The following is a 72089-nucleotide window of genomic DNA, read 5'->3' as shown; positions in this document are numbered from 1 at the left end:
TAGCCTCACATTTGAATTTATTTTAACATGTTTTGGGTTATTGTAGCACTGCTTTTGGAAACAGCTTCTCAAGAGTTGTAACTCAGCAGCATTTAACCCTTTTTTTGTCCAATCTAAATAAAAACACACGAGATCTGGTCCCATCCCTATAACATATATATAACAACAGAAAAAAACGTTGGCGACTCTATACTCTTAAACAGCAGTGGCCTAAGTTAGCTCAAAACAGGCCCCTGTGTCTGAAGTTATTCTGCAGATCTGAGTCCGAACACAGATGCACATTGCGAACGGACAGGCAGACTGATGGATGAATACCACACAGGCTTCAGCTTAGCCCTCCACCGGCCTTTTCCCAACGCAAAACAACACCATTTATCACCGTATTTACGCTCAGCTTGAATTTGGTTGACATATATCTGCCACGGCTGTCCCGACTAAAGACGTTCTTAGTTCCAGTAATTAGCAATCTGGTCGTCATGTGTTGATGTCAGTTTCTAAACATATTTTCTGAATTACTTAATAAAAAGCTGCTAATTAAGAAATGCACGCACATTTTTATTTTGTTGACTTTTATATTGTGTATAATTATGCTCCTCATTCACTGCTGTCCAAAAACTGACAGATTACTTTACTAAATGTCAATCAAATTTGCATTGCAGTCATCACTAAATGTCAATGTGGAATAATTAACCAATCAAGCTGACCTATTGAGATGAAGGACCAATCGATGTTGACAGAAAGTTTCCATCAAATTGCAAATTTATAAATATAATAAATACATAAACACATTTATCAATACGGCAAATAAAATTGGCCATCGATATTTGCAAATATTTTTTTATGAACAATTCAAGATCAATTTCAAAGCCACGCCATATATTAAAATAAAATAAAAATACAGTGTAATAAAATCATTCTTGTGATTTGCATTAATTTGTCTCATGCCAAATGCCCTCCTTAAAACAATAGATATTAGAATTGCCTCATTATACCACAAACTACTTTATTTTTCTTGCCCTGACTGCAGTTCATTCGGGATAACTCTCTGGTGTGTTTCTCGTTCGCACTATTAGATCCAATTTTACTCCTTTATGAACTAAATGAACAGCTAAAGCTTGCCGTGTTCCCCATAGGATTGTTTTGTGTTAGCATTAGCCACATTGAGCTCTCATTAGGGGTAGATTATAATGAGGCTAACGACCAGTGCATTGACTGTGGCTCTATAGCAGCTAATGGAAAAACAATTCAGTCTCTTCTCCCGCAGAGGCCCATTGATCACACAGAGAATGAACTGGAATAATGTTGATTTTGTCTGAGGGCCTTGACCAGACAATGTGGCTTATCTCAAACTCAAAGCTATCAAGAAAGGATATGATATTTTATGCAATGAAGAAAGACACAGTTTTGTATAGATTATTTTAAGATGAATAATGAGAATTTACTTCATTCTGTTTCTTTATGGCTTAGGAAATAGTTGTACAGTTATTTAAAACAATAGGCAGTATTTCAACTAATTAAAAACATGAAGTAATTTACTTGCCTCACTTTTTTCTATTTTACTCTTTTGTGGTTTAAGTTACATTACAGCTACAGTATAAATTATGTATTTTGTACTGCAAAAGTATTTACATTTTTTACCCCACAACTTTGGCATGTGTATTTTTTCAATAAATAATTTGCAGGTACAGTTTTTTTTTTGTAAATTACAAATCATTTCAGTTCAGAACTAGAGACATTCCCTCATTGTTGTGTATGCCAGTGTAAGTGTGTTTAAGTCACATGTTTCATAACTCCTCCTAGTCTAGCTCAGAGCAGTTCAAAGTCTATTTGTCACACCAGCTCCATTGGATTGAAAATTACTTTTGGAAAGGTCTTGATTTTAAAAACACTGTTCTGATTACTATCTCTTTTTATACAGCCCATGGTATATAGGTTATATCTTATTATATTGATAATAATATATAGTACTCAAAGTGCAGTTGTGTATCACATCAAGACCCAGTTTAACCCAGAGCTAGTCTTGCAGCCTCCTTAAACCTGCATGCTCCCACAATGGCCGAGATCCCTGACATGTCTTTGATGCTCTCAAAAAGCCTCGTTTTGTTGTCATTCCTTTGACCTGATCTTTGAATAATGTTATTCAAATACGTCCTGAAATAAACCATAGGAAAGTCAAAGGCAGATGAGTTTATAAAAGCAAAAGTTTCAATGTTATTGTTGGATTCCATTGAAGATTTTTCTGTCTGAATGCAAACTTGTCACTCATTCACTTCCTCAATATTAAAGCAAATAAAATATGTTTTAATACTTCCCATTTTATCAACATTTCTCTTTGTTGTCATCAAATTGAGTTTCATTTTCAATACTTCATTTAGTCACTTATATAAAAATCACAATGCAATTTTGAAAAGGGCATTCAGATTCATCAGGTAAATATTTAAATTAGGTCACTACCGGTATATTCAAAATAAATGAGCATTCTTTAAAGGTACACGCGCATGTATTTTTTTTTGAGGGCCCTGCCACCAGCCAAATTTGATTGCGTAGCGTTTCAGTGGATATTCAAAATAAATCATTTTCAATTTTCAGTGGTAGTGTTTTCTATTCTTCAAACTCCACTGACTTACGAAGTAGAGTTTCAGCTGCAGAACTTGTTGCCACGGTTAAACAACCACTGGAGTGCATCTGGTCTTTGGCACATTGTGGCGACGCAGGAGGTCTTCAGCTCATTGACGTGAATGCGTTCCCAAAGCAGCTGTTAGCATTAGCGCGTTCTGTCTGCAACATCTGCGTCTGGCTTTTCAATGGGAAATCTACAAGACTTTCTGCTGTTTAGCGTCATAGCCATATGTTCATAATGATACTAAAATGTTTGTTATTATTCAGCTTTTTACTTTTTAAATGTTCTGACATGCCCATTCAATAGTGTAATATTTTAAGTCATATTAGCCAATCGTAACATCGGTAGAGAAGCCAAAAACTTCTCAAGTTCAAGAAGCCAAAACTAAAAAAAATAAAATAATTTGGGAAACTACCTCATCTGATTTATGATTTGTTAATGAAGTTAATTTATATTTATATTATTTATATTTAAGTGATTTTCAATGGACTCAAACGTATCGAGTACAAATACACTTTTTTCTTTTTCATGTCTGGAAACGGATTCTTATAGAAATTATTGCATACATCTTAATCATGTCACCAGAATAAATATTGGTACTTAAGTAGTATTTTGAGCAATTACTACTACTCTTGTCCTGTGTGAAGCACTTTGGACACTGTTGCTTGTTACTAAATGTGTTAAAGGAATCAGTTTGACATTTGAGTAATTTTGGGGACCACACAACTGACAGGGGCTGTAAGAATCTTACGTAAATCAGCAATAACTTTACACCACCGCAAAAAGGGGTGTGTCTGTCCATAAAGACTTTTTATGGTGCTTGTTTACGTTTCAGTACAGTAAAAATCAGGTAGAGCGGCTTAAGATAGGGGTGCACCGATATATCGGCACAGTATCGATATCAGCTGATATTCATGTCATTGAGTAATATCGATTTCAGTCCAAAACCACTGATATCAGTCCACAATGTATTGCCTTGGTAATCAGCCTCGTGGACAGAGGCATTCTGTTGCTATAATCTAACAAAACAGACTAAACTTTAATCCAGTCTTTATTCTGAGCCAAAAGACCCAAGATCCATACTTTTAAAAGGTCTAGAAAAGTTTTAGACAAATGTATCATTAAATATAAGCGCAACGAATTAACTCACGTCCTGCAATAAATGTGATGATTTTGCAGACACCATTTATTAGTTTTCCTCCTAAACAATCAGTTTACACATGTTTACTCCAAATATTTTTAGTGTGAGAGGTTTAAAGGAGGAGAAAAGACAAGAGTGTGTGATCAGATGCACCGACTGAGGAGGAGAGACTGAAGAGGAGCGGAATGATGATGGCACATGGACTGGAGAGGTTCAGAGACACTTTAATCTTAGAAATAATCTAAATAGAACAGGTAAAGTGTCAAGGTTGATTTCATTCATTTATTCTAGCCTATGTATAGCTAAACACAGAGCTAAATAAAACTTTTTATTTTTCAAACTTTATCCTGTTTTCTCCAAATGAAGGGTATAATGTGTTCTAACTAAACATTTCAAAATAAATTGGATTCTTATTTTAAAATGCAATTCGAAACAAACAAAGTAAAGTACAGAACAAATCTGCTCAAAATCATTTATCAGCCAAAGCATTTACAATAACATTAGGTATCAGCCTAAATGGGTGCATCACCACCATAAACCATTCCATTATACTGTAATATCTAAGACACTTAAACTGTATTGGTTCACTTTGTGTCTACACCTGCCGAGCTGCAGCTCTTAAACTCACACAGGTTTTTCCACCCTGTTAAACTCCTCTTCACCAGTGGATGCCTCTCACATGTCTCACATGTTTGAACTTTGACCCCTCGATTGGTCACAGCCTCCAGCCAGGTGTGGAGTCTAACACCTGCAAAACTCCCGTGGAGAAATAGTCCAATAAAATACATACGGCTCTTTTTGAATATAAGGTTGAAAGGTGGATCCGTCTATCTTTCTATCTTAACAATTCAGAACAGAATATTATATCTTCTGTTGGGTGAAAAGTAGTCAAAATGGCACCTATGAACAGGAGGCCGAAACCCATAGAACTACATTAAAACTATGTAAAAATGTATAATTATTTAGATTTAAGACATGGTATCCACTATTTTAGACAGTCTGTGGGTTTCAAGTAAAGTCTAATGAATGATCAAGAGTCAAAATGTAAGTCATGTGATTGAAAAGTATTATTTAAAATCATTTACAAAATAAACTATTCACATACACTTGTATTACAATTAGGGCTGGGCAAGTTAACGCGTTATTATCGCGTTAACTCATCACTTATTTAACGCGATCAATTATTTTAAGGCGCGTTAACGTAGGTGGGATTCCCCTGGTCCGCACCAGTTCTAAAGCCTCGTACAAACCGCTGCGTCCGACTCAGAATTTGAGCGTGTGTACATTAGAAAGACAAACGCACCTGACACGCGTTCTCGACACACCGGACTCACGTCCGTAGAATACACTCAGCAGCAGACGTGCGTCCGAGTCGTCCTGCACATGCTCAGTGGAGGAGTTGTGCTGTGCTGCTTTTCTCGTGGTGTAAATGGATTTTAATGTTTGACCATGGCTTTGGTTTATTAACTTTACAAAGTCAGCAGCTATAGGCGCCAGCCGAGGCAACCCGCCGGGGGCCCACGTGAGCAGGTCCCGCCGGGGGCCGTAGCTGGGGAGATCCGCGAGAAGGGTCCGGCGCGCGTCTTTATCAGCTAAAATGTGAATAATCTGGTGCCTTAGCAACTGGCTTAGTGCAGAGGAGTAAAACAACACCCAGTTTTAGGAATCTACAAACTTTTCTGGTTCTTTTCAATGCCCTGGCAGTGGCAATAAGCTTTAGTTTTGTGTTTGATAACATTGTTTAAGTTAAAATGTACACAATGTATTTATTTGTATTTAACTGGTTGTAAGTGTTTGTTTGCACAACTAATGTTATGGCGCTTTAGTGTCAAGTTCTAAGAATGTACAAACTGTACTGAAGTGTTGTCTGGTTTAAGGACATTTGGTACTAGACTGGTTCTGCTGCTCCTAAAATGTGTTTTGAGTGTCTAACGTTTAATGAGATTAGAATGTTTCTGACGTTACCTCTGAAGTGGCCTGTTCATCTTTAATGATTGTGGCTCAGGATTTTGTGGCAAGTGAATACTTAATATTTGCTACTGAATAAAAATGCTGATGCACTTAACACTTCTTTTGAATTCATTTTGAATTTTGCACGTAAAAATGCGATTAATCGTGATTAATCAGGGAAATAATGCGATTAATCGCGATTAGAAATGTTAATCGTTGCCCAGTCCTAATTACGATTCATTTAGAAATATTCAATAGGGATTTTGTGCACAAATACTACACAAAAAGCTTTATTAGTCATAATTTCCAAACTTCAGGTACATTTTTCAAAGCACATCAAAAAATGTATATATTTGTTAATAATTTCACCTACTGCAACTCAATTGACTGTACTGACTATGGAATGCTGTAATATGAAACCCAGAAATATGCGGCGCTACTACTTCTAGTACTACGACTGCAGATAGTTTGTGGAAGTAGTGGTAGCTATAAAGACGTCTAAATTCCTCATATTATGTAAAATGCATTCAGAATCCCCATTCATCTTGCATGCATATGTTTTGTCCAGTGCTGGCTGTTTGCACATGTGCAGATCAAATACATGTCGTTGCCCACTCCCACACTCACAGACACAGAAAGCGATAGACAGACACAAGCAAGAGTCAATATGGCTGCCATGGTATGTCCTGGACCACACATGGCGATGGCTCTGTGTAAAAACAGTTATCCACGCTGCTCCATGCTATCGCGCGCATCCAGACCTCGTTGACCCAATACTGTGAACTTGTGGCCTTTTGAGTGCACGTTTTGTTCAACAAACGGGTGTTAACAGGTGTAATTTTAGCAGGTTACGCTGCTACGCAAAAGGCTTAGATGGGTGGGATGGGTATGTGAGTTTCTTCAAGTGGTCTAAGTTTGTCCTACTTTTGGGCCTGTTATAGACCTGGTTTAGATCTGGTGCTGTGACATATTTTTGGGTAGTATTTGTTGTGAAATGTTCTAGAATTACTGCTTTTATTTTATTTTTTCCAAGAATTACTGCTACAGGAAAGGTGTGCTTAAAACATTGCCAAACGTACTGTATAAATATCAATTGTGTATAAACTATTTTTATATCTTGACAACAATATATTGTCCCACATGTATTCACAACATGGATACAAATAAAATATGACAATATGTTGAAGTATAAAGTGTTTAGTCCCAATTTAGGATCCTACACTGCCTTGGGAGAAACTGTATGGCAGCTTGAGCTCTTTCCTCTGCTTCTGACTACTTTTCCCATCAACAATATTGAATATTTTAGTTCACCTGTAGTCTTTTCATTGCTGTTCACATATTTTTCTCCTTCTTCCACTCCTCTCAGGGAGTGTTACTGTTTCAGACACTGCCGATGCTGAGCTGTAGATACGGATTTTCCTCATCTGCCTGGATGATCTGTTTTACTAGACAAACCACCCTCTCTCCTCCTGAGTTGTTCTGGCTCCACAGACCATCTGCAAATTGAAGCGTGTCTGTCTTCTACTTTCTCCCAAAGGGTTTGGTAGTTTTTCTTTGCCGAGAAGCAGGGTAAGGACATTTGCTCATTTCCTATAAACATTGTTTAATCTGTTTTTCACTGTCGCCCTTCGAGGAAACTGCTGTTATGATTTCAGCATTTCAAAAATAATTGAATTAAACTGTGGTGACACAACAAAGTATGGTAAGACTTTATAATAAGTACACTTATACCGTCAATTATTTAGTATGAATAACTCAGGCTCAGTAACTACTTCATTATTACCCAAACCCCTTAGGTACTCACTAAACCTGAATCAAATTCCATTTATCATAACTTGTGTCGTCTCCTTCTTGTGGACCCAGTCTCGTGTCTCCCATGTCCATTGTCCCACATCTGTAAATATATAAACTTTCAATTTTTTTCTTGAAGACTGACTCAATTGTCTTCTTTATTAATTACCTTGAACTGTAGTAAATTGGATTCATTGTGGCCCAGACTGGGACTGCTATACTGCCTTTTGTCAAGTCATAAATAAGCGGGACTTCCTTTTTGGACGTCTTCCAATTCTATGCACTAAGCTTCTATTTTTCTCTCTCTTTCTGGTTCTATACAGCTCACTGCAAAATGGACTGCCGGCTGTTGACCTCTGCTGGAGTTCAGAGCCATATTTAAGCTAATATTTCTCTAAGGAAGAGTTAAAGAGGCCGACCACCCTACTTCCCATGCACCCCCGCCAATGTGTGAGTTTATAAAAAAGAAAAGGACTCTTAGCTTCTCCAGAGACAAGTTAAGTATATTTCCCAGGAATTCCTCTTGTCGTGTTCACATTGTTTAACTGTCTGGGATGCTTAATGTCCATATGTACATTTATGTTGTACTTGGCTGCGATTGGCTGCAAATCACAATACATATGCTGCCTATTTGGTTGAATTTTTATTGGGCTTGATTATTAAAATGGTATGCAGTACTATAAACTCAAGGCACTGTGCGATCAATTTAATTTAAACTCTGTAGGAAAAAATACTAAAATACAATGAATCAATTATTAGTTTCTCCATTCTAAACTGACTGATTGTTTTCTTTGTGATTGATAAACCAGCTTTCCTTCACTTCATAACTAAAATAAAGTAAGGTTTTGAAAATGGACAGATGATGTAAGCTGATGTGAGCTTTAACCATGTTATAACAGTGTTCCCTCATCATTAACTTACTCAGACTTTTATTTTGATTTATTGATTTGTTCATGTTTTAGTAATCCTGTATTATCCTGTCCTCGGGGCTCAAGTGCTCAGAAAATGTCTGTTTTACCTACACTCAAGATTATTCAGTCAATCGATAACCGTGACTATTCAGGTTACAATAAAATCATGAGAACTACATCATTATTGTGACAATTTAAGAAACAAAATCAATGCACAGTGAAAAAAAAGAAGACAAAAATAAAATAAAAACACCTAAATGTAAAGTAATTTTATCTTTACATTTACTTGGTCAAGGTCTGTTTTTGTCACATTAATTTTCATTGTGTAGTCACATTCTCATTATTGTGAATAATCGTTAAATTTTCTTGTTTATTTCTCACAATAATACGTAACAGGTACAAAGCATCGCTCCTGTTAAGGTTAATGTATATGGTGCACTGTTCCTGTCTCAATGAATAAACTAAACTAAACTAACCAAATTGAACACTCAAATTTGATATTGTGACATACCTCATCCCTGCCCACTGCTATAATGGCCTTGACTTACTTGCAGTTGTTCAAAAACGTCTGACTTCGTGTAGTGTTCAAAAATGCCACGTTGCCATTTTTCCACAATAAAAACGTTGGTGAAATGCCACTAGAGCCGAATGGACTGGTATCTCTTATCAAGCCATTTGAAATATTTAGATGTATTATTGCGTTATACAATTAACAAAATGCAAAATAAGGATTGATGCATGAAACGATAGGGGAAAAAAGCACAATATGTCTTCTTTAAAGGTAGAACATGCATGATTTTTCAAACCCATTAGTGACCTTATATAAGTAATTTTACAAAAGGTAATGGTTTTTCTTTGGTGTTTTGGTTCTCAAGCCCATTATCCAATCATATTTGCCAGATCTTATTACTACAATAAACCTAAAAGTGCTCATTTAATAGCTAATGGCATTATATGTTCTGTTATGATTATTTTGCCATTTTAAGCCAGGAGTGCACGTTAGACCTATTACCTTTAACAGACTTCTACCAGAACTGTTCTTTTTTTCTCCTGCTAAAGCGTGTATAAACATTGCGGCTAAATGGGCCTTAAAAGCCTTATCAGTCAAAGCAAGAGCTGAAATTGAACACCCATACAAACATTAATCATTTGTCTTGACCAGCGATCATAGAAAGCCTCTTCACTCCTATCCCAACAGTGAGCCGTCTCCCCTGGACCCCACGCACAGATGACATCACTGCTCAGCTCGGGACGCTCCCATGACAACCGTATGTAAATTGAATATGACAAATCGCTCCCTCGCATCACCCCTCGGCACCTTAAGGCTCCGGCGCTGAAAGACCAGATCTGTCCGCGAGGCGTTTGAAGTGTTCGAAACGCACTTTGTTTTTCCACATATGTAAGAAAACTCCAGGGAGGCAAGTGTTTCTCAGACTGTGGGATGGGGACATATAGATCGGAGTTTAGTCCTGGTTTAGTTCCTGGTTGAGTGTTGGTTTAGTTTAGTCCAGTTTTCCAATTGGTTTAGCTGTTACACCATATTAACACCTGTTAAATCTTTGTTTAGTTCTGGTTTAGTCCTGATCTAGTCCTGGTTCAGTCCTTCTTTAGTTATGATTTAGTTCTTTTCTAGTTCTGATTTAGTCCAATCCTGATTTAGTCTAAGTTTTTACCTGCTTTAGCTTTTACACCATATTAAATCCTGGTTCCTGTTTACTCCTGGTTTAGGCTTGCTTTAGTTACAATTACATCCTGGTTTTGTCCTTGTTTACTTCTGGTTTAGTCCTACTTAAGTCCATGGACCTTGTTAAATTCTTAGATCATTTGAAATCCTTGATTAGACCTAATTTATTTCCCCTTTATACACAATTTGTCCTTATTTTTTACATTCATAAAGCTCTGATTTATTCCAAGTTTAGCTCTCAAACCACATTCAATCCTGGTTTAGTCCTGTTTTTGTCCATAGTAATCTACATTTAGTCCTGATTCCGATATTGTTTATGGTTTAGACCTAGTTTATTTTCCCTATAGACATGATTTGTCCCAGTTTTTCACCTTTTTATTATGTAGGTTTAGTAAGTTTAGACCTGGTTTAGTCTATGTTATGACTTGGCCTAGTTCTCCGACCAAATCAAATCCTATTTGAGACCTGATTTGTTCACTTCTAGTTTAGTTCTGGTATAGAGTCCTGGTTTAGTTCTATTTAAGATGTGATTCAAAACAAATAGACTCACTTTTTACCTGATGTAGACCTGATTTCGTCCTTGATGAACCCACTTTTTTTTTTTTTAATTTGGACTTGATCTAATCATCTTTTTGTTTGCGGTAACCAAATACTTGTAGTGATTTGGTGTTATCTCTCATATGAGGTGAGCATGGGCTAAAATGTCCACAAACATCTCAACTAAACAATGTGTAAATCCACTCCGGTCTAGTCCTAAAGCTGATCTGACGCTTCATTTTCTCACACACACAGTGGACGTTCGCTCAGGCAGGTTGGGAAATGATAAAGCGTTTCCATATGTGTGAGGCATGAAGAGGAGGCAGAGGTGCACACGGCCACCCATATAACAGGACGTCCCAGGTGCGGAGGCCTTTGTTCTCACTGTGGGATGGAGAGAGGAGGAGGCGAGGAGGAGGAGGAGCTGCAGGCCTGAGATCACTTTGTCAAATTCAATTCAATTACCAAATGTTCAGGCTTTATTTCATTTCTACATGTAATGATCTATATTGATCATTTTACCCTTTTTCTAGCTGTAAATGATCTGCTTTCATTGTATAGTAATTTATTTGTTGAAATAATCAGATGCCCTTCCTGTCTCTGTTTTTTTATTAGTGTTTGAGACTGGCACAAACTAAGAAATGAAATTGCTAATTCATTTGTGTTCAAACTAAAGTAGGGAAAATGTTTTGAACCAGCTTCTGTTATCCAATCATTTTAATTATGACTTATTTTATCACCATAACAAGGCTAAAAAGATTTCAAATATTTGCAGCTGTGGTCTATTTGGGGCAATATATCGAAATGTAGATAATATTGCGTTTTTAAGATTTGCACAATTTTAATATTGAGTAAATTAATGCTAAAATGCTACAGAAAGAGATTAAAAGACAAAAGAAAAAGAAAAAAAATCAAATTAAAATTTTTGTACAGTGATATTTCTGCACCTTTGTGATTCATTTTACAGATATTTATCATTTGTTTGATAATTTGATACCTCAATTAGTACTTTTAAAAACAAGTTTCAACACATTTCTATTGGATTGACATAATCTGATCTGAATATTCAGGATTCTCAAAAAAATACTGAGATACAGAATTCATTTTTGTCAATATCATCCAGCCCAAATCCATCCCCATTTTGAATTTGTTTGGCCTTAAATAGAATTTACCAAAATAACCATAAATGCACCTGTGAGGAACTCAAGCTGCAGGTGCATAATGGTTGACCCTGCGGTATGTCCTGACCTTTGACCTCCTGTAAATGGTGCCGAACACACAGTCTTATGGCTGACCAGGTTTCGATTAATTTTCACCCAAAAAGAAAAAGATAATAAATGAGCATTATAAATATAAACTTTTAACTATCAGCCTGACATGCTGTAATCCATATCAAATATTTCATACTTTTTAAATGATTTTTAAAAATGGTCTTTTGTTGACTTCAGAACAAATCTTGTCCATTTCACTTCCAAAATCGGGTGTAAAAATCCCTCTGGTGTGAACAAATGCCCCTCTCGCCCCTTTGGAATCCCTGGGTTGGTCTGAGAGTAAACAAGTGGCGGTGTACAGATCCTCCATGTAATCTGGATTTAGCCACTAACACCACGGCTGTCGTTGCACACGGCCCCCTGTACGCTGCAATGCACTGTGGGGGGTTTTCTTCAACGTCAGCTTTGTCTGTCGATGGATATGGCTTAAAGGTTCCGTGTGCTACTTTCTGAGCCTTTAACTGTAATGAAAGAAATACTTGGAGTTGTACAGCTATTGTCTGAAGCCCCATTTAAACTGTTTTGCTCTATCTGCTGGCAACAGTAGTGTTTTTTATGCTCGGAACTCAGGTACGGATCACTTTTTCTGCACTATTTTAAGAAGTAAAACGTGAAATACCAAACAAATGTGTCCTAAAGTAAAAACACTTGATGTTTGGTGAATAAGAACCATGACACATTTGGAAAGCTTTGTAAAGAATTGTTGGTGTTGTTGTTATTTTGGGGACTTTCTGATCATCCAAACCCAGCTAAGTTCTCCAGCAGTGCACCATGGACTAAACTAAGACAAGTACCAAACCAGGACGCTCATGGAGATTCTTGGAACACAACAACTATCCTCCTGCCAGCGCATCGAGACGAGATGCATATTTTTTCCGAAGTTGATTCAGAACACATCCATTTCACATTTTTTTTAAGGGAAAAAATATATATTACCCATAAGTTGTTAAATTATAAGTAATTGTAATATTGAATAATGTATGTGAATTCAAAGCGGTTCCTATGATCCTGTTTGCATCAACAGCTATATAAAGCCAATGCGTTTATCTTCGTTTTAAAATGCTGAGGTAGTTTAAATATTTTGCTGCTTTTAATTTCGTGCACATTTTTTCAATATCCAAAACAAGCAAAAATGTAATAGCTTTTGTCAAAACTCCACTCTATTTCCCAAAGAAAGCATTCAGGGAGAAGTCTTTTTCCGCTTGTTTGCAACCTGTGCATGCCAAATCGTGTCATTATACGCAGTCTGCTCGGGTTAACAAATCCACAGCGCGCTCAGATGTCAGGTACCATTTTGTAGAATAACTTGCCCATCCTCCCCCCTCTCTCCCTCCCTCTCTCCCCCATTTCTCAATAGGCTATAATGGAGGCAATGGCTGTTTGAAGAAGGATCTAAGCTCGCCTATCGTTACAGCGGACTGAGCTAAGAAGCCCTTTTCAGATGCCTGCGTCCCATTCTGTCTGCGTACTGTATCCACCGCCTTTCTCCGCTCAAAACTTGTACTGAAGCCGCACTGGTTTACATGTATTTTTGTACAGTGGCAGAACATATTATCGTGTTAGCGTGGAGGTCGCAGGTTTTGAGTGACAGGTGGTTAGCTCCATGGTACTACAGATTTTGATTTTGGCTCGAGAAATTGCATCTCAATTCTATACTGCAGTTGAATTTGAAGTTTTTGTATTTGGCCTGAATAGTATATAATTTGTAGTTATTTATTTGTATGTTAGTTAGTATTATTATGGGCTTGTTAGAAATAAAATATAGATAATACTTCACATAAATGCCATAAATCTCCTTGTTTTTAACGTATAACTTACAATTGAAATATGTGATAAGCATTCAATTTATTATATATATATATATATACATATATATATATATATATATAATTAATTGAACGCTTGTATATATATTTATCTTTTGTCCACACTCACTTTGAACTAGTTCTATAGAGAAAATTTGAGGTGAATTGAATTTAGTGCCGCTTGTTTAATTGTAAGTTGTCTTGAAAGGCGCCTTCAAATAAAATGTATTATTATTATTATTATTACATTTTATGGAAAAACCAAACAGATATTTAAGAAAACATATAAAACATATATTTAAGAAATATGGATGGGCAATTTAAAGTTTTCCATAGTCAAGATATAGTAGAAACATGTTGATAAAAACAACAGAATTAAAAAGGTATGCTTTCACCATATGCTTCTTCTTTTGCACTTTTCCTTTATAATCCATTCTAAACCTTTCAGTTAATTTTTTTCTATTGACTTATTCACTACCATGTTCAAATACCGTGTCATTTTAGTGTCCAATTCAAGTCGGTACTTTTATGTGTATTTAGTGGATATTATATAACATTGTACATCAAAGGAGGCTGATAAATCTCCACTTGTACCTACTTTTTCAATCCAAAGCTCCCCCCTTTTCTTAAGCCACATTTCCAGTGTGTATTCTCCCCTTTATTACTTTCATTTGCATATAAATTAAATCCATATTGTGCCCGCGAGGCTGACTGTGCTAACTATGTAAACGATCCCTGCCTGCCTTTCTTTTTTTGAATTCTTTGTTTTACAGATAAATCGTGAGCTTCCAAAATGACAAGGAGGCAGTGGTGGTGGAGAGAGAGGGATAGGAAGTGAGAGGGGAGCGGTTTTGTAATTGTATGAATTTTAAATACTGTCAGAAGATCCTCTAAGCCAATCACAGCAGGGAGTTAGTGTTAAGGCTATGGGCTCGTTATGCTGTTTGTTGTAGTGGGCCATTTTGAGATGTTTGACGATTCTAACACAAAAGTACAATAGTTTGAGTAAACTGAAAGAGCATTTACCCCTGAACTAGAAATGTAAATCTTGGTTTGGGCTTTATCTTAACCATGATGAAAGTGACAGTGCCTTGGCAAAGGTATTGGCTGTGGATTTAATGGGTGTTAAAATGCATTTTCATATTGGTGCAACTACATTTCTAACAGATCTTTTTTTCTGTTTTTTAAATTACAATCTTAAAACACTGGTATCCACAAGTGAAACTACTTTTTATGAAAGGGGTAAGAACAATATTAAAACGATATGTATTTGTTTAGTTTTTCAGCACAAACCTTACTTAATATTTGTCCATCAACATTTTAGTTTGCCCGTGCTCCAAACTTCAGCGGATATATATATTTTTTTATTTGAAGAATTATTTGATTTCTAAAGGAACACCAGAAATGTGTGTATAGCCTCAAGATAATAGTATTTGAATTAATTGTAGTAGCAAGATATTTCTTTAATATCAATTTTCAGTTGAATTTTTGGCAAATCAGGTCAAACTATTGCAAAATATTACTCCACACAGTTTTTTTTTTTAGAATTACAGTGTGTTTCTAGCACAGTGCCTAAAGTATACATAAATCTCCTTAAGAAAATGATTCTATATCATTACTGTAAATTAATATGTCTATGTTTTCTTTTATTGTTGGCTATGTCTTGTTCACTTTCCACTCTAAAATGAACCCTCTCTTAGAATGAGGCTTTACGCACGTTTATCATCCTTAGACTGTCTTTCACTGTTACACTTCACTCCACTGGCCACCTCCTGAGTTTGACTAATAAACAAATAGGTAAGTAAAACACGCTGAAATATTAATTATATTCTGCGACCTGGAGGAATGGCCCACAAACCAAACAGGCAAATCCCTCGTTGTCTTTATCGGAATCAATTATTACGCCTCTGTACGCGGGAGTGTTATTAAATATACGCTTTATAGGCCGAGATGCGCTGAGGAAAATAATTAAAGGGTGAGTAACACACAGGCGCGCGCGCACGGCCTCGTTAGCTCTTAATTAAATAACCGCACGCGCGCTCAGTCGTAAACAAATAACGTATACATGCGCCACGCTGGGATGACGGCCTCTTAACGAGCTAATGGAAAAGTGCTCTCACCCCAAATGCCCGTGAGGACGGCTTTTTATTTGATATAGTGATGCTGAATAATGGATATTATCACTGTGAAGATGCACGGAGAGGTGGCTCTGGGTTACGTCTGTGCGTAAATGTCTAAATCGAAGGGGAAAGCTCAGAAATACACTGCGTAAAATTGTGCCAAAATGGAAAACGGATACAGAAATGCGTGTATACATTTGAAGACCGGATTATAGTTCTGCCATGATGGACCAATGAAAACCATAATAAATACAGAATTACAGAAAAGAAAAGGGAGAAAAGAAGGATTTTTTGCGCGTTACCAGCATGGAAACCTGAACATAAGTTATAGAAGGTATGTTAATGAAATTGGGGATGGGTGTATAAAGAAAAGTAAAAAAAAAAAAAAAAAAAAAACTGGGCCTTGACATTGATAGTTTTCTGTGTTCTTGTTCCAAAATTTGGCCTGAGCGCGTGGATAATGCTCAAAACATCCAGGCCATAACGGTCCATTTGTCATTGTTTCAGTGTTTTGCTGCTCAAACTTGATTGAACTGTGTGTGTGTGTGTGTGTGTGTGTGTGTGTGTGTGTGTGTGTGTGTGTGTGTGTGTGTGTGTGTGTGTGTGTGTGTGTGTGTGTGTGTGTGTGTGCGCGCGCATGTGTGCAAAACGACTAATGCAAAACCCGCGGTGTTTAAATAAAATATTTACAAAATTATTTGACAAATAAATCTCATGTTTTGAACAGGAACAGTGAGGGGCAGTCTGAACCTTAGATCAAACCTATCACTGATGCAGAGACTATAGAGAGTGCGTAAAAGTACAATGGCACGTCTAGTTCACTGCAAAAATACATTCGAAGGACTTTAATACAGAATATCTCGTTCAGAGGTTTTATTTTAGACTTTTTCTTTCTTTCTATTTCTTTTTCTTTTTCGTTTTTAAAAAGGGATACAAAAATTGTTTCTAATCACCAATTAGCAATGCAATCAGTCAGAATTACATTGCAGCTTCTTTTCTGTTCCAAACCTCGACCTCCGTGGATCGTTTCGTGCGGCGCATCATCTTTTCGCACGTCCCCCGCAAAGCCCACGCGTGCTCGCTCGCACTGTGGCCTGACCTCGCCTCACCCACGCAAAAGCCCTCGCGCTCACACACGCCGTGTCACGGGGTTCACGAGCCGGGCCCTATATCACCCTGAACCCGGGGTCACGCGAGGCCAGACGGGACGGTGTTTCTACACAACTCCCGCTGCTTTATGTTATTCACCAAACTGTACTTCAAATTCACGCAAAAATGAATTCGATTTAACATAATTCCCGCTTTAGTAACAAATGGTGTCCTATTTTAGTGCGGGAAAATGTCACAGTAGTGTTAAAATTATATCCTGAATTCTCACATTATCAAATGACAAATTGAAAAGGTGCTGAGATTTCTATTCTTAGCCGTGCGCACAGCCAGACACCTTTACGCATTACGCAAGGCACATCTCAGTATCTCAAATCTTGCCTGGTTTCACAATAAACTACATAATAAACTTAAATAGTCCTTAAAATTATGCATTTTTATTTGTTTGAGTCCTGGAAAACACAACCCTCAATTCGTCTGTTCTCGCTTTATTTCAGACTACATATGAAATGAACATATTAAAAATCTTTGGCTTTTTGAGTTCTGACGCAAATATGCAGGATGTGACGCAAAATAAAAAACGACCACAGAATCCTATCGAGCTCAAAATAAAAATAATAATTAGAATAACCAAAACAAAAAAAAACGACGATGTAAACAAAGTAGCCCAAATTAAATATACAACATGATCGTGTGGCTATATAAACTTTAATATAATTATGTATAGAGTATTAACACATCTGTCTTTTAAATAGTCCCCCCTCGGTGTCTTTTGAAAGCGTCTCTGTCGTGAGTCCGCGGCATCACTCGCTCTCTTCCTTCTCCTCCTGCACCGTCGTGGTCGAGTGGTTGTATAGTCCCTGCGCCATCAGCTGCAGCGCCAGCCCGTTCTTGTACCCGGTGGCCTTTTTGATCTTGGCCCGCTTATTCTGGAACCAGATTTTGATTTGGGACTCGTTCAGGCCGAGTTCTTGCGCCAGGGACTGCCGCCGCTGCTCCGTGATGTAGCGGTTCGCCTGGAATTCGGTTTTGAGTCTCTGCAGTTGCTCCGCCGTGAACGCTGTCCGGGGTCGCTTGTCCTCCTTGCCGTTCTTTTTCTTCTTCAGTTTGCGTGTCCTCGGGCCTGGCGTGGAGACAACAATAACACCAAGAAGACGTAAATGTCACAGCTGCAAGTGCACTCCACAATAAACAGCGTGTCCAAAAGCACACGTCCAAACCCCAAAAAGTGCCAAAGGAGTTCACAAAACGTCTTAGTTTTTGAAGTTGTTTTTCATCCAAATAGGTTTAAAGTTTGTTCTGATATCAAGTGTAATTTATGTTGGCATCTGTGCTAACTGTGCTATTTCCTAAAGGTCCGTTTATACGTTTAGAAATAATAACCGAGTGCCCAAGGGCCCAAACACAACACGCGCATTGTTCTAAGTTTCTTCATCAACACAAAATAGTGCGCACTCTAAACCAATGATTCAAATACTTAGTGGAAGAAAGGAATCAATTGGATAACAGCCAACAAAACAAACATTTTCTACTTTTCTATCATTATGGTATTGTGATAACACCAATTAACATAATAGACACGTGCCAAGCTCCTGCATAAAATAATACAAATAATAATAAATGTTTTAGCTAGAATGTTTGGGGAAAGCAATAAATAAAATGGACTGTAAACCAATGTATAATACTGAATTCTACAAAAGGGCAGAGGGCAGCACCAGAACAAAACAGAAACACTTACAGCAATACAAAAAAATACAATTAAATTATTAAAGATCAGAGATGAAAACAAATACAGGGCCAGAAATGTACGTAATACATTAACGTTTTGAACCAAATGTCTATAAATATTGTTTGAATTCGACTGTGTTCAGGAGACGAACATTAACATTAATAATAATAGTAACTCATGTGACACAGACGCTATTGGTGAAAATATTAGCCACTATGAGGATAATTGAAACACAGTGAAGTCAGAGGAAACACCTCACTTCAAACCATTGTAATCTATTAATGCCGAGCTGAGAGTTCCTTTGTGTGACATCAGGCCTATATCTTTCATGGTTTGTGTGATTCATTCATGTGTAATGTATTTTGTGTAGCAATTTCATCATCATCATTCTCATCTTAAACCAAATCAATGGAATAAAGAGGATTTTTAAAATAACATTTCGAAATTGCATAAACTACTACTCTGACTTACAAGTGTGAAGTCAATGAACGGGATACAGAAGTACACACGTTTTAGAAGAGCGTATTTAAAGCTGCTACTCATCTCCCAGACTATTTTAAATTGTAGAATATAAAGTTAAAATTTGCCACATGGAATAAAGTCATAACCAGTAAAGCATTTGAGAAGCCAAAAGTGTGTTTAGATGTACGGGATGGCCAGTTCCTGCTAGACTCACCAGATGAGGGCCGGTCCGAGTAGCGCGTGCAGTAGACCCAGGCGGGCCACAGCATCTGGTTCTGGTCCTTTAGAAGCGGCGGAGAGGCTGCGCTGTTGCCGCTCACAACCAAAACCGGAGACGAGTTGTCCGAGTAGCGCGTCCCGTTAGTCTGCGCCTCGCTCGGCTTAGATGAGTTCTGTTTGGACAAAGGCGAAGACGACGTGGAAGAGGAGGACGAGGGCGAGGAGGAGCTGCTGTCGCTGCTGCAGTTGGAGTCCAGGCACAGGCTCCCGGTGTCCCGGCCCGCCGCCTGGCCCCTCTCCCGGTAGTTTGGCTCTTTTCTGCAGCCGAAGTCCGGCCGGAGGATGTTGTCGATGAAGAAGTTTGTGGTTCTGTGGGCCTGCTGCGCGGCCTGGTGCGGCAGCAGCCGCGGTGGAGAGGGCAGGTTCGGGGACAGCGACATGCTCTCGTCCTCGGTCGAGTCTCGGCCGCTGCTCGCTTCCTTTGGCTCTTCCATGGACGAGAAACACAGTATTTTGTCCTCAGTGCGCCAAACTCCACTTGTTGCGTTGGAACTCCCCCCTTTTGGTATCCAAATTAGACGTACTGCATGCAAAAACAAGCTTTTTCTATGGTAAAAAAAGAGCAAAAGGTGTAGTAGTTTTCTATTCTCTGCCTTTGAGCGGCATGTTTGACATGAGAGCGCGGACACAGTGCGCACCTCCACGTTGGTCTTATGTCCGGCCGTGTCTCCAGCGCAGCGGAATATCACACTATTCACTCCAAAGTCCCAGCCACATCTCCTCTTGTGTTTTTGCTCCTCTCACGCCCAGACGGAAGCGCACACGTTCACGAGGCCAATCGGTGGCGGAGATCGTCCCTGTCACATCTGAAGAGGACCAATCAGAGGCGCGGATCGCCGAACGCACCAGTGCGTGTACACATCGCAGTTTGAAGTAAGCGCACTGTGGCTCGTTGAAAAAATAAATAAATGTCTGGAAATTGGTATTGGAATTTAGAATATTTAATATATTCTTTATGCATTTTAGTCAATTTCTTAACTTTGTTTATATGCATTACGCTTTTGTGTATTTTTTTCCTTCAGTTTCACCATATATGTTATTTAAAATATGGGTAATTTTGAAGGGACAGTATGGATCATGAAACTGATTTACCGTAGTTAAATATTGGCCTATACTGGATGGAAAGCACACTGGGGTGTTACAGCATTTCACTTTGGATTTTAAAAGTGGATACTCATTTTTAAACCATCATGTATTACATGTTTATTCACGTTTATTGCTCTCGTGCCCAGTCCTTTTCAGCCGAAAACTACTTTTCTGTGTTTTTAAGTTGTTTCTAAAGTCTGATGAAGACTTACATATTGCGTTTCAAGCAGGTATTTTCCCACTGATCATAAGAGCAGCCATGTTGAGTTGCTGAAATCTTCATCCTCCCCGACCCGAGAGCGTAAGCCAGGCTACTTCATTAAACTCCAATTAGGACAGTATCAATATGGTGTTTAGCTGCGGCGCCATTGTGCGTAAATGAGCACTCATTGCGCTCTTATCTGTCGCACCAACCAGAGGCTCCTCCAGCGATAATTTATAGCTTTTAATTAGTCTTGATGCCGCGCGTTCAGTCTGGAGCCCGTGGCCGGTAAAGGGCTGAATAAAAGCCGAGTCAAAGCGCTGTCAGGGCGCGTGGCAGGGCCCTTAATCAAAGTGAAGCAGGGGCCGAGCGCGAGCCACGTCTAATTTCCAAGGTGCTGATAAAGCTTGTTGAATAATAGCGCGGGCCCTTGGAGACACCATTTACAGAAATGACTTTATTGACGGCTTAACGGCGGTGATTCATTTTACCTTTCATGTATTGGGAGCCGGATTTGTCGCGCGTAATAGGATGATAAATGCACTTATACGCGCCGCAGCCTCGTTTTTATTGAGTAGCCTGTATAGCAAGGTGCAGGTTCACGCATGCGCACGTGCACTGGAGCGTGAGCTTGTAGACTGAGCTCGCACATCTAATATGAACAAGGCCTATAGTTTCATTGTTGTGAATGAATCACGTTTTACAACACATCATTAAATAAGTTGTTACCCATGGTCACCCAACACCTTTGTTTTGTTCTGAGATGAGTGCCATTTTCTAAATAAATATGGGCCATTGTAAGACAGAAGCTCTAATGTTTATAATGTGCTTTAGGAAATTCAAATTTAAATTCATACAGCCTTTTTCAAACTCCAGCTGCAGAAAGTAAATTATCCTCAGTGAAAATGTGTCATCAAAGTAGCGTTTGACCTTCTGTATCAGTTATGACGCACAGGTCTAGTGCATATCATTATTTGGACCCTCTCACTATATGTGAGAGGGTCTATTTAGGTGGCATGGTAGCGCAGCGGTTAGCACTCTTGCTTCACAGCAAGAAGGTCCTGGGATCAATGGGCCTTTCTGTGTGGAGTTTGCATGTTCTCTCCATGTCTGCATAGCACTCTGGTTTCCCCTACAGCCATGTCCAATAAACTCCACTTAAAATTAGATGCTCAGTGGTACTTTCCTGGTTAAATTAATAAATAATTAGGCCTACATTGAAACAAGTCTCTGTTGTCACATACTGGCTGTAAGAATATGTAGGCCTACTATAAAGCGTATTTGATGGGCTATTTATTGCTGTAATTTCGTTTTTAATTGTTTATTAATGCAGACAGCATGTCCCGGACGTTGTAGAAAGTGACTCCCCCGTGCTTCTGTCAATTGAACTGAATCTGTGCGTATTTCTGGAGTGTGCTGCCATCTAAAGACGACAGGTGCAATAACATGTTTTGTTTTGACCAAAAATCAGGTTCATGTGAGTTAAACGGGTTTGGGTTTAGCATCAGCACGTAGTAATGATGCTACCTGAGGAAAGGTTTTGGTTACACTGTCCACTGTGAGTGAATCTAACAAGGCACAAAAGCGTTGTTGACTATTTAAAATAATTTGAACCTTTTTGTTTCTTGCACTCCTTCATATATGCGTTTGTATTTCTCATCTTTTTCTCATCTTTTGAAAAAACAAATTGTGTGCATTATTTCATGTTTTGTCCCTCCAATTTCTCTAACTTCACCTGTTTCGCCAAATACCTTTTAAACTAACTTGAGTAACTTCTCGGACCACTACTTTGGACAGAAAAACTGAAAACAAAAGCAAAACTGAAAGCATGTATCCAATATGTGTAATCCATTCATTTATTTCTAAACATAACATGGCTGCATCACGTGACACAAAGACTACAAAGATCACTTCTTGACAGACGATGCCACGTTTAGAACATCCTCATGAGTACATCATCATGTCACGTAAACCTTAGGGTTGTGGCGCCATCTAGTGGGATTAAGTATTTAGTGGCACTGCCCTCACAAAATTGGACGACCACGAAATGGTTCAATAGTTCTCAAAATATTGAGAAATTTAAAAAAAGGGGGTTAGAACTACAACCTCAAATTTGATGCTTGTTACCCAATTTGTAAACATATAATCATTGTATAACATGGGTTTAGTAATAGTTTACTTGAGATTTGCACTACACATTTTCCCCACTAGAATGCAGCGTAAACCTTGAAATTCACTGTAGCCTTCAATTTAGTTTGTTAGACATAATTATGATTTTTTTTTTTCTCCCTCTCTTTCATGATGGAGACTTGGGGGACGTGGGCACATTTAAAAGGGAAAACAAGAACAAAAAACAGAAACATTCCCAAAGTAAGCCAATGCAACAAGGGTCACAATTATATTGCTCAGAAAATATATATACAACAGCAATTATAATAGTGGTAATTTATTAACTGCATTTACTTTTTTGACCATTTTAAACCAATTGTCCTCAAGAAAGATTTATTTTTTTCTGTATTTTTCTCCCAGTGTTCCATGTCTGCTAAAGTTTGTCATGTTTGCATACTTACTGTCTATTATCATTCTTAGTGTTACCTCTCTCTCTCTTTCCCTCCCTGTCCTATGTAGTGTCTCTCTGCCCATTCTCTGCTCCTCTCAGTAATAATACATGAAGACTCCCCTGCCTTATGCATTTAATGAGGACAGTCCCGGTTAGAGGGCCACTGATCTCTGGTCCGCACACTCACCTGCTATAAATAATGAAGCACTTATTAATGCAGATAAATAATTAAGCTTTGGGTAGGACTTTTCACTGCTCCTAATGAGAGGTGGGGACAGAGGGCTGGACATTGTTATTGGACTGTGACAAGTGGTTTGTTGAAGCCATAAGCAGGCAATGGATTGAGCTGAGCTAATAATGTAGGAAGGAGTCACATGGATGTTTAATAATAATCCATAACATTATATAGTCCAAAAGAGACAGTAGTCTAAAATTTAACATTTTTGTTAATTGAAATTCAGAAATTTTGAATAAAATCATTTTTCTAAGTTACTAAGCCTCAGAACTGGCTTTCAACAAAAGAGGCCATATTGGCTGTTGTAATTTTAACTGCCCCATGTGCCTTAATGCAGTGATATTTTCTGAAGCTAATCAATTAATGGTCGAATTTTGTCAAAATGCTCAAGGATACTGTATTTTCCGGACTGTAAGTCGCACCTTTTTTCAAAGTTTTGGCCGGGGTGCGACTTATACTCCAGAGCGACTTATATGTGATATTATTCATTATTTTCACACTGGCAACCGCATGTCACATGTTGATTATTTTCACACTGACAACCGCAAGAGGGCGCTCTAGGGTCTAAGTGACGCAGAAGAAGAATCTGCACTTCCTCTACCTCTAGAGTTTGGGTCAGCACTAGATCATACACTCATAACTCACGGAAGTGACGGATGCGGTCCAGGAAGTGACGAAAACCAGTCCCGCTGATACAGCTCAGGCAATATCTCTCTAAAAAAGCTTTTTTTTCATTGCATTACAGTCTGTTCCACTTCACACATAGTTTGTTTTGTGCTTGAATGTTGATTGCTTTTTATTTTTGACCAAACCACAATAAAAAAATAAAAAATAGGGTTAACCCCTAAGCCTAACAACCCTCAACCCCTAAACCTAACGCCTAACCCTAACCTTAACCCCTAACCCTAAGTTTTTGTAGTAGTTAGGAGACGAGGGGGGAAAAAATGTAACAAACTAGACTGAGCAATCTATACGTTAAAAAATTTAAACACGAGAAAAATCAGAGTCAGAGTCAAACCCAAAATCTACAGCATGGCACGCCGTTGTTCAAACCGCTGGGCCAAATGATCTGGAAATGTATTGCTGCAAGACAGAAAATATACCTCGTATGTGATCTGCCCGCCACGAGGGCCACCATATTGGATTCTGTAACTTCCAAATTCATCATTTCCGGGACCGAATTTGTCACTTCCGTGAGTTATGAGTGTATGATCTAGTGCTGACCCTGGAGTTTGCGGAGTTGTTTAGAAGTGGCACTGAGGAAGAATAATGATTTGGGGTGATTTGGGGTAAAACTGATGCTAAACTTGTTAGCATGTTCTTTATGCTATAGTTATTTGAATAACTGTTAATATGTTACGTTAACATACCAGACACTTACGAGAGTTTGTTGTCTGTGCGTCATGTAGCTGAAGGTATTACGTTAGCATACGTACACCTATTCACCATGTCTCTAATCTGTTATTATTTTAAATTGAATTTCAAGATGTCTGTTCTTGGATTTTATCTAAGAAATTTCCCCAAAAATGTATACTCCAGTGCGATTTATATATGTTTTTTTCTTTTCTATCTTTGGCTGGTGCAACTTACACTCCGGTGTGATTTATACTCCGGAAAATACGGCATTTACATTACTATTACGTTTATCTATTCTCAGGGCTCAAGGTTATTGGCTTTATTATTACGGTAGCAGTGATAAAGAGAAATTATAATCTAGTCAATAATACCTCAAGAATATCAACAATAATAGCAAAAAACAATAATAAATAGTTGAGTGTCTGCGTGATGTCACGCAGGCACTATACGTTCTTGTATTTCACGTATTTTTTATTATATTTTCCATGATTTTCCATTTAGCCAGTTTCAACTCCTTAACACCTCAACCGATTTCAACATGTTATACCTCATTATGATCGCTTTCGCAGTAGTACGTGTGCTATTACTTTTGACATTTGAAAAACTTGTACTTTTCACAGAATTTGCAAGAATTTGCAAAAGTATTAGTTTTCCCCATTTAAATGAATTTGGGCAGTGAGTGTCTGCGGAATTCTTTAGACTTTATTCTTTACTCTTTAGGCTTTACTCTTTAGAATTTTGTGACAGAGCCAGTCGAGCGAGAGAGAGAGAGAGGGGGGGAGAGGGAGACTTTATTCTTTAGGCTTTATTCTTTAGTAGTTTGGGATCTCTGTCAACAACAGGTAAGATTATCTTGTGTTTTATATACAGCGATGCAATATATATACTCTTATAAATAAAGAGACTTTATTCTTCGCCTGACCAGAGGCAGGAAAATAAAGAGGAGGAACTACAAAAATGGAGTGAGCTACAAGAATAAAGTCTAAAGAATAAAGCTCTGGAATGGTGTGTGTCTGACCCCTGAGTTGTTGACCCCTTGCAGAGTCCCAGATGCTGATGTCACAGTGAAAAGACCTGAAAGAGTTATAAAACAGGATCTGAACCATAATTGCGTTTAGAGTTTAATCAGTGTATGCCACACAATGCTAACATAGCCTGGAAGCTAACACGTTTTGAATGGCTGTCATTATTATTATTACCATCACCAGGAAGTCAGGTAAAATTTTGAAAAGTATTATACTAAATAAGTCCAGGTTCCTCTATGGCATTGTTCACCTGCTTACTGGGCTTGCCCAATTGGTCACTTAGATCAAGTTCCATTGTGGCATTGACTGGCTCCTCTGTGTCATGGACATGAGCCTGTGAAGTACTTGGTCTGTTTTCACTTGTTACAGAGGTTTGACCACGATCTCTCTCGAGAGAGAGAGAGGGAGGGAGTGAGAGGGAGATGGGGGGAGAGGGAGAGACGCAGACACTCTAGCAATGGCTTCAGCCGTTGCAAATTTTCTAGTTACAACCATAACAGACATTATCATTGTTTACATGTTTCCTGTTTTCAACACATCAACTTAAAGGATGAAATGTTCACTTAACCTTACTAGTTAACAGGTATCAAGACATAATCAGTGTAATTCAGTTCACTAAAGGCTATAGTGTTATGGTTAATCTTGATTTAACACTTTGCACATCAATTCAAGTCAGCACCTTTCCATTAGAGCCTTGGTTATGTGCCAAATAGGTTTGCCTGTGGACTTGACCTTTCCATTTGATCCGAGTGGAAAAAACAGCATGATTCACATAAATGCAGAGGATTTATCGGGAGGCAAAGTGTCCAACATGTCAGAAACACATTGCTGTCTGGTAATGCGGCCATCCAACGTACGGTCTTTTAGCCTGTTAGCTTCATTCTGGCTATTAAATAACTTTTCTGCTGGCGGGTCTGCCACCTGCTTGTCTTCAATGAGATATTGCGTTGCCTGGAATAGTCTGAAGTATAACATTAAACATATTTATCTCTATGGAGACGAAGGTAGATGTCAGATTTGTTTTAATTCTTCTTACTCCCTTTGGAGCTGGCTTAAATGTTTTTGTTAATTGATATTGCACATTGTTTGCAGCGGAACTTGTTAATTGTTGATTAATGATCATTGATCTTTCTTGAGCTCAAATGAACTAATCATATGTCTTTTAAATCAATAAGAACACCTGCAATTGAATTAATGCAAGACTGATAAGTATTATTTTGGTTTAGTTTTATATTACTGAATTAGTCCTAGTTTCGTTCTCTTTAAATCCTGTCTTTTGTTAGTTCTGGTTTAGACTCAGTTTAGTTCTTATCCTTTTGGCGTCCCATGGGTGGGACAGGCACATGTGTGCCACCACATACTCATGTGCCCTCACGCTCCCCAGTCACAAAGCTTGACAATTTACTCATCAAATTCTCGCCTTTTTGAATATGTAATCCATTTTCACATGCAACAATCACAGTCCGAGCACACACGGTCTTTGTACAGAAAAGCAAAAAGTAAAAGTTTCGACTTTCCTTAACTTCAAGGCTCTGTACACGTCAAACTTCAATATTTTCCCACAAGATTGGTCTTAATCCGTTTTTTTACTTTAATTAAGTAAACTTCTTATCACAGCCAATGGAAATCTTTATAGAATGAAATCACCCATCTTCTCTTTTCCCCTTGTGGGTTCAGTCATTTCTTTCTGTCTCCATCTGTCACATTTGAAGGGCAAAGGTTAGGGAAGTAAGTCTTCTTTAAATGTTTGACTGTATCTTTGATGGTGTCTTTCAGGTTGGCGATGACAGTGAGGAAGAGAGGAGAGTCCACTGAGACCGGCTCAAAGGTCACGCACGCACGCACACACACACACACAGAGAGAGAGAGAGAGAGCTGGACACAAGAGATTTAGCACACGTTAATGTGTTTGGGTTAAAAATAAAATAAAATTGTACTTGTTATATTGAAAGAATCATACCACTAGGAATTGCAAGTCAGCTGTGCTTTTGGGTTAAATTGGATAAATTCATCGTGTTGGGTAAAAGAGGGCAACTGGATTAGATTAAAATGTATGCAGTTATGATAATTAAAGCATAGTAAGAGGTAGAAAATGTGAGGCTACAAAGGGTCAGATGTGAATGTGAAATGAAATACTGTCCCCAAGTGCAGCCGGCAGGGGTGTTGAGAGAATTCAGACAATTTACTGCATGTCTTCCTCTTCCCTTTTCCTCTCTCTCATTCCCCATTTCACCCTGTCCTCTCCTGTCTAATAAAAGCCTACGGGCAACAAAATCTTTAAAAAAAAAGACCATCACCATGTTCTGCAAATTTAAGTGCTTAACTACTTATGGAAATGTTATTGCTTTAACTAGAATGTTCAACATGGCAATACATTTAAATATCTCCATGGAGACAAGCAGGTGACAAGACTAGGCTCATGTCAGACAAATTACAGCTCAGATCAGTGGAGTGGTGACTCAAAGCAATAAAATCACATGTAATTGAATAAAACAATGCGATAACGTGGAACTTTTTAGGTCCAGCAAGAACATTTCCACTGAGACATTTTTTTTAAACTAAAAAGTACACCTTTGATGTTACTAAATTCAAACTCTCTGTTGTGATGTATTACAGTTTTTATGTTTTATTTTGCACAAACAGGATGTCAGTGTGTCTCCTGAAATTCATTCAGACAACCCAAAGTCTCCTTGCGATGCATTTGAATTGGTTTAACTGTAACATTCATAGTTTAAATGAGAAAACCATATAGTATCTAGTCATTATTTCTTCCCTCTCTGGCCTTGTTTGTCTGATTAAACCACAGAGGAGATTTACCCACTGCACTCTGACAGTTCAGTGAGTCAGCATACAGTCCACACCAAGGAATATCTCCTCTGTTTTGGGGTTATCCTGAAGGCGTTTACATATCAACCCACCACAATTACACAGCGATGATATTTTCCACTGACTTAACAAGGAAATTGATTGGTATTGTTGTAATTATACATTTCCCTACAGTGATGCTATGAACGCTTCTGTAGTTGTGTGTGCCATCAAAATATTTATGCTACAGTAGTTATACTTATACCATATATGGGTATCTCATACATGATGCTATGGGGAACCCTTCTGTTTGTAAAGTAGACCAAATGAAATATATAATTATGGCGTACAGGACCAAGTTAATTGAGTGTCTGCCTATGTCATAAAGCAGACACTATGTTCTTGTATTTTAGGATTGTAGGATTTTTTGATACGTTTCAACACTTTCAACAAGCTATACCTCTTTACGATCGCTTTCACCGTCTTATTGCTTTTGACATTTTTACATACCGTACTTTTTTCAGTATTTGCAAAAGTAAATTGCTATCGCTAATGCTAACGCTAAGCATTAGCATTAGCATTTGCGTCTCTACAGGGAGGAGGGGGTGCAGCCGGGTCACCGAGGCGCTCTCTCCCTTTTCCCCTGCTCAGGTCTGCGTTCAGCACAATCTTACAATTTGTCAGGACAAACTACTATTTGAGTCGCAAACTACGCAATCATCAACTGTGAATTACTGAGCGTCATTGGTATGCCGCAAAACGCAGCAGAAAACATAGATGGGAAGGTGGCCGCGCGGGAAGGCTGAATATTTTTCAACAAATATTGAACATTTTCAACAATACATGTAGTACTCTGACACACATGTGTTACACACATGCAGTACTTTCACACAAATACAGTACCTTTTCCACAAATTGCACATTACACTTCTTTACACAACTAAACTTCATGTTGTTGTTGTTGTTTTATGGCGGCGGGTATCCCAAGTTGTTGTTGTTGTTGTTGTTGTTTTATGGCGGTTGGCATGATATGTCTTTGTGACTAGAATAGTTGATGTTGAGAACAACAACAACTATTCTAGTCACAGGGACATATCATGACCTCATGGGCTTTGTAACACCAAAGCAATGGGAGGAGTACTTTTACGGACTACGACAGAGTCTGAGGACTACGACATGGAAGGAGTACTTTTACGGACTACGACAGAGTCTGAGGACTACGAAAAGTCTGAGGAATAAAGTCTGGCGGTAATGCAACAATTGGATGCCAACCGCCATAAAACAACAACAACAACAACAGTTGTTGTTGTTTCAGAGACCAACCGGCTTTATTCCAGGGAGACTCCTCCTCATCTTCCTCTCCTTTGACGCTCGGTGCTTCCATCGTACAGCTCCATTCTTTAGGCTTCATTCTATAGGCTTTAATATTTCCACTGATGTCCCTGCTTGGTAGCCGTGCGTCCACGAGACTGGACGAGGACAGGAGACCACCCCCATCTCGTCACTCTGATCACTCCGACTCCCCACAAGAAGACCCCCATCACTCCGACCCCCATCACTCCGACCCCCATCCAGCACCCCCAGCCCGCCCTCCACATCCGCCCAATCAAGCTCCTCTGCTCCAAGGAACCCCCCTGCAGCTCCAGCAATGATCCCGATCCCTTCAGTTCCGCCCCGAGTCCGAGCAGCACAGTTCACAACACCCACCACAAAGAGCACAAAATCCTCTCCATCCACAACCAGGGCACTCTCATTAACTCTGGAACCTGCACACCCGGGACCTCCACTCCCGAAACCTCCACACCTCCCGGGAGCCACGCCGGCCCCTCCCACCTCGCCCCGGCCGGGAGCAGCACCGGCTCCCCTCCCTGCACCCACTCCAAACCCGTCACTTGAAACTTTCTTGACTGCATCCGCACAGGATACACCCCGAGAGACCTCCATTCCATCCACCTCAGCAGCTCCTCCGCTAAACCTGCATCCCCCGTAGGCAGAGCTATGTTCTTCCCCACAGTTACAGCACTTCAGTTTTGCTCCTTCGTCACACTTCCCATACTCGTGATCTCCTGCACATTTACCACATCTTTGCCTCCCTCTACAGACCGCTGCAATATGCCCAAAGCGCTGGCACTTAAAGCAACGCAGGGGCGGCGGAACATATGGCCTGACGCTATAGCACATGTACCCAATGAACACCTTACTAGGCAGGCACCTCCCTTCAAGTGTTACCATTACCGACAAGCTGTCACATCTTACCTCAGACCGGGTCACCTTCAACCGCCTAGCGTCCACCACCGTAGCTCCAGTCAAATTCTCCTTAACTTCATCCACAGACGTCGCCGTAGGGACACCTACGATAACTCCTCTGACCGTGTTTCTTTCAGCATCAGACACAAGAATGTCCTTTACACCCAGACGTTTAGTTCCAATCGCCTTCCGTTGCTGAGCCGCGTCCTTGCACACGACCAGCAGCGAGCCATCTCTAAGGACACTCGCACTCTTGATCACTCCCACAGCTATAGTTAGGCTCTTTGACAATGCCACTGAATTCCACTCCTTAAAGGATGCACTATCCTGTGCAAGCTTTATGATCACCTTACAGTCTCTGCTCTCACCCCGGATATCAATAGCTTCAGCCTCATCCTGCTGCTCATTCCCAGAACCCTCGGACGAGCTAAGGGACTTTTTACGTTTCCGGGCACGTGCAGCCAGAAAAGGCTGCTCCTCCACGCCGTCCAGAACGTCTTCGACCACCGATCCACTCTCCTCCGCCATCTCCCGTCTCTCCAGACCGGAGACTAGCCAAACTTGTTGCCAAGTGTTAGATTACCGCCAGACTATCCAAGTATTTCGTAGTCCTCAGACTCTGTCGTAGTCCGTAAAAGTACTCCTTCCATTGCTTTGGTGTTACAAAGCCCATGAGGTCATGATATGTCTTTGTGACTAGAATAGTTGTTGTTGTTTCAGAGACCAACCGGCTTTATTATTCTTGTTGTTGTTGTTGTTGTTGTTGTTTTATGGCGGTTGGCATCCGAGTGTTGCATTACCGCCAGACTTTTCAGACTTTATTCCTGAAATGTTGTTGTATTCTTTAGAAGTTCTTCTTGGATTGCTTTGGTGTTTGAAAGCCCATGAGTTCAAAGCACGTTAGAACAACCTCTTTCTCCTCATCCTCAGCACAATCTTCAACACACCCTAACTCTATAACTAACTAAACTACATTACATCCCTATAGAGACTTTAAAGATTAAAGTCTAAAGAATATTCTTTATTCTTTAGTATTTTCAGCTGAAGCCATTGCGAGTGTCTGCATTCTTGCGTAAAAGTATTACATGTGTGTAGTAAAGACTTTATTCTTGTTAGGCTCGAGCCATGGAATGGAATGTTCATTCCATGGAATGCTCGAGTCTATTGTTCTTCCCCTGGGGGCGTGGCGCCGGGCCGTGTGGATTCACGCAGCAAGCTCCATTTTATGCGAGTTCAGGCCGTGCCGATGGCGTCGGCATGTGTGACTTTCATCAATGTTCAGGGGGTCAAAAATGCCCGAGTATTAACATGAAAAATAGGAATAATAGGAATAAGAAACCAGGGGAAGAACAATAGTATTCCATGGAATGAACATTCCATTCCATGGCTCGAGTCTAACAAGAATAAAGTCTTTACTACACACATGTAGTACTTTTACGCAAGAATGCAGACACTCGCAATGGCTTCAGCCATTGCACTTTATCTAGTTATTATCACTATTTGATCATTCATTTTTAGTACATCCCAGACAATACAAACTCTAGACGCTATTGGTAAATTTAGGAATATTTATACAAAAATATGACATTTGTATTCCTATATCTATGGAATATGGAAATTCCATTTATCCATAATCGATGCTGATACCAATATCAACTGATACCAGTGAGGGATTGAAAATAGCATTTATTAAAAAATAAAATATGATCTGGAAAAACTTCTCAAAATGTATTATGTAACTATTATATATTCAATTCAATTAGTTTTATTAACGTACTGCCTGAAATCACACCAGCAGTTCTCAATATTTTTTTATTTAACCAACAGAAAGTTAGAAAATCGAACAATGAAACAGTCATTGGTAAACAACAAAAAGGCTGTTTAACCAATGTTCAGAGGAAATAACCAAATGGATGACTGTCCCAGAGCATCCCCTGTTCTTTGCAAGGCAAAACTACAAAAAAACCCAGTGGAAGTGGAAAAAACATAATCCTCTACGGACAGGCTGTAGATAATACAGGACTGACGCACATTCATTTGAAGATACACTGTAAAGCCAGAAACATATATAATTTATAAAGTTATAAAGCTCAAACATTAGATGTTCTGAGCCAACAACATTTTTTCTGCAGTGGCATCTTAAGCATGAGAAGTTAAAAGTATGAGAAGTTAAATGCCTATGTATGTCATAAAAAACTACAGCTGGTTAAAATACATGCAAAATGATCTGCCGTAGCACCTTTTACTCCCTTGTTCACCATAGAACGGTGTTTTTTAAATTGATTTATCTTGAACTCATTAGTCTAAACCTCTATTGGTTAAACCACCTTCAGGTATATGTTGAACTAAAACCTGTTCAAAATTGCATTCACAAAAACAATTTCACAAATTCTTGGTCTGATCACGGCGGCAGCCACAACACTGGAACGCTCATTTCTCCAATAGCACCTCCTCCTCTTCCCCAAATGCATTGTGTGCCCTACTTTATCTCATCCATCAGGGCCGCACCTGTCACTCACCCATTGCTCACTGTCGGCGCCCCCACCAGGACGTGAGCGGGAGTGTCATTTGTTGTGCTGTTAGATATGCAGCTGTGCGTGTTAGAGCCTTGTTGATGTCTCAGTCATGGTAGCGGGACACTTTTTTATCCTAAATGTGTCTGAGGAGACTAAAGATTTGTAAACGGTCTGGCAGAGGACGCACTAAAGCTATCATCATGTCTAAGGCCAGTATCAACAAGGTTCTTATGAAATATTGATGGAGGTTTTCACATAGCAATATTGATAGGCCAAGATTGTCTGTTAGGAGTTGAAAGGTTGCATTGACAAACAAAAATCACTAAACATTTGGAAGGCTCAAAGATTTACCATGTACCTACTTGTCTCCATGGAGAAGGAGGGAAGTTTAATGTTTGTGGAACATTCTATGAAAAAGATCTATATGGAGACAAACGTTGACAGGTTTGATCTGAAGAAAGACGAGTTAAAATGCATGTTTAAAGGTATTTTTAGCGATTGAAATGCCCAAAATGTAATAAATGCAAGATAGTTTAATGCCACACTGTGGAACAGAAATGTTTGAATCATTAATATTTTTCATGGAGAAAAGTATAGCTAAACCACATTATTTCTGTGGCCCCATGCATGAACCTGACAACCCATATATATATATATATATATATATATATATATATATATATATATATATATGAGATATAACTATGATAACATACCTTATCATATTATCTTTCTTTTGTGTATTTGTTGATGTTTTGTGGGTTGTCAGTTTCATACATGGGGCCACAGATGTATTTATTTCAATAGTATTAAATTACTGACATATTAAGAAAGAGTTCAGTTTTGCGGTTGTATATATTTATAGCACTTTTACATCAAGAGACCACACAATTATGTACTGGAGGCTAGGTTATCAATCTGGTCATGCCTAAGGACACAACAGACACAACAGCACTGACGGGAGCGAGGATCGAACTACCAACATTCAGGTAAGCAATGCTGAACTGTTGCCTATATTCTTTCACATTGTTTATAACACAGCTCTTGTCTTTCCATTCGAGGTAAAAACAGCGTTTCTTCAGAGACAAGGTGAGAAGTATTTGATGCCAATGCCTTAATCAAGGTTTATCTGCACGGTTATGCTAATATTTGTCCTGCATGATTTCCATTTGAATAGCCCCGCCTGATGTGTAAGCAGCTGTTTTGTGTTTGTTTTTCAGAAACGACGAGGAAAAGAAAAATATGCATCTTCTTAATGACTGCTTACAGAGGTCTGTGCCAATCTCAATACAAGTTAATTCAATGTGAAACTCAACTATAGACCTGCCTTGGAGGGTGCGTTCCGAATAACAATATAAAAAGACTCATACCAGGTGTAGACTTGCCCATGTTCAATTGCACAAGACTTAAAAGTGCTTAAAAATTGATGCGCCCCGTTACACTGAGCGGCGAGCACTGCGCTCGCCGGTCTGGTAGCCGTGCGGAATCCCCAAAAAGTCTTTATTTGCAAGATGCTTCAAGGTCATTAGACGAGTGTTCTTGTGCAAAACCACGTGAATCTGCATGGCGTTGTCAAAAATAGATGTCAGTTGACCACCAACCCTGGAGTCAGAGTACACAAGGCATCAAGCACTAAAAGTATGTATGTTTAGTCAAATCAATTATTAGAATGTCTATAGAAGAGATCTGAGCCAAAAGCATTGGGGCTTCAAACCAGTCCAGTGTGTTTACACAAGTTTTGATGCGTAGTACATTGCTTTGACTTGGCGATAAAAATGCTTGAAATAATAGTGCAATCTAAAATATGTCGGTGAAATCCCTCATTTGATCAGGATCGTTCCATGTAGAAAAAGTTTAGTGTAATCATCTGGACACTGTTTTAAGATAAGATAAGATAAGATAAGATATTCCTTTATTGTCCCACATGGGGAAATTTCATTGGTGCAACGCAGGTAGATACAGAGATAGATACAGAAGAACAGATCACTTATAGGAAGTCTGAAAAACACTTTCAGTAGAAGATCTCCTATAAATAAATAAAAAACTCCCATAGACAAATAAATAAATAAATACATAAATACCATTGCATGTGATCACGACAGTAATTGCACATGAATATGTGTCACGACAGCACATAGATTGCACATGAATTTCACATGAATTGCACATGAATTCCAACAGCAATTGCACATATGACAGAGTTGCACATCAGTATTAGGTTAGGTCAGTATTGCGAGTGTTCAGTACTAACAGTTTTTGTTTATCGTCTCATTCTCAATCTGCGGATCTACTCTGATAATATCGCCTGTCCTGGTTATCTTTTTGTTTACACTGTCTTAAGTTTCACTTGCAAATAATCTTCTTTCAGATCTTCCCCTGTATAAATAATAAATACAAAAAATGGAAATTACATTTCCAGAATAGCACGTTGGCGAGCCCCCCAAATCTGAAAAGTTACATAGCGCACTTTTAAATTTAATTTCAGATCATCTTGCAACAATTAGGATTTGATTAAATTAGCTATATCAACCTCTTAAATGTATTAATGTTGCTTTTTTAATACACTTGAACCTAAAAGTGCCATAGAAGAAGATTATATCCTAAATTTGGGTCAGCAGTGGAAGGCTCAGTGTGACCTTTATGAATAAACTCTGCAGACAAATGGCCACCGGGAATGCCACACACAGAGTCAGTGACCAGATGCACCCAGCAGCAATAGAACAAAACAACCATATTGTTATTTTATGTGGTTTATTTTTGGATATTAAGTGAGACATTGAACATCACTTATGTCTTGGCTAATTTAAGTGCCATCATGTATTGTACTATTGAAAATCAGGTGAAAGCTTGTTGTAAATGTGAAATAAACACATAACATCTGATTTTGGCAAAGGGCACGATTCACACACACAGCTTTACAATAACTCCATTTCAGTAGTCAAAATGTTACATAGCGTTGTGTCTGTGGGCTTTTGAAAATGGTCATTTAATTACATTAGACACTAAACATAAGATATAAAAACATCTATTGACATTTGAAACAAAAGAAGCCAATGACACTCTTCTGTTATATAGTCCATGACCATGTATGTGTTGTCCACTTCTCAGTCCGGATACAGGATGAAGCCGGAGAAGGTGCTGTACTTGTTGTTGTTGCCTCCGTGCGCTTTGCCTCCGTCCAGTTTGACGTACACCTCGTCTCCAGAGTCTAGGTGCAGCAGCGCGGTGTTACTGGCGTAGTCGTAGTTTTGGTCCGCGTCCTGGGCGATGGCACTAGCTCTTACCTGTGAAAAGAAAAGAAAAAAACATTATAAGTACTCCATGAACTACAATTTAAATCACACGGCACTCATCCGATTAGGCACTGGCGAGACAATTGGCTTTTACGCACGAGCGTGTCGTCCAACAGAGCGTTCACTTGACCACAAATAAGACTCCTTTTGCGATGCAGGCACACTAATTGGTAAAATAAAATGTTATTTCTGGTGCACAAGACGGGGAAATGGGTGAGAGACGTGCATGCGATGCGCGAATTGTGCGTAAAAATTAGTCCAAGCATGATTTAGCACCAAATGACAAGAATGGAAATCGTGTTTCCAGCAATATTCTGCTCATAAGCCACATAGCGGTCCGTGGTGTATGGATGCCATTAAAACCGCTTCAGCCTGACATGTGTCATGTGAATAGACCAGTGATATGCCCCCTTTAAGAGAACGTGCCAAAACAGGCACGTTCTCTTAAAGCAACAAACAAAACAAACAAACCTTTTGGAATTGTTTGTATCAAATGCTTTTGCTGGACCAGGCTTCTCTCTGTCTTACCTGTCCGTTCTTGCACAGGTCAGCCCACATGCTGGTGCCGTCTCCTCCGCGCATCAACACGTGGTAGGTGAAGAAGTACATCCCGGACACCTGACACGTGAACTTGCCAGTGCTCGCGTCGTAATGGTTTCCAAGGTTGGTTATCACGTCGTCAAACTTTAGCACCTCGTACCCCTCGTGGGGGTTCTTGAGACCAACATAAAATGCGACGCGTAAAGGGTTCGCGGACGAGTTCCTGTCGCTCTCAGTGGTTTCCGTAGTCCCGGTGGTTAACGTTGGTACGGACAGTTTGTTGGGGCCCCTTTCTCCCGGTGGACCCTTCGGTCCTGGAGGTCCCGGCGCGCCTGGTGGTCCTCTTGGTCCGGGTTTCCCCGGTCGGCCCGGTTCTCCGCGCGTCCCCTGCGCCACAGGAGGCTGTGGAAGCGCGTTTCCACTCTGCTTCATGGCTGTTGCGCTCCCGGGTTTGGCGCTGTAGGGATCACATACCATGCGGCAGGTGCCCATCATCTCATAATAGTGCGCTGTGCTCTCGGTGGAGCGCAACATGAAGAGAGGGACTGCGATGACCACCGCCAACAGGACCATCACGGAGAGGCTGACTGCGACCAACAGCGCCCGCTTCCTCCCGGGACAGATGGACGGCGCGCAGTCCGCGGAGGTGCGCCGAGAGGGAATGATGGCTGCAGAGACTTTCACTCAGTAAAGTGCGGTGGTCCTCCTCACGAGCGCATCCCTTTGCGTCCACGTTCCGGCGTCAGTCTCTGGGTTTGTGGGCAGCGGCTGGGACCGGGCTGAGCGCGCGGGAGAGTTGGATGGAGGAGAGCGCACGGCCAGATGTGGATAGATGTAAAGCAATTCAGACCGGAAGAGAGCGATCTGACCTTCAGATTAAGAGATGGGCAGTTATGTGTTTATCAGATGTCACATTAGTTGAACTGTTAGGCATTCTCACGTGATTTAAGGAGTATAATTGATGAGCCATGAATGAGGTCAAAGACAGTGCCATGTCAGTTTGTGCAAGCCATTTGAACTGTTATAATGTGATGTCTGCTTATGCACCTGCTCCTGTGGAAATCCACATATGAATAGTCATCTAATAACCTAATCTGTTGGCTATTGTGCTTTAATTGAAGTGATTTTTCAGTGTCTATAGATTACAGCAAGAATACTTGATGTCCAACCCAAACCAACCCAAATGAATCCAACCCAAATCTTAACCCTCTCTCTTTGCCATTGTGTGCATGTAGACTACAAGCAGCAGCAGGGTGCGTGAGAGTGCATTTGACTCAGATAAAGTCACTCTGCTAGCTCAGGGCTGCTTACCGAACATTCATGAAGCACCCAACCAAAACAAACTATAGAAAAGTCACCCAAGTACAAAAAGTGAGGCGTATATATGATTCAGGACTAAACTCTCCACAACATCTTCATCAGCCTGGGGAGATGATGTCTTGTTTTCGGGGAAGAGACTTTGAATTCAAATTTTGCTCAATTAAAATTCCCCTAGAGCATGGCCGATCATTACTCTGTTGCATACAAATTCGTCTCCAATGGCCTCTTTAGTTTTTGAGGACACCGAGCACTTGAAAAATAAAGTTGAATAAGACCTTTGCTCCTTAAAGGTGCAATGGACGATTTTTCGGCAATTTGAGAACGCAGGCGGAAGTGCGCATGCGCACTCCCCCGTGCGGACTGATACAACACACACGTGCGTTTGTTTAGTAGAGCGATGGAGCGCATCGCATCTCTCGTCTCCCGTAGATTTCAGTCTTCATTTTGCCCTGTACACTGAGGGAACTATATTATGATAGATCAATGCGCTTAGACACGCAGAAATGTGGAACGATCCGCACGCGGCTGCAGGTGAGTGGTAGGTGTGATTTATGATTGATACGTGGCAGGACTAATCGGTAGTCTACGCCACGAGGAAATAAGACTCAGATTTATGCCAAAAAAATTATCCATTCAACCTTTAATCTAATTGTTTTTGCAATCCTAAGAGGCTTGTTGAAACATACATTTATCCACAAAGATAGGTCTTAAAACGTGTTGCAGTCTGGGTTTCTTCTCAATCACACAGGGCTTTAGAGCTCAAGTTGATGTCTGAGGATGTATCTGGGACATGGGGCTTAATGCACAAGCCCGCTGTGGTAGCAATTTCGGCCATGCTCAAGTCAGATTTAACTCTCCAAAATGGCTGATGTCTGGAGGTGAGGGAGAAAACCCCCCAAGCGGCAACTTGCGTCACTTATCCTGACATTGGGGCTAGCAATTGACTGGTCTTTGTGTTTCATATATTCATAGGAAGGAAAAATGTATTTGAACACCTGCCAATCAGCAAGAATTCTGCCTTTAAAAAGTCCACCTCTACTGCACTTATTAATCTAAATTAGTAGCACCTCTTTTGGCTCATTAGCTGCATAAAGACACCTGTCCACCCCATAATCAGTCAGACTCCATCTACTACCATGGACAAGACCAAAGAGCTGTCAAAAGACACCATAAACAAAATTGTAGACCTCCACAAGGTTGGAAAAGGCTACGGGGCAATTGTTAGAAAATGGAAGAGGATAAAGATGTCTGTCAATCTCCCTCAGACTCGGGCTCCATGCAAGATCTCACCTTGTGGGGTATCAATGATGACAAGGAAGGTGACTAATCAACTCAGAACTTCATGGGAGGAGCTGGTCAATGATCTGAATAGAGCTTGGACCACAGTTTCAAAAGTTACTGTCGGTAATACACTTCACCGTCATGGTTTAAAATCATGCATTGAATTGAAGTTTCCCCTGTCAGCACATGTTCAGGCTCATCTGAAGTTTGCCAATGATCAACTGGATGATCCAGAAGAGTCATGGGAGAAAGTCATGTGTTCAGATGACACCAAAAATAACTTTTTGGTATGAACGCCACTCGTCGTGTTTGGAGGAAGAAGAAGGACGAGTACCATCCCAATAACTCACTCCCTACTCTGAAGCATGAAGGGGGGAACTTCCTGCTCTGGGGTGCTTTTCTGCACAGGGGACAGGACGACTGCACCGTATTAAAGAGAGAATTAATGGGGCCATGTATTGATTTTGGGTAACAACCTCCTTTCCTCAGTCAGAGCATTGAAGATGGGTTGTGACAATGAACCGAAGCACACAGCCAAGACAACCAAGGAGTGGCTCCGTAACAAGCATATCAAGGTTCTGGAATGCCCTATTCAGTATCCAGACCTAAATCCAATAGAAAATCTTTAGAGGGAGCTGAAACTCTGTGTTGCTCTGAAACCTGATAGAGCTAGAGAAGATCTGTGTGGAGGGGATTATTTTCCTCACTGTATATATAGCTTATAAAAAAGGATCAAGTTAAACAGTTACTGTTGTAACAATATAATTTCTCATGCGCCAAATGGTATGATATTATTTTATCTGTACAGGCATAGTGCACGAGACAAAGTCAAAGAAGAGATGCTGGTGCTAATTTACACCTGAAGTCCTGAGCTTGTAGATGTCATAGAAGTGTTTGAAAACAGATTTTAGTATGTGGATGAATAGACCAATAAAAATGTACAAATCTGCTTACAGTGTTGCCCGGTGGTCGAGTGCTTAAGGCGGCAGCACATGGGCCAGACTCCATGTGCAGCTGGCTGTAATGTCGTGAATTCTAATGCCCTCCCTGCATGCCCTCCCTTCTCTCTCTGATCAGCTGTCCTGTCTATTAAATCCTATGGGCCAAAAAATCAGAGTCACATCACTCAACTAAATTCTAAAATCATCAAGTTCACAATTTACACACACTATATCGCACAATATATTTTTCTTTGTCATACACCCTCTTTCATCTTTTCTTTCAGGTACTACACATTACAAGTTTTCGTTCAAGTTCATCATAAATGTGTGCAAAACAACAGTAATTTCTTCATCAGAAATGCAAACATTTGACATCTAGTGCAAGTTTGAATGTCTGCAGGGAAATTGAGGAAAAGGCTGATGTGGCGAGTGCGGTCCTACATTTAGGGATGCTGCACTCTCCTCTAGTGGATGAGTGTGTTAATCATGTTACTTTTTCTGAGCTCAGCAACACAAAGCCTCTCAGAGGAGTAACAGCACCATAAAGAATTTTGAAGAGTAGGCAAATATTGGCATATGTCAACAAATTATTATAGTTTAAAAACATATACAAGAAAAGGACCGTGGTAATACTGTCGAGGTTTCATACCATGAATCTTGACCGCCCATTTTTATAATGATTCAACAGGTTTCAAAACAGTTTGGCACCCCTACTGCTGGAAGTACGGTACAGAAAACAAAATAATGTATTCCATTTTTTTAATCTTATATTGATTGGACACAAATTCTACAGCAGATGCACTTCACAATGCCAAACATGACCTTTTTCCTAGCTTTAGGACTGACACAATGATTGCTTGTTATGACCCCTTTATATTCCTCATCAATTTCATACACTCTTTAAAACAGCCTTGTTTAAATGACCTTTGTGGATTTTACAGTTAACCATGTCTTTGGGCCATAGTGAGACATTATGCAATTTTTCTCTCCTCCCCACGGCCTCTGCGCCATACTAATATAATGGCATGTTTGGAGACTGCTGTGTCATGCACTGGGAGCCAGTTGTGCACCAAATGAATCAGACATCATTAGACTATCCCCTTGTTTTTGTCTGTGCGCTTCCTACAGCATGATATGACGTTAAGAAGCTTTTTTCAATTGTCACTAGGTATTATGTTCAAACTTTGCAGGGAAAACAACAAGATGGCGATGACAGCTTGCACCATCAGCTCTTGTCTCAAAGTGTGACCCTAATAGCGGGTGAGGAGGACCACCCAGACACCTCCGTCCCATCCAGCCCTCGAAAGCACGAGCTAACAAAGCTCCCTGAATGTGCTTTGAAACGCTTTGACATTGCATTCCCATCACATGTTAGCACCAACAAAACAGAGTAATTACAGTTGACAGACAGTTGTTTGGTTAAATACTGTTTTATCACAATTCACAGTATACATTTACCTTTACGCTACCTTGGTCCTACCTTGGAAGAGTAAAGATTTTGAACAAATGAAGGGGTAACGTCTTTCAAAACAAAAAGCAAATTTAATAGTAAGCTAAAATCTGCTTTTTTAATGTCACAGTAAATAATCCGGCTCAATGATAGTTCCATTATTTGCATAATCATTTTGTATAGTTGCTGTTTACACTCCAAATACCTGTTCTTACAAAACACTTAATTTGTCTAGTCTTGGGACTGACGCAATGGGGAAATGTGTAATTATTGTTTTGTGCTAACTGAATTTGCCCTAATTCAATTATAACTCTTCCTACTCAATTGAATGGAAGTGGAAAATGGACACATTGACGTTGAATTTAGAGATTTTACATCATATGCCTGTTTAGACATAACTTTCCACACATCCTCTATATTGTACTTTACTCGTAAGCAAATTGTGGACTAAAATAATTCACAACTGGCCAGTGGAATGCCAAAAAATCATGCATAATTGATATTCCTCACAAAATATATATGTTTTCTCTATTTTTAACACATTGTTGATACATTAGTTTATCTGCACATATATATTAAATGTTTAGACCAGTTCAAGCTTTGGTGGAGCAACCGTAATCAAATATAGGAAGATCTTTCAGAGCATTTGAATACTAAACTTATTGCTATCGGAATTGATATTGCTATGGATTGTATTACTTCATATCGAAACAGAAATGACTGCTATCATCTATCACATCACTGAGAGATCGTCCAAATTGGATTCTTTAAATTCTAACCTATATATATATTTTATACTTTCTATCTAATAACAAATATTATAAGGAAAAAGCCCTGGCTCTCTGGTTGATAAAACAAGGCATTTCGTTCTAGGATAGCGGGCCCACCCTGAACATTTTAGCCCATCTGACACGGGACATCCTTGGGTCACTGCACCGAGAGCCACAAGTCAGTGATATCTATGAATGAGAGCCTGTTAAATTTGGATATCTATGCCAAGGACTGTAACCCAGAGTGTAAACCGACAAGAGGCCGTGGCCACTGTATGTGTGTGTGACAGTGATGTAGTGTGGTGAGAGCCTGAGGGATTCAACCTTTTGCAAGTGGCAAAGGCAGAAATGATGAAGCCATGTTGACAGCGTTTAGCCTGAGGTAGGACTTAGTTTTAACACGCTTTTTGTAGGTTAGGGTAGAAGTTAGATGACAACAAGCAATAATATAATATGGATCTAATGTTTAAATATGATTAACCGATAGAGGCTGGTTGCATCTGCTTAAAGGTGCACTGTGTAACGTTTCTGGTGAAGGGTCTGCCACCTGGTTGCCTCCATGGAGATGTTATTTATTTGCCTAGAATCTTTCAGATCTCGGCCTCATCTACAACGGATGAGTAGGAATTTTGCTGAGCAAGTATAGTGTAGGCTTACACCACACAAACTCCAGATTTATAAAACCCTCTGTGCTGGAATCTGGAATCTGGAATCTGGTGAACCCAGGTCACGTCACGCCCTCTCCACACTTCTAAAACGTAAAAAGTGGGCCATTCAAAGTGACTAATGAATGAGATTTACACAAACATGAGCCAATAACCTCTGGGTTTGACTGAGGCACATGGGTCAAAGAGGGAGGGACTAACATCAGTAACATCAAAGACTTTATGACAAATACAAATTAAAGTGATTGTTACCACTCTTCTCTCTCAAATTCACTTTAAAAAGACAGAATAAATTGTGTTTTAGTCCCCTATACATAATACTATTCAGGCAGGAGGCTATTTCTGCAGATATTGTTTCAGTTATGCTTCAGACTCTTATGTGGGGACAGACAGTGTGCTCGAGTGGCACGGATGCCCTTCCTTACAGCATGAAAGCAAGGGCAGGTATGGATGGATCAGCAGCAGAGGGACAAACACTTTTGCAGCAGAGAAGTGCAGGTAGAACAAAAAAACGAAGCATGTGACACATAAGTGCTGTCAGGCGCTCTTAGTCTGCCAATAAAACTGCGGAATGTAAAAACTTACTTCAGTGAGTGCGCCTCACCGGGTCTGCAAAACAATGAAGGGATCTGGGTCTGGGTCAGGTTCAGATGCTGGGCTACATGTCGTCCACAGGTTTGGGTTGGATCATTTGAGTCGATCCAAACTCCAGTGCGTGCGATGCGCAAAGACAAATTGGATCTGTGTCTTGTTTCAGTGCTTCAGACCAAACCTGGCTCATGGAGAAGTTCTTTCATATATCCATGCACAGATTCAGAGGATCTTCTCTGTAGGGTCACGGTCACAGACACAGACTCATTATCTTATCTTATCTTATAAGGTCACTGCGCAGACTGAGAGAGAGCACCTGAGAATGTGCATGCGCTTGTGCACGAGTGTGCCTATGTGTCGTATCATGTGTTTCCAGAATAATGAGTGGACTACACAGCCCTTCTCCGTGTGTAGGCCAACTTCTTTTTGAATGAGTTTAGGCAAAAATATGTATTTTCCAACGATTTCTTGACTCAAACTCCTTCTCTTTTGTGCAGAACTTACAGGAGGGTCTCAGTTTGTGTAGAGATAAGCAAAATCCTGCGCCTATATCATGAATGGCGCTGAGCAGAGCTGGTCTCCATGGAAATAGAGACATTTAATATCATACGGAGGAACATTCATCTCCATGTAGATAAGCAGGTTGTGGACCCTTCAAATAAAATCATTGTTATTTAAAGATAGATAAGAATAATCCATCCACACATTAGTTCCATCAGTTCCTTAACCATCATTAACCTTAACTACAAGTACTAATAGTACTACCAACCTTTGATTCTACTATTACTTCAGCCTATGAATTACTCTCAAACTTTTCACACCTAGGATAACATTTGGCTTTCTGAGTACCCCTAGATCAAAACCCAGACTTTAACAGGCCTCTATTAGGGCTAAACCAGGTCTAAAATAAGACTCAATCACGTTAGCTGTACCCAAACTATGACAAATCTATGACACCCTAACTTTTGTGTATTTCCCATGATAATTTCTCCTTAACTGCCATAAAATGCATCAAATATCTCTAGTGAATGTTGTGTTTTGGTGTAGCATGTCACACACTTTGCCAGCCGTTATTTCGTCTTCTTTTTAATGCTGAGTTAGTCTTTATCTTGGGCTCGCACTCGGAGGCGTGGTCTGGGCGGGACTTACCGCGTGCGTCAGCTTATCAGGAAGAAACGACGCACAGCGAGGTTCTCATGGAAGCAACCGAGGTGAGTTTCCCCTTCAAAAATACACCTCCGACTATTGATTACCAGCGAATCAAAATGAATTCCCAATGCTTTTAAACGCCTGTATTCATCATTGTTTTATTTAGGTTGTTGAGTGAGGGCAAAGTGGTTGTTTTTTGAGTGAAAAGTTTACAAAAGTTACCAAAGACGCGTAAAAAAGTGGTTTCACGCTGCGCGCCTGTGTAACCCTCTTAACATTGTTGCCAATTTCCTTTTGATTGAAAATGGAAAACAGAGTAATAGACTAACGCATACATCCGCAAACGTGTCCAAATAAACGCGGTCTCTTCTTCAATTCGGCATGACATTTTTTTCTGTTTCATTAAGTCCCTGTATTTTATTTGGTCTTTTGACATGATGGAGCGCTCTACGGCAATGGCATACAAGGCTTTGGCATACAAGGCTTTCTATTATAGGCTTCTTCACTGATGCTTTATTAACGCGCTGATTCTAGGACATGTCACTTGAGACTGGAATAATAGTGCCCTCTTCTCTGCTTCTCTGTCTCTAAAACGTGTCCTTAAAAGACCCCTGATTATACAAAAGTTGCTTGTCTTTTTTTTTTATAAAGTCTGAATGCTTGTAAGATTCGTTAATTACTTAGTTATTACTCAGGTTATCAGTTCTTGTAAGTTTATAATCATAATACCTATTGCAAAGAAGGGAAACTGAAGATGTAGACTATACAGGGCCAATATGGTTTCAGATTAATTCATAAATTAAATTGCGTTTGTGATGATATGCTATGGTTTGCTTTAGTTTGTTCCACAGTGTAGCATTAAACTTGTCTCTTTGATTCCTACTTCACTCCTAGACATTTCCCCCCATTTAGGACAACATTTAAATGGCCTCATATTGTTTCTCTTCCTGCAGATTGGATTCTAAGCATGCGCGACGATATGTCCAATCCTTTGATCCGAGACCGGGGCTCGCGACACCTGGAGGCCTCGCACACTGAACCAGGATCTCTGCTGGTCGGGGTTTTGGGCACAGGGGACTTCTCTCGCTCTCTGGTCTGGCGCCTGGTTTCGTCCGGGTACCAAGTGGTGGTGGGGAGCCGCAGTCCAAAGCGATCGGCATTGTTTCCTGAAGAGGTTGAGGTATGGCTCTTTGATTACAAAGTCTCAAATGGTTATACCAAAACTATTTCATTTTTAGACATGGGGCGATTGAGAGCCGTGTTTTTGTCCCCCCAGGGCAACTGTGGTCAGCTCTGGGGGGTGTAGAGAGTCTTTTGAAACTGACAAAAGTGCTTTTACACATTTACTTTATCGAGGGTTTCTGCCTGACACTTTGTGCATGCATTTCCCCCCCTGGACCATTTCACTGTAATTCACATACCGTAATTACATGTTTGCCTGGATTTCCTCTGCTTAACCTAATTACTGTTGTCATTCTACTGAAGGATTTTGGCTTTGAGCTTTGGGTTGTGTGAGAACAATACAACATTGTTATGTGTTTATTATGTGTGAATAGGTTAAGCATGCTTGTTTTGTTAGGTACATATGTAAGGTAGAAGTGAATTGATTGCTTAATAAGTAAAATATAAACATATTCACAAATGACACACATTAAAGGCGCAATGGACGATTTTTGGGCGATTTGAGAACGCAGGCGGAAGTGCGCATGCGCACTCCCCCGTGTGGACCGATACAACACACACGTGCCTTTGTTTATTAGTGCGATGGAGCGCATCGCATCTCTCGTCTCCCGTAGATTTCAGTCTCATATGAGTCAACTCGAACTGTCTCTCTCCGTCCTAATTTTGTCCCGTACACGGAGGGAACTATATTATGATAGATCAATGCGCTTAGACACGCGGAACCGTGCTGCTCATGGGGACGAGCCAGACGCGGCTGCAGGTGAGCGGTAGGTGCGTTTTATGATTAATACGTGGCAGGACTAATCGGCAGTCCACGCCACGAGGAAATAAGACTAAAGTTTGGGCCAAAAAAATTGTCCATTCCACCTTTAAGATCATTTTTAAAACTATGCAGGGGACTATTTTTTTTTTTGCAAGCTACTGTTTACTACTGTGTGTGGCCACTGCATGACTGAAAAACACTAATTACATCAAATTGAGCCTTGACAAAAACCTTTACTGTAAAATGGATAACACAATGCTGGAAAAACAATTGAATTTATTATAATATGAACTTGTATGTATACCATCTAATGTAAGAAAATAGTCATTATTAAAAAGCGCTATAAATAAAAACACTCAGGTACAATTTCTGAAGTAAAACTGCCCCTTGTTTACTCTTGTTTGAATAGAATGTTTTGATCAGTGAACTTGAAAAGAAATGTATTTATCTTACTATCTTATCGTAGTAAACATGATTAATCATTACTGAATACTATTTACAATAATACAGTAATAAGAAATACAATATTAGAAATTGCAACACAAAATAATAGCAGTTTCTTTAGATTAGCATGACTATTTCTGTTCCAGGTAATTCTAAAATCATTCATCAAAGGCATGATTTTCTTTTCTACATTAATACTTACTCTTGCTCTAGTTTTGATACTAGTTTATAATTAGAATCCAATATCCATTCGTTTCTGGGTATTGATTATTTTGACAACCCTAATTAAAACAATGTTCCTAGAGTTGTAATTAACAGTATATGGTTTTGTAAGGTGGTGTCTCAACTGGAAACCGCGAGCCAGGCCGACCTGCTCTTCGTGGCCTTGTTCCCGGAGCACTACTCGAGCCTGGTGGAGCTGAAGCAGGTTTTGGAGGGGAAGGTCCTGGTGGATGTGAGTAACGGTCTACGCATCAGTCAGGACGGGCCTTCAAACGCAGAGCAGCTCGCCGACATGTTCCCCGGGAGCCACGTGGTCAAAGGGTTCAACACCATCTCTGCATGGGCGCTACAGACCGGCCCGAGAGATGGCAGCAGACAGGTATGGGAGAAAAGGGTGGAAGAACTGGATACTTAGTAGATTTGTTGTAAAAATATAATGGAGAATTTGTCTCCTTAATACGTATGCCCAAAACATGCACAATACCAGTAAGTAAAATCCTCTAGCTAAGGCAGTCTGAAAAATTAACACTTAACAATTGTATTTATTGAACAGTGAAAAGTACATTAATTGGCACCTAAAAACAAGAAACTCATGTGTAATTTATGAAAAGGCTTTGGTTTTCTTCAGCCCTCAATGATTTATACAACAATAATCCACAATCTCTCTTTTGCATTTATTCATTTGCAGTTGTTTTTATTGCTCATCATGCAATAACTGATGACAATAACAATACTGTTTGAAGGATCGCCTCGCCACAGACTGTAACTTGATACATACGCTTAATGCTTTACTTTTAGCATTTTTATGGTGACAAGAAAATAGCGCAGTGTCCACAAGAAAAATGACATAGTGCACCTCCAATTAAATTAGAGCAAAGTTTTGTTTAACATTGCATTTCAAGTACTTCTTTTGTATGCTGCTTGTGCACAATAACATCAACTCTCAAAAATTAAAAAGTCTTTTCTCTTGCAGGTTTATCTGTGCAGTGATAGTAGCACGGCCAAAGCGTCGGTCTCACTGCTGTGCAGAAGAATGGGCTTCGTCCCTGTCGACATGGGCCTCCTGTCCACCTCTTTGGAAATCGAAAACATGCCTTTATATCTTTTCCCATCTTGGAAAATCCCAGTGCTCCTCTCTTTTGGCCTCTTTCTATTTTTTTACCTGTACAACTTTATCCGGGATGTGTTGCATCCTTACGTCTCCTCTGGTAAAAGCACTTTCTACAAAATGCCCATTGAGTTGGTGAACGTCACTTTACCCTGTGTAGCGCTAGTGATGCTAACGCTAGTCTACGCGCCAGGCTTGTGCGCCGCTTTTCTACAGTTGCGCTGGGGAACAAAATACAAGCGTTTCCCGGACTTTTTGGATAAGTGGTTGATTCAGAGGAAGCAATTTGGGTTGTGTAGCTTTCTCTGTGCAGTGCTGCACATGATCTACAGCCTGTGTCTACCAATGAGGAAGTCGGCACGCTACAAAATGTTAAATCTGGCTTTTAAACAGGTATGTTAAGAATTCTGTATATGAAAGGTTTATTTTTGATTGATTAGTGTGACTGTTTCAGCTAAGATTAATCTGTCTTTAAACTTTTACATTTTATTTTAGAAACATAAAAGTGACCATATCAGGACAAAATGTTGTCTATTTTACTGTTTGATTCCAGGTAAAGAGTGGTGTGGAGGACTCGTGGGTGGATGAGGAGGTCTGGAGGATGGAGTTGTACGTTTCCGTTGGGATAATGGCCATTGGGGTCCTGTCTCTGCTCGCCGTCACTTCACTGCCCTCTGTGGCCAATACAGTTAACTGGAGAGAGTTCAGCTTCATACAGGTAGAATATAATTTAATGTTTAATGTTATTTCACTAAATATAAGCTCTAAAACTGCATTCTGGACGATGAAAAATGATGTTTAATCAGTATCAATTATCATCAATGTCAAAATGTAGCACTTGCTTGGTAGTCAATAGAGTTAAGGTGTTTGAAGTGTCAAGAGCGTATGAATTGCTTCACTCCGCAGTGTGCCACAGATAGATCTTGCACCCTCTGCTGGTTTTAATAGTCATTTCACAAGGAAAGTGATGTGACTTGTTTGCATACTGTGCATACTGTGCATACTGTGCAGAATGTAACTTTTCTATGGCTTTGCCTGGATTGTTCCACTACATTAAACATTCATACCTTTAATTTATTCCATCGCAGGTGTTACCTTGATAAACATGCATTCTTACAGTGAGCGCCGTCACCTCTGTACAGATCTGACCTGTAACTTGGCCCGGTGCAATCACCCTGTGTCCATGGAGTTAGAAACCACTGCGTGTCCATGGAGATGGATAGATTCAATGCCAAATTATGAAACATTGCCGGCAAAGCAATACCATCTCCATGAAGGAAGAGGGCAGATCCCTCACCAGAAAATTATACTTTTTTCTTATGCAATTTATTAATGACAATGATTAATTGGAAACTTAAATAGATAATTGGCTCGAGCCATTCCATGGAATGGAACGAGCCAATTGTTCTTGCCATGGTTCTTTTTCTTATTATTGTTCTTTCATGGTAATTTTGCCACAACTCGGGCCTTTTTGACCCCCTAACGTTGATGATTGTCTCACATGGGGAAATAGACACGATCGGCTCGGCCCGAACTCGAATAAAATGGACTAGTTCAAAAAAGAAAAAAACATGAAACTCTTAATCTTTGGCCTAGGCACATGAGACTTGGAAGAGTGATAGAGCTACCTTTGACGAGTAAAACACACCTGACAGCATCGCTGTGTGATAAACAGGAAGTCAGCCATGTCGAATCAAAGTGGCACCGCCACGTTTGACTTTTTTTTTCCAAAATCATACTTGTCCAAGGTTTTTTGTCCGATCGAGCACAAAACACACTCCCCCGTGCGGGACGGATCGCATCGCATCTCTCGTCTCCCGTAGATTTCCGTCCACTTCTGCGTCAGCTCGAACTGTCTTTCTCCGTCTTCATTTTGTCCCGTACACTGAGGGAACTATATTATGATAGATCAATGCGCTTAGACACGCAGAAACGTGGGGACGAGCCGCACGCGGCTGCAGGTGAGCGATAAGTGCGTTTTATGATTGATACGTGGCAGGACTAATTGGCAGTCCACGCCACGAGGAAATAAGACTCAGATTTGGGCCAAAAAAATCGTCCATTCAACCTTTAATTTCCTGTTTGTTCAAGGACAAGTCACGCCTAATGGAATTGATCTACGGAGCTCATATTTCACTCACTAATGCGTTTTTATGGTCTGAGTGGACATAATTAATACCATCTAATAAATTTACTCTATAGCGCTTCCTACCCATTGTGTGAAAAACTCAACATTGTCTGATTTGTTTGAAACTCATAGGTTATATTCTCCTCAAGACCCCATGAAAAAAAGTTTATTGCAGATATTGTGTATTTTCACAATTGGCCAGCAGGGGCGCAATGAATGCCTTCACTTCCTCTTTTATTTTGATGGAACATTTCCTCTCGTGCCGTGGTCTCAGCATTAGCGGTAGCATCAGCATTAGCGGCGGGTCTGTGTTGCTAGGTGACGGGGGTACAGGGAGGAGGGGGTTTAAAGAATAAAGTTTAAAGAATAAAGTCTAAAGAATAAAGTCTTAAGAATCAAGTCTAAAGAATAAAGTCTAAGAGAATGCAGTATCGGGGCAATCGCGATCAATAAAGTCTGGCGGTAATGCAACACTTGGATGCCAACTGCCATAAAACAACAACAACAACAACAGGCAGTCGCGCGGGAAGCCGGTCGCACAGGAAGGCGGTCGAGCGGGTGGCGAGAGCCATCATCGCTGCTGCCGCGGCTTTAATTCTGAATTAGTTTCATTATGTGATTCAGTAGTTTTTTTAGAAATTATGTAACACATTTTTTTTACCTCCTTTTTAGTTGCAAATTCAACAATTGTTTATTGCAAAATACAAAATAACACATCAGACATTAGATAATGGTTAACTAATTAGCACTGTACTGTATACACAAATGACAAAACTTACTACATATTGTTATTCGAAACATTTTCCCAGCTTTGATTAATTGTTATAACAATAGCACGGAGCAGACAGCTTTGGACATATATAGTCTTTACACAGTGATTCCATGTATGTCCCAGTTTCCAGTATTAAACTTCCTGCATGACGAGCGATCAGGAGGGCTCTGACTCACTACAGCCCCCTCTTTTCAGCCATCTTGTTCCTCCTCCATCTTTCACTTACACTAATCCCGTGGCTGCCAGATTAATCATGTGTTAGCCTAGCCGCTGTCATGAGGAAAGGCAGCTAGCATAGAGCAAGAGCACTACATCTGGACTTGTTGGCTTTAGCTTCAGGACAGTGGCGCCGTACATATGAAAGCCCCAGTCACGTGTAGATTCAAACCGCCTCTGGACTACATTGCTGCATTGTGCGCTTATGTGGATATGTCCTTGTTGAAATGGTCACAATGCAATATGAAATGTCTCGTAACAAAAATGCCCTAAGTAGTTGCTTGTCCGGAAGGATTGTATAATAAGGTCATTTTGTCAAGTATCTTTGGTTGCATTTGTATTTTATGTGGGTCCCTCCTCACTTCCCACTTTTGTGGCCGGGACTTTTTGAGAAGGAACAAACAAAAAAAAAAGTAATTCATGAGCTGTATTTGGTCATTGGTATAAAAACTTGAAAGAACTTTAAACTCAAAGCAAAGACTTGGACTTGAGGCCAACAGAGACTGGCAGTAGCAGTTAAGTAGCAGTTAAATAAACTATGATATGTCTGATAACAAAATAAGTAAAACTACGCCATTTCTGGTATCATAGATATATGGTGATTGTGTCTTTATGAGTGTGTGGCAAAATCGTCGAGCCCAGTCATGTGTCATGTTACCCAAGGCTCCAGAATAGTCTATCATAACAAATTTAGATTGTTTTGTGAGTCATGAGTGGCTTATATAGTACAGTAATAATATGTTGTGATGGATGGAAGCGTTTGTTATAGTTGTGTCAAGAAGTATTTGTTAATTTTGCATATACATGACCTTAAATTCTATTCACTTTATTTCCCCAATTTTATATTTATGTACATTGCGTACTGCCAGCTTTTGTGTAGTATCAGCAGAGACATTTTTCAGTTCTCGTACTCAGTCTCTGTACTCGGCAACAGTACATTAAAGCCACTGCCTGACAGTGACATTTCTCCACCATTCCAACTATTGTATTTAATGTATCCTAGAGCAGAACATAGAAGGTGTTGTTGCCCCTGGGCTCACTAATTACTGACAGGATTACTCAGCAAAGTTCATTGAGGTCACTTGTGTTGGGTCAGTGCGCATCCTACGGGTCTCCACCAGCTACCAGCGATATGAGCTAACAGACTCCACTTAGAGGTTAGAATAGATGTTTTTTATGTTTTTTATAGAGCAAGATGTTCAATTTAAATGCCAGGACTGCCTTAGCTAGAGGATTTTACTTACTGGTATTGTGCATGTTTTGGGCATACGTATTAAGGACAAAAAAAGACGTATCACATAAAGATATTTCATATGATATTATGGAAATTCATCAGAAAAGGGCAAAAATGTGCCTGTGAATGTATCGCTCAATACATTAAACGGCTGAATTAGCACTTTATACCCTTGTGTCAGAGATTACAACGCAAATTGAACTTTAAACTCTTTTTACAGCTTTGTTGAAATATTTCTTTTTGTTGTAGACAAAACACTTTGTATCCCTTTTTTGCGTCTCTCAAACAACAATTGCAATATTATCCATTCCTCAGCCCTGGTGTAATATTTGTCAAAATACACCTTTCTTTGTCCTTTACACCAGCTTACTTTTGTGCACATTAACTTGATAAATGTATCTAAAGTGAAAAAAAATCACCTCTCTTTTTAAATATTTACCATAGAGACTACAGCACACTGCAATGTGAAGCAATGGGGAAAAACGGTCAGTTCTACACGATATTGGACCTTAGAACTCCCCAGACTGAATAATGTATGTTCAGTAGAGGTGCGGAAAAATATGATGTATTTTTTTATACATCTCTTTATTGGAGATAAGAAGAATTTACATTATTTATTAGAAAAAACTATCTCACATCCCATGCAATAAAAAGAGATGATTAAAATGGAACAAACATATGCTGTGTAATCAGGCAGGGAATCACAGCGTCTCTCATAATTCTAATCTACGCGATACATGGCTATAATATCACGATTTTGTGATACATGCAATATTCTATATATTGCTCATGACATTCTCGGGTATATGAGTATTTTTTAAAGAGCTCAATACTTTTTAACAACATTTTTCTTTGTGAAACCACGACCTGCACAAACTCAAAATGAAATACAACCATTTTAATCATCTAAACCAGGGGTGTCAAACATCCGGCCCGCCAGACGTTTTAATCCGGCCCGCCAAACATTTTGAATTCATATTTAATAAAAAAAAAAATTAAAAAAAACGTTTTCGTTCATAGAACCGTAGTTACATCCGTAACCGTTTTAATCGCTAAAACTACACGTCCCACAATGCCGCTGGTGGCCGCCCCTCCCCGCGCGGCTCTTCACTGCCGTGTGTACTGCGAGGGAGAAGTGCAGAGGGAAGTAAGACGCGCGTTTGCGCACTTTACAGCACTTACACACCTCAGAGCAGAGGTCTGAGGAGGACAGACGTGTGTGGTTTAGGAAACACGGGGAAGAAAGAAAGGAGAAGGTTTTGTGGATGTTAGCTGTGCTAAAAGTGGAGCTAATGTGAAACTAACAAGAAAACTAACTTCTGTGATGATGCTCTGAGGAAAACATCCTCTACAAACCTGGACAGATCAGGAGCCACAGGTAAAAACACTGGTAATAACGTATGAACATGACAGTGTCCACACCAATGTGACTGTGAACACAAACACAATTACCTAATTTGAGTCACTACATGAATCATTTGTCACTAAAATCAGCTTAAACTATGAAAATAGCGAGTCATATTGAGTTGGAGCAGAAACATGTTTGTGATATGAAAATGTCACATCAGAAATCACATCAAAAGTCCATGTTCCTGTTCCTGCTGCTGCATGAATATGGACTCAGTCTTTCACCTGCTGCACATTAATTAGTGCAACAGTTTCCACAACTATTACTAGGCTTTGAAAAAGCTATTTATTTCTTATGTTTTTTATTGTTTTATTTTGTACATAATATTTGGCCCATGATTTGACAAAATAGTTTGGTTTGATGGAACACTGTGGCTCATGCACTTATTCTATATTTTGTTAAAGGCCAGAGGTGTAACTTAACCTCCTTAAACGCTCCACGTGTGTTTGTAGTTTGTGGTGAGTCAGTTCAGGTGAACAGAGAACTACAGATAACTACACAGACGTGGAAATGTTACTTTGTACATTTAAAAGTTTTTTAGATCTTGAGAAGTTTATTTTGTTATATAGTCAAATACAATATTTTTCAGTTCCAAATACCTATTTAACAATATTTAACAATAGATTAAATGTTTAATTCTGTAGATCAACTCTGAAGTTGTGATGCACATAAACTGAAGCACAGTGTTGGTGAAATTACACTACATTTCAGTTTATGAGAACAAACGTGTTTGTAATTTTTTTAATTGATCCAGTAATTGCTTCAAAAACAGCGTAGGCTATATGAAGCTATTTATCTCTTATATTTTTTTATTGTTTTATGTTTTGCGTTATGTTCGGCCCGCGACCCAGCCTGAGCGTCCAAATTCGGCCCGTGGCCCAAAATGAGTTTGACACCCCTGATCTAAACAGTCAAAATGTCAAATGTTTTGCGTAAACAAGTTTCCTTCAAACAAGCCACGATTGTAGTGCACAAAATAATTCAGGAATTTATACCAAAAATGATCGATACAGCAGCCCACAATATTGATACTGTATCACCTTTTAGTATCGCGATATTTTGATATTTCAATATTTTGGCACACCCTACTGTGTAATCTATCAATTCTATAGGTCATCGTTGTAAATGAGAATTCACTCTCAATAGGATGTAAAGTGATTTTCCAGTTTATTTGTGGGCAATTCACATTTAAAAACATGTGTTAGTTCCTTTCTGATGATTCCCAAAATATCTTTTATTGTTTTTGGATGTTAAAAAAATAGAAATAAATATCTATCTGTCTATCTGTCTATCTGTCTATCTGTCTATCTGTCTATCTGTCTATCTGTCTATCTGTCTATCTGTCTATCTGTCTATCTGTCTATCTGTCTATCTGTCTATCTGTCTATCTGTCTGTCTGTCTATCTGTCTGTCTGTCTGTCTGTCTGTCTGTCTGTCTGTCTGTCTGTCTGTCTGTCTGTTATGTGAAGCACTTTGTGTACAAATTGTGCTCTTCAAATAAACTTGCCATAATGGCCCGCTGTGCATTGTACTGACTGAAATGAATGCATTCTTCTTTTGTTCTCTTGCAGTCCTCTCTAGGCCACTGCGCCCTGTTCATGTCCACGCTCCACACGTGTCTGTACGGATGGACCCGAGCTTTCGACCCGGGCCAGTACCACTTCTACCTCCCTCCCACCTTCCTCCTGGTAGTCATCTCCCCCATTTTGCTCCTTATATGTCGGTTGCTCCTGTTCCTGCCCTGCGTGGCTCTTAAACTAAGGAAAATCCGCAGAGGATGGGAGAAAAGCCGCCATATTCGGTTCACGCTGCCAGACGAAGATTGCCGCAACGGGCTTGAAGATGTCAGCCATGTCTGAGATCAAGATAGTATGCTAAATCCTACTGGAAATGATTGATGAATATATCCTTGAAATGCATTAAATGTTCATCTCCAAGGTTTCTTCTTCTTCAAATGTGTATATTTAATAACTTAATGTAGATAGCTTTGTTTCCAGTAAATCAACTTGACCTTTTTGCACTGAATTGTATGTTTTTGTGTACATTTTCTTGACCTCTCTTTATAATGCTATGCCATCAAAAGGTTCAAAATTCCAGAATGGAGGCACAATGAAGCAGACAATAATACGTTTTTAATGATAAACTAATATCAAATCTAATTGCTGATCATTTTTGATTTTTCATTCCACATAAATAAGCAATAATTTGGAATTTCCTGGGTCTTGCTTGTTTCTGTAATTAAAAATAAATGTTGGAAAACAATGTTATTTGCTAAAATTTTGCTTTAGCATAAACTGCAGCATCTGTGGTAAATTGTCTAATAAATGTGTCGATTTTACTGTACAGCAATTTCCTAAATATACAAACAATAGTAAAGGCATAAATATATGTACATGTAGATGTACATATATTTTGTTATATCCATGCAATTATCATTTGTTCCACTTCACTTTGGCCTCCCTTCTGGCATTTGGAATGTAAATGTAAAGGGTCTATTGTAAAGCAAACAGGCATCGCATCTTAACCACTGACAGGTGAAGTGCATGTTGCAATTGTTAGTAGATGGGATATTTTAGACAAGTGAACATTTCATATTCAATGTTTATGCAGTAGAAAGATAATTTGTAAGGATGCAGTTCCGGCCAGTGCACGTGGTCATGTCCTTGGGCAAGACACTTCGCCCACCTTGCACGTGTTTGACTGTGGTGTGAGAGAGAGATAGGAGTGGTCAGAGGGGCCTTTGGTGTGGAGCAGCTGTGGTTACCAAACATTTTTTTTAACCACAAATAAATATTGAATAACTTCATTTTAATTTTATTTATTTAAAAGAAGTCTTAAAATGACTCAAGCACGTCATTAAAATATATTTATCTTCATATCAATTCAAATTAAATAAGTTACCCTAAATCCAAGGCATCATTTAAATTGTTATTAAGGAAATGTCTGCCCTTTGAAGTATCATCAGATCAAAACCAGGTTCACAACAGGACTAAACCCAATAGAGCTAAATAATAACTGAATAAGAGTATTAATTAACGGACTAGCCGAGCCGTACCAGTTTGATTAATAATAAACTAGAGTAGACAATTGGGTCTGAGAATCAGCTCTTGTCTGCAGTCGTAGCTTATTACGCAGATGGTTATAATGTTATGGCTGATCGCTTTATCCAATCATAAGTTTTCCTTTTGAACTTCTACAAATTTTATATTGATCTAATGAGGTATGTTTTGTGTCACTGGCGTTACGCTTTGTTTTGATGTCGTTGTTGTGACTCGTGCCACATCGCTCTGCCCCTGGTCAACAACCTTTAATTAGCAGGGCACTGTATGACATTCAATAACATTACATTTATTTTTCTTTATTTCAGTCAGTGTCAAGAATCAACTGCTGGGACACTGTTACTTTACTGGTACAAAGTGGATTTTATTTATTTGCATCAGTTGAGTGTTTGATATAGATTTGCTTTGAGTTGTGTTCACCTTGCACTAAAAATGCAGCTTGATCAGCATGTTTAAGCATTTTCAGTACAATGTAAAATGTGCTAAAATTCACCTACACTGGAATAAAGCGTTTTTCTAGTTTTCGTATTCAGTGTTATACTGCCATCTTCCGGTAAAACTGATACTTGCAGCAAAATGTCAATGATTGTCTTGTATTTGCACTTGGATACAGGTCAGAAAAACACTTTGTTGGCAAATTACCTGAAGAACTCCAAAATGTACACATGGTATAATTTAATGCAATCCAAAAATGTTGAAAAGCTATATACTGATTATTTGCAACCTTTTAAAATCAAAATTCAAACTGCTTCACTCTTTAGTGTTGCAGCACGTGCAGTCCTGGCGCCCTCTGTTGAGAATTGTTTGTATGTCATCTCCATATACACGCATAATTGTTGGTGGAAGACTGTAAGACCAAGGCCAAATGCATTTGAAAAACAACAGTCTGTGTATATAATATAATATGATATAATATAATATATGAATGAGCTTCAGATTACAGGTGTACAGTAAAAGATCCTGAGATCAAAAACGTTAATAATAACTCAAGGAAGGTAAAAAAAAAGAAGCTAAAAACAATATTTGAATGGCGTTCTTTTGGAAGAATTAAGGGAACATAAAGTATTATATAAGTTCTTAGGAGCAGTACAGTTATCTGACCGTTGCCTGTGATTTGTTTTCAAACCCCATATGTTGCATTACCTCCCACTATTCTGACACCACATGCCCAAAAACTGGATATGCAGGAAGGGCAGGATGAGGCGTAACTGAAAAGAACAGAGCTTGAACAGGAGGAAGGTGTGTGGTTCACTAAAGTCATGTCTGTAAGTATTTCCAGGTTATATCACAGCGAAATGTTCCATATGAAGTTCTGATGTGATGCTGCTGTTGTTGATTTTTCTCACCCATGCAGGAAGCCTTCAAAAAAGCAGCAGAGGAGGTTGTAGTGCTGAAGCAGAAGCCAAGTAAGCAAGAACTGACTTCTTTGTACGGGCTATACAAGCAAGCCACAACAGGAGACGTCAACTATGGTGAGTTTAATTGTAGTTATTTCATAGTAAACTCAATAAGGTTATAAAAGGAGTGACAGAGTTGTCCAGTAGGGTGGGACCAAGAACAAAAATGAAGTTTGGCTGGTTCTGATCTGTCAGTTAAATCTATAGTTTCAGTAGAACAGTGCATTTGTGTATCGATTGATCAATAGAAAGTATGTATGAAAGTATGAAAGTCAAAATGTTCTATGATGTAACAAGATCATTTGATGAAATAGTAATTACACTAGAAAAGTAAAAAAATAAAAATAAAAAAAACACTTTTTAGCAGTAGAAGTAATATTTATTAGAGCAGAAAGGACTTGTTCATCTTTTCATTTGTATTTTGCTCAAGTTGTATGTCATGAAAAAGGATTTAACCAATGGGTGCAGAGAAATTGTGTTTGCATGAGTCAGTGGTGAGTAATGACTCTCCTGGAACATATACATTCAATCAACTCTGCCAAATATTTAGTTTGTACTAAAAGAAGAAAATCAGGTGAACAGTTGAAGAAAACCGGATAAACAAGAAAGACTTTGGGACCATACTCTGACGACCTGACTACCTTTCTCTCCTTAAATAAGATATATCTGAGTTCATGTGTTGAGGAAAATAATTCTTGTTGGGCGAGTTGGAGTGTCCTAAATCTCCAACTGCCATTAGCAAACACGCTAGCCAAGCTCTGCCCAGTGGCCTATATAAATCTATGGGAGAGTTAGTGGTTTTGAAAGAAATATCCAAAAAGATAATCCACAAATGTTTAATGTTCTTAACATTATTTGTTTGTCATAATAATCTGGAGTCCGTCCAACTGTCAACGTCATTGGGGTTGAACAATGCCACCACTTTCTAAGGCTATTGTGAAAAAATGCTTTCACCTTAGTTTATTTATACTGGGCCAGACTAACAAAGATTTATAAATGTTGTGATGTGACATGAACCCGACCTACAGCAGGGACATGCATTCAGGGGAGGCAGGGGAGGCAGGGCCTCACCTGACAATCTTGGGGGGAAAAAAATATCAAATTTTAATCAAATATAAAAAAAATATTAATATTTTGTCATCTGGTATGTATTATAAACCCACTTTCCGTTTGAATCCAATATCAAACAATATTTTGTCAAATAAGAATGTCAAAATGTTCAGATGTTTGCCATTCAGATACAGGGAGGAGGCTGCACCTGCTCAGCCTCTGGAGCACGCACAAACACACGCACGCACGCACGCACGCACACACACACACACACACACACACACACACACACACACACACACACACACACACACACTCCTCACAAACTGAGCTGGTGCAATGCAAATGATGTGTCACTCTCTCTCCCTCTGTTCATAACAAGTAAAACACCCTGACGATGTGCTCAGTGCTTCCATATTCTTGATAATGTATGAAATGTATTTCTGAAGCGTGTTTTAGGCTCACAGATTCATTATAAAACCGCAGTAAAAGCCGGTCGTGTGTGGACAGGTTTCACTATCTTCTTCCTTATTATTGTGTTTGTAGAATCTGGACGATTACATTTCCAAGTTAAAACGTTTCACAAATCTGGATTTTCAATCAAAGCAAGAGGTTATAACTAAAGAAAGACCTACACCAGAGTTGAACGGGTTGCTTTAGAAGTATATAGCTAAAAACGCCTCCACCGCTTACTGAACACATAGCCTAATGGTTAGCGACATGACCTTTGAAAATAAGACAAGTTGGGGTCAACTCCCACTTGCCCCGAAGTTTTTTTTGTGTTCAATCTTTTTAAACTTATAGATTGCTCAGTTTTGTTTGTTTTGGGATGAGTTATGTCAGTCAGAGATGAACGGAGGCAATGGTTCGTTAACATTTTTGATAACATCAGTGATCAGATTAAAGTCAGGTTTGATCATTTTGGTGAGCGAGCTTTCCTTGGTTTAAACTTCGGTGGATCGCACAAAATGTTGTAAAATGTCCCAACATTTTGATGACACAAAACTACAGAGCGTGTCAAAATATGCAAGGTTTTTTGACTTTGTGAGACTAAAGGCGGATGTAGTGGGACTGTATAGCAATGAATGCAAGTCTCCTGCAGCTTCTCCTCTTTTTGGTCCAGAACGACCTGTTTAAGGAGCTCTTTTGGGTTAATTTGCGTTTGTAAATCTGGTGCCTCACTCGTAATTTTCTCCGTAGAATGTTTTTTTTTTGCGTCTTAGTATTTTGAAATTCTGAATTATTTACAGATGGTCTATGGTCTACTTATTTGTCTTTTTCTTCTTCTTTAAGTTTGGCTTCTGCAGTTGTACCATTCTGGTCCAACAGTAGATCACTGTTCATGAAGTCTCCCCTGATTTGGTCTTTTTTCTCTTCAGGAGAACTGAGACGTAACTCATCTGAGCTCTTTATTCATTCAATTTCATTCAATTTATTTTTGTAAGGCCCAAAATCACAACAACAGTTGCCTCTGAGGACCGAGTTGCTGTTTATGCAGCTAAATGTGGAGTACATAATAGCTATAGACGTGACTCTTTGAACTGGTGAGATTTTGGATGTTGTCCTCTTCAAGCAGGTCTTCAGCAACAACTGGTCTAACTGAGGGAGCTTTACTAAAATGATATGGCTTTGAGTTTCAACTGACACGTCTGAAACAATTTTCACATTTTTGTTTGTTTATAATAACAGAGAAGATGTTGAACTTTGTGCCAGTTTTTATTTCACATCGTCAGGCTCAGTAATACAGTTGAGACATGATGTATAATTGAACCAGTAATAGTTTAAAATCACAAAGTTGACTAACTCAGTAGGGGAACTATCAGCACTAGCTTCCCAACTCCAACCAAACAAACAAACAAACAAACAAACAAACAAACCTATTTTTAAATATTTAGCCAATTGAAATGATTTGATATTGGGATCCTGGCCTGAAAACTTTGGGAAGCCCTCGTTATGGTTGCTTGGTAACAGTCATGTCTGTGGAGAGACAAAGCCCCTTCACAGCGACGGTGCATGATTTGCACTGTTTTAGTACCACAAAAACACCCATCATGAAATAAATGTGTTTAGTCTTGAATCTGTGGGTGTGGGGCTTTAGAAATGGAACACACCGTAACGGTCGACTTGGCTGGCAAATCCTGTGTAACTTCCCGGCGATCCGAGGAAGGACCTGGAGAATTCCTTGGACTTGTATCTCTTGCAGCTAATTAACGAGTACCATCCTTAACAATTTGTGCTGATATGAAAGGTAAATAGTATATTAGATAAATCAATCAATTGTTCAAATTTACTCAGGATTAGGGGAATGTGGTGTAAACTCTTGACGGCCTGAAGGACTTGGAGGATCCATTGTGCTCTTCTCATCGCTGCTATATGGCGACTATATCTAACTCAATAGACCTGGCAATAAATACAAAATATAAATGCTTTTCAGTGACATCTTACCTTTTAAACATAAAGACTGATTGTGACTAACACTTACATCAGTTACTTGTAATTTTAATGCTATTTGAGACGGACTAGCTTCAGCTTCCCCAAGGAATGTTGATGACACCACTTGTAAGTCTCCAAAGTTGTATACTATTGACTATTTAGCACTACACCTTCATTCAAAATCGACTCACACTGCAAGCAACTGCCTTGATGAAATGTCTCACAAAGGTGATAAAACATGAATAAAAACGTATGTTAAAAATCAATATCCGAATAATTATAGTCCCACCTTGTCAGTGTCTGTTGCTACGTCGAAACATGAGATGTGCGTATCTGTCTCGCTGTCCTTGTTTAGGAGTGCGCAGGACTTTTCTTAGCTGGCTTGTGTGCAGAACTGTCTGAACTTTCTGACACTAACTCAGTGTCTCAGTGTTGTGGAGATCAGATGGTGCCACCGGTGCCCACAGACACAGTCTCCACAGTCGGGACAAACATTTCCCTCATACTCCAGAACGTTTTAAGATGTGTTCGGCCTTCTCTGGACATGGATTGGTCAGTGTCTCGTCTTTCCAGCTTTGGATGGACTGAAACAGCTCCACCATGTTTTTATTTATTTTTTACAACAACAAAAAAGTAATAATAATAATAATAAATATTTTTAATTCAGTTTTTCACTTATTACTACTAAGTATTTGAATTGCTTTAGCACAAACATCAAATTTAAAGCTTTCATAAAAGAAAATAAAAAGTACTAAACATGTACACCTTCAGAATATAAAAGTATAAAGTTTGAATGGCTGAAAATGTACTTCTGCCAATTAATTTCAAAGCTGCAATCCGCAAATTCTGTAGCTCTGGTCAATCAGATGCAGAGTTGTTTTGTGTGTTTGGGTTTAGAAAGAAGCAGAGACAGATGTGAGACAGAGCCTAGAGATAATTGGGACTTGCCGTACTGCCGTACTCAGTAACTCCTATAACGTTTATGATTTTTGTTTGGATCATATTTGATATAGCAAGCTTTCATGACATTCAGACAAAAATAAACTATTTTTTTAAAATAGTTGCCATGTTTGGACAGGTCATATGTGTATGTATGCAATATGTGTCTAACAAATACATTTATCTAAAAAAGAAAACAAAATGTTATAGGGTGTGAATCACTGAGCAGGGCCTCATCTCCACAGATCTAACCTGGTACTTGGCCTGGTGGGGTCACCTGCTTGTCTCCATGGAAATGGTTAAGTTTAATGCCAGACAGTGGAACATTCTAGGCAAGGCAATAACATTTCTGTGGACAAGCAGGTGGTGGACTTTCCACTCGAAGCCTGTAACGTAATGGACGTTTAATACCCAAATATAAGTGAACTATAATCTTTGCACTGATGTTTCCAGATGCTCCAGGAATATTTAGCTTTGTGGGAAACATGAAATGGAACGCCTGGAACACTTGGAAAGGTTTGAGGATTTTTTATTAAATATTATTCTACTATTACATTATTATTTAATTATTTTTGGTTACACATTTTAACCTTTTATTTCACTTTTCACAGGACTATCTAAAGATGAAGCTGAAGCAGAATATATAAAATTGGTGGAATCGTTAAAGGAAAAATATGGCATTTAAATATCTTTATTATGAAATCTGTCATACATTTTTAATAAAATAAAACAAAGCAAATGTACACAGCTTATTTGTGAATATATGTACAGGTTTTGTGTATATACTTGCTCACCATATATATACTTTTTTTTTAAATGTAAAGTGGATGGATAATATAAAGTTGTTTTTTGCATTTTAATGCAACAGAATTTAATCACAAAGTTGCTTACTTACCAAAGTTTTCTTGCATTTTACATCCACTTTTAGGAGAAAATACTCTATTCTAGAGTATTAATACTCTACTATTTACATATACCAATTCAGATTTCTTAGTTAAAGTTGTGCATTAAGAAGCTGAGTGCATTTTACAAATTGGAATTGCAGAATCTGCACCAATCAGGCATAAGATTAAGAACAACAGATGAACAGATATGGGGTCATAACACTCATATTCATGTTCTCTTGCTCAGTTATATGTATGCAGTGTCTACAGGCTTCGCAAGCTTCCCAGGCACAGGGCAGGGCAGCAGGGACACTTGTGTGAGAGGTGACCCGCTCTGGCTGATGGAGCTGCGGTACTGCCTGGGCTGGCTGGGGAGAAGTCTGGTCATCCTCCACCTCCTCCACCTCCGCTGGATCTCATGTTGAACCTGGGTCAGAGACAGAGCTCGTCTTCATTTGACGCCATCATCTTTGACACCTGCTTTTCTCTAAGGTGCCAAGAATGTTCCACAATATTGCTTTACAATCTTCTCTCAATACCTTTATTCAATTACAGGTGTTTAATTGTTCAAAATTAGCTTGAAAACGTATAGTGCTACCAAGAGTGGGGTCATCTCTCCACAGATCTGACCTGTAGAATGGCCTGGTACTGTCACCTTCTTTTCTCCATGGAGATACAGATAGGTTTAATGCAATAATGTGGAACATTTTAGGCGAAACATTAACATATCCATGGAGACAAGCACACAGCGGACTCTCCTCAATAGAAAAGTTACATAGTGCGACTATGAATTCTCAGTTCAAATTGATCTGGATGCTATGGTAGAAATAGCTGTTAAAATGTTACCTAATGCACCTTTTAAAAGGGGTGAAGTTATTCAGTCACACAAACTGAATTGTTAGCATTTTGCTAATAATGATATGAATATTAGTCATTGAGTTAAGCTTCCTTTTATATGCAACATTTTGAGGGCTTGTTCCCATTCAGAGGACATAATATTTTGTTTTAAATTGTTAATTGCTAACGGCCTTCATAATTTTTCATCATTCTGAAACCCATGGACAGGTGTTCTAATTGTTGTATTCTAATTAAAATAGAAAGCAATAAATACACTAAACAATATATATATTTTCTTAATTTGTTCTGACAGATTATGTTGAATTTAATGTCAGATTGTGTCCCTCCTCTTCAGACCCTCTTCCTATTATTTATTTTTTAGAATATTATTACATTGGGGCAACTTTCTACTTTTTTACCTCTCCATTCAGAAAACAGTAGAGGATGGCCACCACAAAACCCTGTACAAAAAAGTGAGTAAAATAAATAGTTGCTACAGAGTCCAATACTTTCTTGTTGTCCTACATTGGTTTACCTGTGTGGATGACAGGGCCAGCTCTGCAAATGTCCAAATCCTAAACATCAAACTGCTGACAGAGACCGGTAAGAAGGCAAAGACTATGTACTGTAGTCCAAACAGAGCCACAAGGAAGAAGGTGGACTTGATCAGCCTCCTAGAATAATATAGACGAAAAATATATAGACATTGCAACAAGTGTACAAATTCAAGCAAACTCTATTCCTGCTATATTTCCTATTCATGTTTGCAGGTAACAGTTTTCTTTTAGGGTTAGGGTCAAACTTTCTTTTTTCCCCACAATAATGATCTAATTGGCAAGTAATATTTTCACATAAATCTTTAGTGACCTCTAGTGTTATTTAAGCATTTATTTTAATTATTTTATTTATTTATTGAAGAATTGGACCGATACAACACACACGTGCGTTTGTTTATTAGCGCGACGGATCGCATCGCATCTCTCGTCTTCTTCTGCGTCAGCTCGAACTGTCTTTCTCCGTTTTCATTTTGTCCCGTACACTGAGGGAACTATATTATGATAGATCAATGCGCTTGGACACGCGGAAATGGAAAATGGAATTATGGAAATATTATTTCCATAATTTTATTATATATGTTTCACAGCATGGCATTAAACTTATCCGTCTTGTATTTATACAATTACATGTGTATTTATCACTCAAAAATACCTTGAAAAACATGAATTCTTATTGTGAACGGGGTCGCCTCTCCACAGAACTGAACTGTTACTTGACCAAGTAGCATCACCTGCTCTTGTCACAGGTTAAAAAGCGAGTCACAGATTTGAAATTTGTCACAAGACACTATTTTCACTTTTTAGTTAATTATTGTGGTCAAGACTGTGTTCAGTACAAAAAGTGTAAATGATAAAAATGTACATATAACCTGTTAAAAATGTTTATTTCTATTGGCTGGCGGAAATGTGTAATATGCGCCTGCGCAAAGTTTTCAGTGTTCTTTCCTGAAATAAAAAGGAAGAGTAAGGACGTGACCGTCTCTGTCCTTCACTTTTCCCATTCAAAAAGCACCACGTACCTCTCCCAAACTGTCGGAGCAGAGGGCGCAACATTTGGAGGCACCGCTGGGATGTTTGGCCAGAGTTTTATCCACCAGCCGTGAGTGGAAGCTCGACCCGAATAATTATCCTTCTTCGAACCCTAGCATCGGAATCTAGCATCAGCAGCGAGGCACCGCAAACAACGTGGCTTTGTCAACACGTGCAACAGGTCGATTCTCAAGTGCGCACAACCACCACTAGAGGGCACCGCAAGACCACGAAGTTGAATAAGCCCTCGTCGATCTGCTTTGTCCACGTATCTGATCAAAATGGAGTCGGAGCTAGAAACTTTGCAGCTTGAAATTAAAGGTGCGTTATATGAACTGAATGTTGAACAACTGATAAACGTGTGTTTGACACTAATATCTGGACAGAGAAAAGAGCAACTCACAGACAAAAGTCGTGGCCAACTTATTGCACTGATCACAAGCCATGTTGAAAGAGCTGAATTAGCTGAGCTAGAAGACGAGGGAATGTCTGAGTTGCTCAGTATTGAAGACACTATTGAAAATGCAAAAATGCCAGAGTCGGATTTTGCCCGACAAGGTGAAGACAAAGAAAGAGAAGATTTACAAAAAGAGTTAAATGATTTAGGAACCAGGATTCAAGAAAAAGAAGAAGCTATGCAGCAGATTACAAAAAAACTGACCCCACAACCCATGCCAGTGCAAAGACGAGCCCCAACGCTTCAAGATAACCCTATGTGGCGCAAAGACTTTAAGATAGCAGGCCAAATTGGTGAGCCCGGACAAAAAGACAAGCTCACATTCTCTAGTTTGGCCAGGCAAATTGAAAATGGGCTCAATAAAGGCTACCAAGAAGACGAGATAATAGATGCAGTGATCCGTGCCATCACACCAGGTTTGCAGTTGAGGAGCTTCCTAGAAGGTAAAGGCAACCTCACTCTTCCTGCTCTGCGGAGGATCCTCAGGTCTCACTATCTGGAGAAAGGTGCCACTGAACTGTACAAGCAGCTCTCCTCTGAGGTGCAAAGCAGTAAGGAGACTCCACAAAACTTCCTTCTGAGGGCCATGGACCTTTGGCAGAAGATTCTCTTTGCATCCCAAGAAGCAGAGTCAGGTCTGAAATATAATCCGGCTTTGGTCCAGAGTTTATTCATGCATACCATCCTGACTGGCTTGCAAACTGACAGTATCAAGAGTGACATGCAGCCCTACCTTCTCCAGGAAACCACATCTGATGAAGTCTTGTTGGAGAAAGTTAATGTGGCGTGTGCAAATGAAAAGGAACGACAAGACAAAAAGAAACATGCTGTTACCCAAAGAGCGACTTCAGTTAATGTCGTTCAGCCCAACGACACCCAGCCCCAGCAGAGAAAAAGACAGTCCAAAAACAAAGCACTGCCGCTTTGCCCCCGGAGCTCCTGTCAGAGATTAAAAAGATGCGTTCTGAGATGGTGCTTTTAAATGACTTAAAGGCTGAGGTTTGCCAAATCAGAGAGACAGGGCGGGCTGTAGAGTACAGAGGCCAGTGAGACAGGCTAGAGGTAGTGCTTTAAACTAGCACGGGTCACTCCAACGGGACATGGGGTGACCACAGAGACAGACAGATCCCAGTGTTGTTACAGTTGTGCTAATAGTGAAATTCAAAGTTTAAAATGTTGTTCAGTGTGTAAAAGTGCCCTTTACTGTTCCAAAGAGTGCCAAGAGGAGCACTGGTCCATGCACAAAAGTAAATGTAAACCCTACATCTGTGGTAGTGTTAAGGGTAGGATGTCCTCAAAAAGACCAAACAACAAGAAACATTCTGAAGATAGAATACCTTCTGTCAGAGAATTAGTTGGGAGAAACTGTCTCATTAGGTGTTTTTTAGGGAACAAAAAGTTTGAAGCACTTTGGGACTCTGGCTCACAGGTTTGTGCTGTAGATGAAGTTTGGAGCGACACTAACTTACCCGAGGTACCACTAAAAGATGTGAACGAGTTTATTGACCCTAATGTACCCCTACACCTTGTGGCAGCCAATGGCACAGATATGCCATACATGGGCTGGCTAGAGGTCCCATTCAGACTTACTGATAATGACTCTGAGTTACTCATACCAATTTTAGTACTTAAAGGTAACCAGCAGCGATGTCCGATTATTGGGTTTAACGTCATCGAGCACTTGGTCTTAGACAGTTTAAAGTGTGGGACTGACTCAGGGGGGAAAGACAAACTTCTGAGGGCAGTTAAACTGGCTTTTCCACATCTCAGGAAAAAGAAAGCTGATACTTTCATAAAAGCCGTGAGTGTGGGACAAACACCCGAGTACAATGTGAGAACAACAAATGAGAGAATGACTGTACCCAGTCATAGCTCACTTTTTATTGAGTGTAGGGTGCAGGCTAAGACGTTCAGAGAAGACGTTACATTGATTTTTGAACCTGGAGAAAATCCACAATGGCCTGACGGACTAGAGTTTTGTGACACTTTAGTTTCAGTGAAAGCAGGGTCCATTCCCAAGATAGTTGTCAGTGTACAGAACCCAACCAACCATGACATTACTTTATCTGGTAGAACTACTATTGGTACTGTGCAGTCAGTGGGGTCTGTTTATCCGGCCAACATCTTCAAAAAAGATCTACCTACTGTCATTAATGAAGTCCACATTCGTGAAGCCGCAGAATGCCCCCACACCAGCGAGCAATGGGACCCTCCTGTTGACCTGTCTCATTTGAATGAAGGTCAAAGTAAAATTGTTCAGCAAATGTTAAGGGAAGAGTCTCCATTTTCGAAAACTGATGATGACATAGGGCGTGTGACAAATCTGCAGATGGACATTATGTTAAAGGACACAGATCCAGTTTCTAAAACATATCTGTCTGTACCAAAACCACTGTACAGGGAGATGAAGGATTATTTACAGGATTTGATAGCTCAGGGGTGGGTGGAAAAGTCTATTTCCTCTTACTCGTCCCCTGTGGTCTGTAAGAAAAAAGACGGCACACTGCGTTTGTGTATTGATTACAGAGAACTGAACCGCAAAACACCCAGATCGACACCCTATTCCCCGGGTACAGGATGTGATGGACAGCCTGGGAGGGAACACGATCTTTTCATTACTGGACCAGGGTAAGGCGTATCACCAGGGGTTCATGTCCAAAGACAGTAGATATATGACCGCATTTGTGACCCCCTGGGGCCTTTATGAATGGATTCGAATTCCGTTTGGCCTCATGAATGCCCCAGCTGCGTTTCAGCGGTGTATGGAACAATGTCTAGAAGGACTGCGGGACGAGAAATGCATTCCTTATCTGGATGACGTCCTTGTATTCAGCAGGACTTTTGATGACCATGTCGAGGATGTCAGGAAAGTATTGCAACGCCTCAGAGACAATGGGATAAAACTAAAACCAAGAAAGTGTGACCTTTTCAAACCAGAAGTTAGATATCTGGGCAGGATTGTTTCTGCTGAAGGAAGTAAAATGGACCCAGCAGACACAGCTGCTGTGAGAGCACTGAAAAACAAGAAGCCAGGTACTGTAGGTGAGCTAAGAGCAATATTAGGACTGTTAAGCTACTATAGGCAATATATCAAAGGTTTCTCTTGTATTGCTAGTCCTTTGTATGATTTGCTCAAAGCCTCGTCGAACACATAGACTCAGCCAAAAACAAGGAAAAAAGTGACGATGAGAAAAACTAACAGTGTCCCTTCCAGTACACCTATTCATTGGACTAGTGTGCATCAGTCAGTGTTGGAGCAGCTAATTGACTGTTTAGTACAAGCTCCTGTTTTAGGTTTCCCTGACTTTACTCAACCGTTTGTTTTACACACAGACGCTTCTAACCAAGGACTAGGCGCTGTATTGTATCAGAGGCAAAATGGAAAACTCCGTGTGATAGCTTATGGATCAAGAACCCTAACTGCAGCAGAGAAAAACTATAACTTACACTCGGGCAAGCTAGAATTCTTGGCTCTCAAATGGGCAATCACAGACAAGTTTCGTGATTACTTGTACTATGCACCATTCTTCACAGTGTATAGTGATAATAATCCGTTTACTTATGTACTGTCAACCGCTAAATTGAATGCAACAGGAAGCCGATGGGTTGCAGAACTTCCATTTTTCTGTGAAGTATCGCCCAGGCAGAGAGAACATAGATGCGGACAGTTTATTTAGGATGCCTTTAGATATGGAGACCTACATGGAGGCATGTTCAAAAGAAATGTCATATAATGCTGTGATGCTGCACAGGCAGTCGACCATCAGAGTGCCGCCTGGTCTATGGGTATTTCAGCAAAATGTGCTACAGTGTCAATGAGTGTGCCTATAGCTCCACTTACTGTTGGACAGATCAAACAAGATCAAGAGACTGATCCCATTGTTGGACATATCATTAGACTTAAACTAGCAGAAACAAAAGCGTCAGGGTCAGAACTCAAACAGCTTAGTCCACATATTTTGTGTTTCCTGAGAGAGTGGGATAAGCTACAGTTTAATGACAGAGGTGTTTTGTACAGAAAAACAACAAACAGAACACAACTGGTTCTCCCTGAAAAAACACAGGTCAATGGTGTTAAAATAACTTCATGATGAGATGGGCCATCATGGTGTTGAAAGGACTATTTCTTTGGTACGGGACTGGTTTTACTGGCCCTTCATGCAAAAAGACATTGAGGATTATGTTTTGAGGAAATGTGTGTGCCTTAAAACAAAAAGACCCAGTCGTGAAACTAGAGCTCCGCTCACTAATATAGTCACAACGCAGCCTTTTGAACTTGTTTCTGTTGACTTTTTACACTTGGACAAATGTAAGGGTGGTTATGAATACATTCTTGTTATTGTTGACCATTTTACGCGTTTTGCCCAGGCTTATGCCACCACGTCCAAGTCTGGTAAAACCGCTGCAGACAAAATCTTTAATGACTATGCTTTAAAGTTTGGGTTTCCACTGAGGCTTCACCATGATCAGGGTGGTGAATTTGAGAACCATCTTTTTGCCCAATTGAAAGAGTACTGTGGGGTTGCTGGCT

The 72089-nt window shown here is 39.6% G+C and overlaps 4 protein-coding genes across 5 annotated transcripts in view; 1 reads left to right on the top strand and 3 right to left on the bottom strand.

The window, feature by feature from the left end:
* Positions 1 to 17392: 17392 nt before the first annotated feature.
* LOC140380614 (homeobox protein engrailed-1-B-like) lies at positions 17393 to 20133 on the bottom strand. Its single transcript, XM_072464507.1, has 2 exons — positions 19343 to 20133; positions 17393 to 18060 (listed from the first exon to the last, which is right to left on the bottom strand). Exons 1-2 carry the CDS (start codon positions 19839 to 19841, stop codon positions 17741 to 17743), a joined length of 819 nt encoding a protein of 272 aa, XP_072320608.1. The 5' UTR covers positions 19842 to 20133; the 3' UTR covers positions 17393 to 17740.
* Positions 20134 to 36173: 16040 nt separating this feature from the next.
* LOC140380476 (complement C1q-like protein 2) lies at positions 36174 to 38158 on the bottom strand. The gene is made up of 2 exons (XM_072464433.1): positions 37261 to 38158; positions 36174 to 36723 (listed from the first exon to the last, which is right to left on the bottom strand). The coding sequence occupies exons 1-2, from the start codon at positions 37843 to 37845 to the stop codon at positions 36544 to 36546; spliced, it is 765 nt and encodes a 254-aa protein (XP_072320534.1). The 5' UTR covers positions 37846 to 38158; the 3' UTR covers positions 36174 to 36543.
* Positions 38159 to 45456: 7298 nt separating this feature from the next.
* LOC140380085 (metalloreductase STEAP3-like) lies at positions 45457 to 57129 on the top strand. The gene is made up of 6 exons (XM_072464354.1): positions 45457 to 45501; positions 46393 to 46619; positions 48163 to 48429; positions 49024 to 49551; positions 49712 to 49876; positions 56488 to 57129. The coding sequence occupies exons 2-6, from the start codon at positions 46407 to 46409 to the stop codon at positions 56773 to 56775; spliced, it is 1461 nt and encodes a 486-aa protein (XP_072320455.1). The 5' UTR covers positions 45457 to 45501; positions 46393 to 46406; the 3' UTR covers positions 56776 to 57129.
* Positions 57130 to 64918: 7789 nt separating this feature from the next.
* sctr (secretin receptor) overlaps positions 64919 to 72089 on the bottom strand; it is a 13835-nt gene continuing 6664 nt past the window's right edge. For both annotated transcript variants that reach the window (XM_072464399.1, XM_072464409.1), the window contains exons 11-13: positions 66051 to 66189; positions 65935 to 65976; positions 64919 to 65105 (exon numbers count right to left, since the gene is read on the bottom strand). In XM_072464399.1, the coding sequence (XP_072320500.1) occupies positions 64926 to 65105; positions 65935 to 65976; positions 66051 to 66189 (361 nt within the window). In that variant the 3' untranslated portion in view covers positions 64919 to 64925. The remainder of the gene's footprint in view (positions 65106 to 65934; positions 65977 to 66050; positions 66190 to 72089) is intronic.

This window comes from Eucyclogobius newberryi, unplaced genomic scaffold (assembly GCF_026437365.1).
Source record: "Eucyclogobius newberryi isolate DKJ021-1_F unplaced genomic scaffold, fEucNew1.0.hap1 SCAF_1, whole genome shotgun sequence".
Lineage (NCBI taxonomy): Eukaryota > Metazoa > Chordata > Actinopteri > Gobiiformes > Gobiidae > Eucyclogobius > Eucyclogobius newberryi.
The sequence above is the reverse complement of the archived record's forward strand: the minus strand, read 5'-3'. Positions and strand labels throughout refer to the sequence as shown.

Coding starts and splice junctions, on each gene's coding strand:
- LOC140380614 (XM_072464507.1), bottom strand. CDS start 19,841: ATGGAAGAGCCAAAGGAAGCGAGCAGCGGCCGAGACTCGACCGAGGAC. Junction 18,061..19,342: donor CTCGGACCGGCCCTCATCTG/GTGAGTCTAGCA, acceptor TCTCCACGCCAG/GCCCGAGGACACGCAAACTG.
- LOC140380476 (XM_072464433.1), bottom strand. CDS start 37,845: ATGGTCCTGTTGGCGGTGGTCATCGCAGTCCCTCTCTTCATGTTGCGC. Junction 36,724..37,260: donor ACCTGTGCAAGAACGGACAG/GTAAGACAGAGA, acceptor TTCTTTTCACAG/GTAAGAGCTAGTGCCATCGC.
- LOC140380085 (XM_072464354.1), top strand. CDS start 46,407: ATGCGCGACGATATGTCCAATCCTTTGATCCGAGACCGGGGCTCGCGA. Junction 46,620..48,162: donor TGTTTCCTGAAGAGGTTGAG/GTATGGCTCTTT, acceptor TGGTTTTGTAAG/GTGGTGTCTCAACTGGAAAC. Junction 48,430..49,023: donor CGAGAGATGGCAGCAGACAG/GTATGGGAGAAA, acceptor TTTCTCTTGCAG/GTTTATCTGTGCAGTGATAG.